We start from the raw sequence: 72,089 nt of genomic DNA, 5'->3' as shown, positions 1-72,089 counted from the left end.
CCATGACCCGGAAGCAGAAAGGACAGCAGAGTCTACAGTGGTAGAGAGAGTGACCGTTTAATGAAAATTGCCCTTCTGAATGATAAAACATAGATGCGGTAAAGAGGTCAATGGAATTCGACCAAAACAAGTTTCAAGTTGTAATGTCACATGCACAGGTACAGTGAAATGCCTTTCTTGCAAACTCAAAACCCAACAAAAACAATGTATCACTAGAAGAAAAACACGAGAAATAAGAATAGGAAATATGGAAACATGTGGGGGAAAGATGCCGTGGGGGAAAGATCACGAATCTCCTCATTGCCCTCCAGCAAAATTAGCCTACATTTAGGCTATTGTTTATACTGTATGTGAATTTCGCACTTGAGGTAAAAATCTGATGCTTGTATGGCCTTCAACCCCAAAACATATTCATGTCATTGTCACCAATGCAGTTACAGTTAAAAAACGACTTTGAATACCACCCTATGACCTCTCCACGCTAGCTATGCTACCAGCTCATACGAACTGGAGTTAGCATTTAGCAGTCACTTTTTCTAAACCTGAAAAGGGACTACTAAATGTTATGCAGCGAAGATATATCCAAATCGGACTTTAGCAACCACCCTTTGGGCCTGATACCGTACATTAATCATGACGGACTTGACAAATATTTACTTTGTTCGATCAGTATTGTTGAATGTATGCCAATCAGGCGTCATTCTTCTATCCCCCACGGTCTGCGGTCCGTAGACCTCTTTACTGCATCTATGGCCTAGCAACAGCTGTCTTACCTCTTTGATCTCAGCAAGAAGTTTGATGGCGTGATTATATGATGGCGGGTTCTCACTCAGTTGTGCCTCTAGAACGTCCCAGAATGCTTTATGCATAATATCCTTCACCCTTTTTTCCAAACTAGGAGCATAGCAAGAATAATCATTTAAATGGCAATTCAAAATGCGAAAACAGCATATTTACAAAATTGTGGATGATAGTATCAGTACATCAGGTCTTATAATTGTGCATGGCACAGAAATCAGAATACATAGTGACAGCCACTTCTATAAGACTACCCATTGAGCTCACCTTCCTTCTGCTGGCTCTGAGGGCTTCACCTGGAAGTCAGTATTCACTACGATCTCATGGGCCAGGGCCATGTTGGTCACACCTTTTTCCGTCTCCATGAGCTCCTCCGCTGACACAAATCTTGGTGGGCTGGCTGTGAAACAGGGGAGCAATGTCAACAGGTTATGTAGCTCTAAAAAGGGATGTGGACCAACTTATACTTAAATTACATCTTTTAGTTTTAGACTTCAAGCCTTCAAATAGTACACCTGATTTTGAAACATTAAGGAAGCTGGGTTGTAGCTAGACACATAAATTGTCAAAACCATATTTTTTGTCGTTTCAGGGAGATTTTTTTTATTTTAACCCTAAATCTAACCATTGTCCTAACCTTAACCCACATTTCCAAACCTGCTACAAAAAGTAAATGATGTTTGAAACTGTATACCATCTAGTTCCCACCCTGTAGGTGCTACTCACATTGTGGGGTGTTCCCTCTGTGAGGACTAGGTGTGCCACTCCAGACTCTCTTACTATGGGACTGTTCAGAGGAGTCAGTTCTGTCCTCTCCATCCCCAGGTTTGTCGGAGTCCTTGGGCATGTTGCTCCTCTCACTTGAGTCCCGGGACTGAAACATTTTAATTGGGATAAATTAGGATAAGAAACATATTCAAATACTTTCAGTTGTGTGATGGCTGACCACCCGCCTCTACGAATCAGAGAGTGGAAGACTCCTCTCTCCTCTCTAACATGTAGGCTCACTTTTTGTGTACAGTCCCATCACAAGTCAGACTGTAGAATAAACTTCCCTTGAACATACTTCACATGTTGTCCGCAGATTTTGTCCTTATGTAGGAGGTAATCTGAGCCAAAATAGCCACAGAGTAGTGTTGTTAACACTACTTTCAGTATGATGGCCTGTAAATCGGTTTGTATTTTCAATGCTGCCGCAATTCACACGCGATTTGCACAATATGTCAACAATAGCCGAGTTTAACCAAAGCACAGACCAAAAGGTGTCCCACACAATCATCTGGCAAATTCCCACACAATCAGCTGATTGCAAGGGAAGAGCTTTGGTCGAGAACATTTGGTTACATTTGGCTATTGTTTACATACTGTGCACCACGTGAAATGCATCAGGAGATGGAAAACACAAGCAAGCAACATAACCTAACCACGCCGCAAAAACTCGGGTAAACAACACTTTCCTGTGGTTACCCTATCTCCTACCTCCAAAAGGACCAACAGCATGGACAACCGATAAAGTACGTTTAAATATCACCGTATTCAACATTTTGGCTTGTAGAGACGTTTTTTTTTTTTTTTACAGCGACGTCTTTCAGATTGATAGCATGGAGTAACCATGGTAACAGGCTGATAAGACAACTTGACGCCAACACAAGCATTAAGACAACTTAAGGCAGCCAGGACATCGCACCATCCTAATGATGTGATTGCAAACAAAAACAATCAGAGCTCTGTGGCGTCTGGTCATAAGATCACTGGCGCATTACAAACGATGCACAGTTCTGTCAAGGCTAAACCAATAGTGTGATTTCAATGACATCACCGAGTCCTTACACCTCGACAGCAGAGACAGCCTAATTTACGTCATGAGCTAGCAAGCAAAAACACTATATTATTGTGAGCAACATACCGTATACTGTGGTTAGCTAGCTTGGAGGGTAGATTTCTTCGGTCCGACTTTTGCCAGTCCTGAAGTGAATGGACAGTCGAGTGATGGAGTAGTCGTCTCTCTGCTGGCTGACAACAAAACAATAGCGTGTGACAAAGCGATGCGTTACCTACTGCCTGACTTTCATCAGCTGGCTGCTAGGCTAACTATAGCTTCGATTCAACCAAGATAGTTTTTTTACAGCACAATGTAAAAACTATCTTGGTTGAATCGAAGCCAGGCTAGCTAATGTTACATGTAAAATAATTAGAATCAATTTGGTTACCTAATCAAAGTGTACTTCTGGCATGGTGAATGAAGTTACATAGCTAGCTAAATGCGTTGTTGATCTCTGGTGAAAATGAAGAGAAGTCTTCCGGCAGTGGGTTGGGCCAAAGTGACGTCGAACTCGTCGTGAGGTGGAAGATGGCTACAATGTTTATGACTGCAATGTGTCCCTCAACACAAAAACACGGAAACTTAAAGTAAAATAAGACTGATGCAATCAGAGTTCTCCCACTCGAGTTAAATTCAAATACCATCCATCTCCATCAGCTTAAAAAACATGGATTATTTAAATGCAATTCATAATGCATGTTTACAAAGTTTATCCTAGGCCTATACAAACATGTACAAAGTGTGATCTTTTGACAACATTGAAACTGGCTTTCCGACCTGAATATCACTGACGTCATGATTTGACCTTGTATTTTTTTGAGTTCCCAGTTATAATAATAATAATAATATATGCCATTTAGCAGACGCTTTGTTTTGAACGTGGAATTTCACCCCTACTCTTACAATAAGTACCATGGGATCTTTAGTGACCACAGAGAGTCAAGACAACCATTTAACGTCCCATCTGAAAGACAGCACCCTACACGGGGCAATGTCCCCAATCACTACCGTGTGGAATTTATATATATATATTTTTTTTTAACTTCCAGCAGCATCTGGTGTCCCATCCAGGGAGTGACTGACCAGGACCAACCTTGCTTAGCTTCAGAGGCAAGCCATCAGTGGGCCGCAGGGTGGTATGCTGCTGAAACTCAGTATGCCATGGGCTCTCCAACCCTGTTCCTGCAGCTACCCAGTGCTTAATTTGGGAAACATTGACGGTAACATGTTTTCGCAACGAAACATATTTCACTAAACAGTTGACAGCCCTTCTGCATGCTCTATAAAGGAATAAAGGGGAGAGAGGAGGAGATGGAAATGCATGGTGGTGAGAAATTCTGTGTAGCTAAAAGTAATGTGCCACCCAATTAATTATGAAAATATATGTTTTGAAATCCCCTGTCCATTTCGTTGTGTTAGGCTATGAAACATCATCCACAATGTTGAACTTCTTTCTTCAAATTGATCATCATAGCAAAATGAGTTTTAAAAGCAGGATACTGTTTTGATAAGTGTTGGATGTGATTTTTGATCCCATTTGCATTGATGTCAGAGTGGTCAGAGGGACAATAGAGCTCTGAGTACCAGGCCATTAGCTCAGGTCATGAGTTGGGTACAACCAAAGCATGTCCAGAGTGCATAAGAGGAGATTACATGACTCAAGGTCATGTGGAATTTTACTGCGGTCATGACAAATGACTGCCGATGTGACGGTAAAACGGTCACCCCAACTGCCCTATGCACAACCGAAGAATTTCGTCACAAACTGTCAGAAACCGTCTCAGGGAAGCTCATCTGCGTGCTCATAGTCCTCACCAGGGTCTTGACCAGACTGCAGTTAGGCGTCATAACAGACTTCAGTGGGCAAATGCTCACCTTCGATAGCTACTGGCACCCTGGAAATGTGTGCTCTTCAAAGATGAATGCCGGTTTCAACTGTAACGGGCAGATGACAGACAGGATGTATGGCGTTGTGTGGCCGAGCAGTTTGCTGATGTCAACATTGCACCCCGGTGGTGGTGCTGTTATGGTATGGGCAGGGATAAGCTACTGACAAAGAACACAATTGTGTTTTATATATGGCAATTTGAATGCACAGAGATACCATGATGAGATCCTGAGGCCCATTGTCGTGCCATTCATCCGCCGCCATCACCTCATGTTTCAGAATGATAATGCAAGGCCCCATGTCACAAGGATCTGTATGCAATTCCTGGACGCTGAAAATGTCCCAGTTATTCCATGGCCTGCATACTCACAAGATATGTCACCCATTGAGCATGTTTGGGATGCTCTGGATCAATGTGTATGACACCATGTTCCAGTTCCCGCCAATATCCATCAACTTTACACAGCCATTGAAGACTAGTGGGACAACATTCCACAGGTCACAATCAACAACCTGATCAACTCTATGCAAAGGACATACAGTGCATTCGGAAAGTATTCAGACCCCTTTCCAGATTTTGTTACGTAACAGCCTTATTCTAAAATGGATTAAATAGTTTTTTTCCTTCATCAATCTACACACTATACCCCATAATATCCCAGAAATGTTTGCAAATGTATAAAAACAAATAGAAAAAGACTGAAGTATCAAATTTGCATAAGTATTCAGAACCTTTACTCAGTACTTTGTTGAAGCACCTTTGACAGTGACTGCGGCCTTGAGTCTTCTTGGGTATGATGCTACAAGCTTGCCACACCTGTATTTGGGGTGTTTCTCCAATTCTATTCTGCAAATTCTCTCAAGCTCTTCAGGTTGGATGGGAAGCGTTGCTGCCCAGCTATTGTCAGGTCTCTCCAGAGATGTTCGATTGGGTTTGTCCGGGCTCTGGCTGGCCCAGTCAAGGACAGTCAGAGACTTGTCCCGAAGCCACTCCTGCGTTAACCACTCCTGGTCCTGAGCGCTCTGGAGCAGGTTTTCATCAAGGATCTCTCTGTACTTTACTCTGTTCATCTTTTCCTCGATCTAGACGAGTCTTTGATACCGCCACCATGCTTCCCTATAGGTATGGTGCCAGGTTTCCTCCAGACGTGATGCTTGGCATTCAGGCCAAAGAGTTCAATCTTGGTTTCATAAGACCAGAGACGTGCTTCTCATGGTCTGAGTCCTTTAGGTTCCTTTGACAAACTCCAAGCGGGCTGTCATATGCCTTTTACTGAGGAGTGTCTTCCGTCTGGCCACTACCATAAAGGCCTGATTGGTGGAGTGCTTCAGGGATGGTCGTCCTTCTAGAAGGTTCTCCCATCTCCACAGAGGAACTCTGGAGCTCTGTCAGGGTGACCATCGGGTTCTTGGTCACCTCCCTGACCATGGCCCTTCTCCCCTGATTGTTCAGTTTGGCCGGGTTGCCAGCTCTAGGAAGAGTCTTGGTGGTTCCAAACTTCTTCCATTTGATAATAATGGAGGCCACTGTGTTCTTGGATACCCTTCCCGAGATCTGTGCCTCGACCCAATCCTGTCTCGGAGCTCTACGGACAATTCTTTCGACCTCATGGCTTGGTTTTTGCTCTGACATGCACTGTCAACTGTGGGACCTTATGTAGACAGGTGTGTGCCTTTTTCAAATAATGTCCAATCAATTGAATTTACCACAAGTGGACTCCAATCAAGTTGTAGAAACATCTCAAGGATGATCAATGGAAACAGCATGCACCTGAGCTGAATTTTGAGTCTATAAGGTATTTCTTTTTTTTCTTTTTTTATACATTTGCTAAAGTTTCTAAAAACCTGTTCTGACTTTGTCATTATAGGGTATTGTGTGTAAATTGATGAGGGACCTTTTTTATGTCATCTGTTTTAGAAACGTAACAAAATGTGGAAAATGTTAAGGGGTCTGAATACTTTCAGAATGCACTATACATGATAATATTATTATGGACAAAAGAGCAAGATATTTTTATTTGTCAAACGGTAGCCAAGCATCGGTCGTCATCACGTCACCAGCATAAGACCCTCGATAATTATTGGAAAGGAGCATCAAGCTCATCACCTGGCACTTTCACCACCCTGTGTAGCTCATCATAACTCATTTCATTTGTTGCCGAATAAAGTGCATGATTTCCTAACGAATCATAGTTGGAGGGTCACAGAACATGTCATCGCGTGACTCCAAGTTTACTTCGATATGAGGGTTATTATATAAATATTTTCGCATAAAAGCATTTCCACCGACATTTCTCTCATAATTAATTTTTCAGGCGAAAAGAGGCCACCTTCACTAGCGTATTTAGTTTTGTCTACATTTGGAAAGTTTACCGTCAAATGTTCTGTTTCCATCAGGCATGCCACGACATTTTTTATCTAATGGAATTTAATCATAGTCGAATACCAATCGAGCATGCATGGCACCCGCCCATTTTCTCTGCGCCACATGGCAAAATGTATAGAATTTCAGGAAATCAACTTTAAAACATAAATGTTTCTCTCCACCGTCAAATCTCGCATAGGCCCCCCGAAAGGCTGGGAGGAGTTCTAGTTGGACGGGTTCATTGCAAGGACTGGAATGGTATCAATGGAACGGTATCAAACACATCAAACATATGCAAACTGTTCAGTTTATTCCATTCCAGCCATTACAAGAAGCCCTTACTCCTAAAGCCCCCCCCTTCCCACCAGCCCTTTCTCACATACACGTTTTTAGCAGATGTTATTGCAGGTGTAGTGAAAAGCTTGTTCTTCCGTAATGCAAACAGCTCTTCATTTGTTGTTCTTTGAATATAGTCCTTCTTTGAATATAGTCCTTCTTTGAATATAGTCCTTCTTTGAATATAGTCCTTCTTTGAATATAGTCCTTCTTTGAATATAGTCCTTCTTTGAGTATAATAAGCCTTTGTTGAGGCTTGCTGACAGAAGGTGGAGCCTAAGGATAACAAAGCGAGCAAAATGTGAGACATCTGAGTCAGAGCACTCTCCACAAAGACTACGGCCAGATATATATTTCACCTCTGGTTGTTTCCCGTGCACAACTCTGGCGAGTTTGCCTCTGACCAGCTTGTGCAAAGATTCTGGTATCTGAAACAGACGTTTTTTCAATTAAGCCATGTGTCAAATGTAATGATGTAATGAATGCATGTTCATGAGAAATTCTCACAACATACAATGTTAATAAAACATTCATATAGCTTTTCAAGGGCCCATATAAATCAGTCACTGCTCTGTCTACAAAACAAGAATACCTTAAAAATATCATGATGATTGTCCGGCATGAACAAGACCAGAAGGTTCACTTTCTCGTTGGCTAGCAATTTGCTGAGGATAATGGCTCTGGAAAAAGCTATCTTCATAACCATTTTGTTCTCAATCTGAAAATGAGACCATATAATGACGATAGTAATTCCAACATAATTTGAAACATAATATATTCTGGTTAATCAAGGTCTGAATTAGAATGCTCTGATTCCCTACAGAAACAGTAACTGACCCATGTGCATTATCAATCAGTCAGTCAATCAATCAATCAATCAATCAATCAATCAATCAATCAATCAATCAAGGCTAGGAAAAACTCCCTAGGAAGGCAGGAACCTAGGAAGTGACCTAGAGAGGAACCAGGCTCTGAGAGGTGGCCAGTCCTCTTCTGGCTGTGCCGGGTGGAGATTATAACAGTACATGGCCAAGATGTTCAAACGTTCATAGATTACCAGCAGGGCATTACTCTTACGGTCTCACCTCTTTGTCTAGCTTGATTTCCAGTGGGTCTGTAGCCACAGCCATGAAGCCCAACAATGTGCACAGCTCCTCCCGCTTCACTTACAAGGGTGCAGTTTCTTCAAAGACAACTGCAATGGCTCCAGAGCTTTATCGAACTTTGCATTAACTGAATCTGCAGTTCAAACAACAACAAAGCAGTCACACCACCACAGTTTTGGGTAAACAGCTTAGGGGAGGGACTGGAGAAATGTAATCAAATTCATAGACGGGTATATGGATGCAGGGACTGACCATCCGTGAGATCAAAATGATAGCTTAGAAGCTACGATGTGTTTAGTTTACAATGACATTGTTTACAAATAATGGAGTAAAACAAGCTTATATGTTGGGTTCTGATGGGGTTAGACAGTTGAACTAAGCTCATGACACATTGGTAAGTAATATTTTTTAAGAATAAATGTCTGCATATAATTGTTTATTTTTTTAATTAAAAAAATGTATGTAGCAACCACATATTGCCCCTTTAATGCAGCATTACAAATAGCTGGTGATAGAAAAGGTGCCATCTTGACCGAAGTCATATGAAGTGGTCACCTAGAAGTTCGGTAACCCCAATGTACATCGGACATGTGATTGGTGAGCAGGGGCGAGCGGTCGGGCCGGCCGTAGTATTCACCAGTGCTTCATACAGCGTCAGTTTGGACTATTGTTTGCCTGAGCAATGGTGCTGGCCCTGGCCAACAACACAGCACCTGGACACCTGGGCAGCTCATGACTCACCTCCACCACCTGCTGGTCAGGCAGGTACTCCAGACAGACCAATGCTGCTGAAAGCCAATTATCCTCCGTTCCACAGAAGAAAACATACAATTTTGTGCCACTGAAAAAACTGTTGTCCTCACCAACAGGAATATTGTACTCTGTAGGCCTGTGTGAGATCTTCAATTATGGTGGAAATATTCATATAAGATATTAAATTAAGACCGATAAAAAAATCACACAACATACTGTGATTCCTTGAAGGCCCTCAGGGTCTCATTGTCCAGGTAGTTGCTGGTGTACATCAAGTGAAGAGAGAGAGGCCTCTCTACCTTCCAACAGATTGTCCAGCATAGGAAACGCTACTAGCTGCAGCAGTCTCAGAATTGTCTCCTCCTGCCTCACTTCATCAACCAGAGTAAAGGAATGGACTGTTCTTCAAACCTACTCCTGGGTACCGTACATGGCTCGACATTTAAGTTTTTGCCCGACACCAGCATCCCTGATGTACTTAGTTTTAGTTTAATCTGGTATGCATGTCCTGGGCTATAACAAAATGTGCATCCCTGTGGATTCCCAAATGCTAAATTGAAGAGTATTAGACAATATAAACACAGTAAACAGGTTTCCATCCAGACTGTTTATGAGGGGACAAAAATGTAACCTGATGAAAACAGCTAATTTGTCAGTAAACTTTCCTGATGTCGACAAAACAAAATACACTAGAAAAGGTTTAATCATTTTTTTTGTTGGTGAAATAGATGTGACAACTGCACTGGAAACACTTTTGTGCAAATATTGACAAAATAACCATCATGTCGAAGTAAACTTGCAGTCAAGCGATGTTATGTTGTGTGGTCCTCCCACTGAGATTTGGAAAAGCATGCGCAGTTGATTAGGTTATGGTTATGATGAACTTCACAGGTGTCACGCCCTGACCTTAGTTATCTTTGTTTTCTTTATTATTTGGTCTGGTCAGGGTGTGACAAGGGTGGTGTGTTTAGTTTTTGAATTGTCTAGGGGTTTTTGTATGTCTATGGGTTTTGTATGTCGTGGGGTTTCACTAGTCTGGGGGTTTATATGTCTATGGTTGCCTAGATTGGTTCTCAATCAGAGGCAGCTGTTTACTGTTGTCTCTGATTGGGAACCATATTTAGGTAGCCATATTCCTTGGTTTATCTGTGGGTTATTGTCTATGTGTAGTTGCATGTCAGCACTAGTGTGCATAGCTTCACGGTTGTTTTTTGTTAGTTTGTTTAAGTGGTCATCCTTTAATAAAGAGGAATGTATTCTCATCACGGTGCGCCTTGGTCTCCTCGTTACAACGACCGTGACAGCAGGGTGGTGATAGTGCAGGGTGGTGAGCTCAATGCTCATTTCCAATAACTGTCGAGGATCTTTATTTGTATTGTGGCGACATGATGATCGGTGCTTGGCTGCCAATAGGCAAATAAAAATGATCCTGCTCTTATCTATAACCTCATCATGTTCCCTCCGCACTGTAGAATGGGCATATTTGCTGTTATATCGCAGACTTTGTCCAAAAACCATCAACAGAGATTTTAAAAAATAGGGTGGAAACACAGAAGTTTTAGTTTATTTAAACTTTGGTAAATGAAAAGTTATACAACTAGTGCTTTTTAAATGCATTACGTCATGACCAATAGTTACACATCCGCAACAAGTCAAGCCAGTCAAGCCAGGGTTGTACAACCTAGGAACCAAACGTATATATATATAAAATGTAGTCTGGTTTCAATTTGACTTTACTATGATAAGTAGAATGGCCTTACTGGGAAAACCACCATTCCAACAAGACCTGAATTTGTCATGTAGAAAAACACGTTTTCCATGTAAAATACCAGATGGCTAGCGGCCTACTATAATAAATGTAGCTAATATATGCCATTTAGCAGACGCTTTTATTGTGTTTTCCAAAAGCTTGACTTACAGTCATGTGTGCATACATTCCTAACCAGCTAACGGCTCGTGGTCCCGGGAATCTGATACCCACTACCCTGGCGTGATTTACAAGCGCCATGCTCTACCAACTGAAAACGCTACAGAAGGACCACGACTAATACACCCCTGTGACCCCAGGCTCTGAGGTCGACGCCATGTAGTTAGTCAAAGGCACATTTCTCTAAACAGGGGTCTGCTAACTATATAGGCCTGGAGCTACACCAGTGGGTCTCAGCCAGAGGTCCTATGGGTGCCCGAGTGAGCTTTTAGGGGGTTCCTGAAAAGGTAGGGAGAAATCTAGCCCAGTGTAGCTACGATAACCTACCGTTACTCCTTAAGGTCCAAGGACCTGGCTATTTTCAGAGGTAGGCTGGCTCTGACAGGCAAAAACTATATCTAAACGTGAATTAATTCTCAATTGTGATACGGTTCTAGAAAACATAAAGCCCTTTACTTTCATATCACACCAAAATCATTTCACAAATACAAAAATATACACTTACTGTTGTAACCAGCTTTATTACAGTTGAAGCTGACAGTATTTTTCAGTTCAATTACGTTTCTGGCAGCGTTCCTTTACACACGGGTGTTCAGAGCATGCTAGATGTCTAATTAGCGCAGGTGGTCGCCTTGACCGTCCATCTGTAAACACGTGCTGTAACATGGAGATATGGACATGTGCGACACTAACCCTCTAAATGTGTTTAGTCATTTAAAAAAACGTATTTATCGGGGTATTTTTCTCACTGTTATGAAAGATACATTCCTTATGTTTCCAAAACCATTCCACAAGCTATGGGTGTTCACGTTCAGACCGAGTGTGAGGGGATCTTAACAAAAGTCCCCCAGGAAAAATATGCCTTCATCAATAAGCACTAAAGATACCTCATCAATAGCCGGTAACGGTAGTTAGCGTCTATGAACGGGGAAGGAGCAATCTAACAAGTAGAAAACTAGAAGATTGATCACACCGAGACAAGGTGATGCTGAAGGTTTTTATTCAAAGAGATAGACATGGAGGCAATCAGTGAGATGTACAGGACACAATTCAATCAATGAATTAGTTATTCCAGTTTAGTGTTGAGTGATTAACCGAAATGTTGGTTCTTTTTCTGTTTTCAAACAACTAATTGATCAACATCGTTTCAACTATTTGAATTCCATTTCGTTCTGTTTTTTTTTTCCGGTGAGCTCAATGCCCACATTGCACAGTTTCTCTAGAGATAAATCAGATCCAGCCTGAACTTTGCAAAGTTTTTCTTCCCTTATTTAACTAGGCAAGTCAGTTAAGAACAAATTCTTATTCACAATGACGGCCTGCCCCAGCCAAACCCTAACCCTGACGATGCCGCCCTATGGGACTCCCATTCACAGCCGGTTGTGATCCAGCCTGGAAATGTAGTAGGGAGTTGTAGTTTCCAACAGGCCAATGTCCAACATAGTTTAGCACATAAAGGTAATTAACTACAGTGATCATAATCCATTGTGCATCTACTTGTCAAATTTCTTTCTTTTACACCTGCAATGGAAGAGATGGAAGAATGTGCGATCGTGAGTAGATATAGAGAACAGCTGTTGCTTCACGAGGTATCACTACCTGAAAATACATTGGTAGTTTCTATTCAGGAGTCCTGACCTATTTCGCAACAATACCTCCTTCACTCATGCTGCCAAACATACCCTCTTAAAACGGACTATCCTACCGATCCTTGACTTCAGTGATGTTATTTACAAAATAGCCCCCAACACTCTACTCAGAAAACTGGATGTAGTCTATCACAGTGCCATCTGTTTTGTCATCAAAGCCCCATATACTACCCACCACTGTGACCTGTATGCTCTTGTTGGCTGGCCCTCACTACATATCCGTCGTCAAACCCACTGGCTCCAGGTCATCTATAAGTCTTTGCTAGGTAAAGCCCCGCTTTATCTCAGCTCAGTTGTCACAGCAGCTGATCACCATAGCAACACCCACCCCATTTTTTTATTCTATTTACACATCATTATCTGCACATCTATTGATTAATGCTGTAATTATTTCGTTTGTTTTATGTGATAATTCTATTGTGTTATTGACTGTGTTTGTTTAGTTGTTTTTGTGGCACTGCTGTGCTTTATCTTGGCCAGGTCGCAGATGTAAATGAGAACTTGTCCTCAACTGGCCTACCTGGTTAAATAAAGGTGAAAATAAATAAAAATAAAAGTATACCTTATTTACTTTGAAGATCTACAAGGTGCCAATTTAGTCAGACAGCACAGGCAGCAGCTCAATAGAGATGACTTGGGAATGAAATAATAAAGCTATCGAATCAAAAAATGTAATCTACACAACAACTTAAATATTTTAGTAAAACGTTTTGAAGAAATTATGGTTAGTAACTGATAAGCAGTAATGGGAAGTCACTACCATCATGGGACTTAAAAAATAATCATTCTTAAAGCATTAATCCCAAACCGAACCTCAAAAAGCCCTAATCGCTCATCACTATTCCAGGTATGCACTGTTCCCTTATTTTTTGCTCTATTTTTCAGATGATTTAGGTCAGGATTGATTTAAAGTCCTGAATCACATTTGGACACAGAGAACAGATGTCATACCTGCTAAGTGCTCGGGTTCAAATAAGCTCATGTTGAAGTGAAGCAACCCGGTGATGTTGACATACAATGATGCAGAATAGTTTCTATTTCAATGTTATACAGTTACAGTGACCAAGGTTTTCAAAATATGGCAATTTGTGTGTTTTAGAATATTTCTAAAACTATTCAGCTGTACCGTCCATCTGCTGTAAGTGTGTACTCTGGTCATCTCACGCCTCCTAGTGCTAGTAACAATTATTGGTGAATGCATAGGATTAAATGCAATTATTAGGCTACACATGTGTTAAACACATTATGGATTATAGCTGGCAGGGATGATAAAGCTGCCGACCATGCGGAAGCACTTGCACATAAAATGTTGATTTCGCTTGCTAGATATCAAAATACTGATAAGGTAAAAGACCATAGTAAAAACTATGTTACTGCTTGGTTGAAACAAAAGCCTCCACCCACCTTGGCCCACCCTGGCTAAGGATTTACTGAATTGTCTAACTTGGATGTTATATTTATTGTAGTTAACTTTTTATTTATGTGAGGTTCTTTAGTGAGCTGCCAAATATTGTTTGGCAAGTGATCATGTAATTCTGAACCTTCCAGTCATCTAAATAATTTAAAATCATCCCATAAAGGAATCATCATATAATGGAAGCATACTAAACAAAAATATAAACGCAATGTGTAAATTGTTGATCCCATATTTCCTGAGCTGAAATAAAAGATCCCCAAAAATGTTACATATGCACAAAAAGCTTATATCTACAAAATGTTGTGTACAAATTTGTTTACATCCCTGTTGGTGAGCATTTCTCCTTTGCCAAGATACGCCATCCACCTGACAGGTGTGGTATATCAATAAGGTGATTAAACAGCATGATCATTACAGAGGTGCACCTTGTGCTGGGGACAAAAAAAATGGCCATTCTAAAATGTGTCACACAACATTATGGCTCAAGTTTTGATGGGGCATGCAGTTGGCATACTGGCTGAAGGAATGTCCACCAGAAGCTAGAGAATTGAATGTTCACGTCTCTACCATAAGCCGCCTTCAACGTCTTTTTAAAGAGTTTGGAAGTACGTCCAACTGGCCTCACAACCGCAGACCACATGTATGGCATCGTGTGGGCGAGCAGTTTCCTTATGTCAACGTTGTGAACAGTGCCCCATGGTGGCGGTTCGGTTATGGTATGGGCAGGCATAAGCTATGGACAATGAACACAATTGCATTTTATCGATGGCAATTTGAATGCACAGAGATACCGTGACGAGATCCTGAGGCCCATTGTTGTGCCATTCATCCACCTCAATCACTTCATGTTTCAGCATGATAATGCACAGATCCACGTCGCAAGGATCTGTACACAATACCTGGAAGCTGAAAATGTCCCAGTTCTTCCTTAGCCTGCATACTCACCAGACATGACACCCATTGAGCATGTTTGGGATGCTCTGGACCGACGTGTACGACAGTGTGTTCCAATTCCCGCCAATATCCAGCAACTTCGCACTGCCATTGAAGAGGAATGGGACAATATTCCACATGCCACAATCAACAGTCTGATTAACTATGCAAAGGAGATGTGTCGCGCTGGATGAGGCAAATGGTGGTCACACCAGATACTGACTGGTTTTCTGATCCACGCCCCTACCCATTTCTTAAGGTATTTGTGACCAACAGATGCATGTCTGTATTCCCAGACATGTGAAATTCATAGATTAGGGTCTAATGAATTTATTTCAGTTGAGTGATTTCCTTATATGAACTGTAACTCAGTAAAATCTTTGAAATGTTTGCATGTTGTGTTTCTATTATTTTATTTGCACAGTCAGTATTTTCATGCTATTGTGTGGTCATTTATTTTCTATGGCATGAATTTATGATGCTTGTTTACTTGATCTCTTACAATATTATTGAGCTCAGTTATTACCTGGTGGTAATTATGTAATTGTGGTATAAGAGCCCTAAATAGTTTTCTGTAGCTGTGCTTTAAGCATTTAAGTCAGCCCAGCCGTCGTGATCGATGACATTGTGATTAAATACGTATCAACTTCACCTCAGGGCTTTGGTTATGGCAGTGGTCTCCCTCAGTGCATTACAAGACAATAGTAATAAAACCCCAAGGAAATAAACCCTTCATGTTGCTGATGGGAATTATTCCGTTGTATGGATGGTGTCCTTTTAATTTGGCTTTTCATGGCTTATGGAATTGTTTAATATCTGCTCAAATGAATCAGAGGAGAGGCAAATAAAGAAATTGCCCCCCCTCCCCTCCCCTCCCCAGGTCACAATGTCATTTATGATAGTAGCAAATTCTAACTGGTTCATTTAATCCCTGCACTTGATTGATAATGGGGCAGGTTGAATGGAGAAAATACTATTTTCTATTAAAGGATCGTCGGCAGTGGAGACCTCCCACTTAAAAAGTGGTCATGATGAGGAGACAGGGACCATCTACAGGTCAAATTAAATAACTTATTTAATTTAAGATGAATGACAAGGCAATTTGTCCATTCAGTGTAATGGCTCTGACCCCTATTAGACTCTCAGGACAGCTTCATTTCCACCTTGATGGGTTGAAGATGTTATTCTCAATGCAGTAGAATTGCTACTACTACCAAATCATTGCACTGTATACCCTGCAGTTCTGTAACGTTAGGCATATACCAAATATGACTTATTATTATATTATATATATTTTTTTTTACTTGTACAGGAGTTATCAGAGTGTTAATTAGTCCCAACAAAACCTCCTGACCTGAACGTCTTGATGGATCTCAGTGCACACTCAGGAAAACTCCCCGCCACGCTAAGCTAGGGTTACTGTAGAAAGACATAAATTATAGAATGCATTTGGATTCTTATTTCCCTAACTTACAATACAATTATTGTATTATTATTATTTTTTTGACTGGAGGACACGACTTTGAAAAGGAGCTGTCGTTATCGTACACCCCTCACGAGACAGACAGTGGGATAATTTCCTTACAAGTGTTGGAATTTAAACAAGTCTTCCTGCTGCAGTGGAAGGACTACATATTCACATGGAATGGGGATTTATAAACACCCTTTAAATATCTCTTGATGTTAGTGTAACATAAAGCCGGATAATCGATTTTTACGGTCTTGGAAAAACTAACATTTTCAGGAATGTCTCCACAACAACAACTTCCTCTTCATCCCATTATTCACCAGGAAGAGCTCGGACACGTACGGCTCTATTTGGCCAAGTCATGAGGAATTGGGGAGTGTAATTTCGTAGGAGGTGTATTATGATTTTTCAGAGGAAGCTCACCGCCATTTTTGGCCATCTGGACACAAGCCAGCCGTAGTTGCACATCAGAACAGGGTCATGCAAGAAAAATCCTGATGAATTCTCGTATTTGCTTGTAAAAAGGGGTACCCTGGAGCAAGCACTTTAAACCTGACACTGGACATGTTTAAGATTATGAGAGGAAAATAAACGATTGTCTCTTGCCTTTTATTGTTATTACCATGTTTCTGGAACAGAAACAAAAGTATTCAATCTATGTGATCCTCAGGCATGCCATTAAAGTAACACTTTGTAGTTCTTGGGTTTATAGGTGTGAGGTTAAAAGAAGATGTCACGTCAGAATATCTTGCCCAAGATAAATTCCATCACGTTTGTTTTCCTATACAGTGTGACGATGGAGTAGTGGCAAATATTTTAACTACACCAATTTTTTTTTATAATCATATGGACGTTTTAGGGGCATTACGTCAAAGTCTGGGTATCTCATTGGTTTACCTGCATTCAAACTCCAGATTCTTTAATGCCCAGACTAGCAATTAAATGAAAGCCGATGATAGGCATTTATCTGATCTTAGAATACTGTGTTGTGAATTTTCACATAAGGATATTTACATGTATTCAGATTACATATGGGATAGGCCTGACAATGTGTTTTGGCTCAGGCATTATTTAATCTGCTGTTGCCTCTTGATTTACTTGGATAACCAAGTTTAATAACCTATTTACTGGGCTCACCACCCATTATTCCTCTGCAAACTAACAGCTTAATCTTGTGTGCACTTTACGAGTATGCAATGCATAGTTTAATGGGAACTTAAATAAACTCCATGAGCCAAATGCCACAGGCATATACAAATGAACTATATGTAGAAAGCGTTTTCCTTTTACCTGCTTTCCAGGGCACTAATATCACCACTCTAATGTACCGCTACTTCCCCGAAGATATTGGGATGAACTACTGAAACTCAATTCACAGTTGAGCCTCCCTCTTTGAATTTATTCTGTAGACCGGTATCCAACTCTGTCTTTAGGAAAAATGTGTTGGTATTGATCATGATTTGTTGAGTCATTTTAAATGTTTGCAGCCGTTTTTATCTCAATATCAACCCATTTCTGGTGAACAATTAAGTACCTTACTGTGATTGTAAAAAGAAACAAAACTCGTTAACACTATCTGGGAGTTGTCTGTGTGGGGAGGGGAATACTGAAATTGAGCTGTTATTGGCAGAGAGGTTTGGAACTCTTTCTTATTGGTCTTTGGCCATGCAAGGCCACAACTCCATCCCACCTGAACAGGCTGAAATCTCAGGTGGCGTTTTCAAACCGCTCTTACACTAAAAGGGCAATGTCATCATTTTCACAGTATTTTTCCAATCTCACAGTGTGGAAATATTTATAAAACACAGGAGAATCAAGATTTTGCCTGCACTGGGCCTTTTTGACGACACTGCGAATAATACTCTAGTAATAATTTTACATTTGAGATTGACTATGTATTTTATATATTATTTGTATGCGCTTTGCTTCCGGAGGCTGAAACTCAGTAATGAAGAAAAGATTAGTAAACGTGTATCGAAGAAGCAGAAATTAGAATAGCAGAATATCTCACCAATGACAGCACCCCTTCTTTCTTTTCCTTTTCTCCAGATTTTTCACCCTCAACACCCCTACTTCCCGCGACTATGTGGTGGAGTGGAAGCATGTCTATGGTTACGTGCACACAATAATACGGTTATTGTGGATTGTCAGATTAATGTACTACTTTGTTTAAAATGTTTACATGCTTTGAAGGAAGAAGGATTTGCCTACTATTCCTGTTTACATGGACACATCTGAAATCAGGCTAACTGATGGGACTTAAATAAAATGCAGAAAATCGGCAATCAAAATTAGCGTTCTAACACATCTGAAATAAGGCTACCTGGTGGGATTTAAATTAAATAAATGCAGAAAATCGCCAATGAAAATAAACGTTCTAGCACATGGTTATATCATGTTATTTTTGCAAAGACCATTTGATTCCGAGTTCGGATATATAAAGTTTGTATGTGAAAACTATTTGTAAAATGCATACTTTCCGTTTCTCTGAATTCACTGCACTCGTGCAAAAGCAGGGGGTTTGCGTTGCTGGTGCTGACACATGCGCAGATCAAATACACCGCTGGATAAAACTGTAAACATTTCCTTCCAAAGATTGCTTGTTTTAGTCGGCGTGTGCTTACTTCGATTTTGACCTTAGGATAAGCAGAGTAAAGTGTTTACATGACTATTGCCATACTCGGCCTACTGCCATAATCAGTTTTATATCAAATTATTGGTGTGCATGTAAACAAAATTGGACATTGAGACAGCTTTTTAATTTTTTTTGTCCAATTTTGCTTTATAGTTTGGAAACATTTGATTCTGATATCATGACATAATCATTTTGCAATCTGTTTAATTTTCTCCCCTGAATTTAGATCCAGTCCCAAATCAGAGGTGTGGAAGATGAAACAATATGATAAAGCTATTCTTAACTTGTTTTCCCCTTTATTCATAGTATTTTTTATTATTATTTCAAATTGTGTTGTACAAATGCAGTAATTCAGTAATGCCAAAATTAAGTTACTGAGTTTAGCTTATTGTTCCCAAATAATATTCTATTGATTCTAATAAACTAAATACATATATTGTGACAACGTTTAATTGAAGGGAAAGCACCAGCTAGACAAGGAGATTAACAGTCTGAAGGAGGAAGTGAAATTGTTACAGGCAACATTTCTAGAAAACACACAAGGCAGATTCCCTCCGCTTTTCCCCCGTTTTGGAGGATATGGGTGAACGATGTGAAAAGCTATCCCACCGCTGGCCTTATGAGTTGGTGTGTATGTGGAATAGATACTGGCTTGAGACAGCTGATATATGGAAGTCCCCATGGTTCACTGCATTTACAACCTAACCCTGCTATTGAGGAATGCAGGCTCTTTTTTGACATTTTATTTTGGAGTAAAATAATTGACTTCTTGCTTATATCATGGCACAATTGTGTTGACTTTATTTGATGTCGTACTGTATATGAACTCATTTGTATTGTTAGTTTAAATTAATGGTATTTGCACATATGCAAGGCTTTGCTTAAAACTACAAAACTTCCCTGAAAGTCTGCACTGTAGACTGTAAACATAACCGTCTTTTTACTACGGTTCTACAGTTGTTCGAGTACAGTTTGGAGAAGAAATTAAGCGAGCTGGTACGGATTCCAATTATATAAAATGTCGACGGGGGAGAGTGGGAGTGGGCGGAATTAAAGAGGAGGATGAGGGGAGGGATTGGCTCATCAGGAGTAACGGATAGGGAGTGTGTGACACTTGAACTGCCAGTGCAGCCGGGAAAATATCACTATAATATTTTACAACTGAGCCTCACTCTGTTTAACCTTCCAGTGGCAAAGACAAAAAGCAGCTTGATACAGACAATCAAACAAAAATGACAGCGACGAACAATAAAAGGCTCTCAGGCATGTGTCAAGTTGACTCCTTATCTCTAGGAGGGGAGCCGGCGGCCAAGATGTTAAACAAAGGTCCTCTCAGCCCAAAGTGACAGCAAACTCTTTCCCAGTATCCTCCTTTGTGGCAAACTGACTTCGAAAAATCATACCAATCCTGACCATTCTGCTGAGAGAGAACCCACTTTACTTATTTTTAGAGGAGCAGAAGCTACAGCTGCAGACCCAGACGAAAGACAGCCACCTGAACCAACTGGCGGAAGTGGAGAAGTGGTTTGGGGCTCTCTCCAAGCAGGCCCACAAGAAGCTGGAGCAGAATGATACTCCCACCACAGCCATGCCCACTAGAACATTGAGACATTTTATGTCAAACTTAAGTTGCTCAATCAATGTAGGTAAAGGGGAGAAGACAGGTTGAATAAGGATTGAGATGATTGAGACATGGATTGTGTATGTGTGTCATTCAGAGAGGGTGAATGGACAAGGCAAAATATTTAAGTGCCTTTGAAATCAGTGGCAGGCCACACAGTACCAGGTAGCTTGTCTGGCATTCAACCAGTAACTCTGTTGTGCTTGGTTTTTGAAACATGTTAATCTTTTGCCCCTAAACCATAGTATCACGATTTATGTAAAGTAGTGATACAGTTACGGTGGAGTCAGCAGCTGCTATTAATTTAAAGAAGATAGGAATCATTTTTTCCACCTTGTGGAGTTAATCTGGAGGATGTTACTTTTCCATTTGCAGTAAAGATAAAGCTACATATGCAGTGCATTCGGGAAAGGATTCAGACCTCTTCCCCCTTTTCTACATTTTGTTACATTACAGCCTTATTCTAAATGCTCTGGACACTACGCTGACAGACACAACCTTCATGACACAGCTCGCATTGATGTTCCATCCTGGATGAGCTGCACTACCTGAGCCACTTGTGTGGGTTGGTGGCTCCGTCTCATGCTACCAGTAGAGTGAAAGCACCGCCAGCATTCAAAAGTGACCAAAACATCAGCCAGGAAGCATAGGAACTGAGAAGTGGTCTGGGGTCACCACCTGCAGAACCACTCCTTTATTGGGGGTGTCTTGCTAATTGCCTATAATTTCCACCTGTTGTCTATTCCATTTGCACAACAGCATGTGGAATTTATTGTCAATCAGTGTTGCTTCCTAAGTGGACAGTTTGATTTCACAGAAGTGTGATTGACTTGGAGTTACATTGTGTTGTTTAAGTGTTCCCTTTATTTTTTTGAGCAGTGTATATCATCATGAACAGATACCACGCTGCATTTTGGTCCGTTTCTTACGACGCACGTGACACCTAGAGAGGAACCAGGCTCTGAGGGGTGGCCAGTCCTCTTCTGGCTGTGCCGGGTATAGATGAACAGAAGGGTTAGATAATAATAATCACAGTGGTTGTATAGGGCTTAACAGGTCAGCACCTCAGGAGTAAATGTCAGTTGGCTTTTTGGCTTTTCATAGCCGATCATTCAGAGCCGATCATTCAGAGACAGAAGGTGCGGTAGAGAGAAAGTTCAAAACAGCAGGTCTGGGACAAGGTAGCACGTCCATGAACAGGTCAGGGTTCCATAGCCGCAGGCAGAACAGTTGAAACTGGAGCAGCAGCATGACCAGGTGGACTGGGGACATATGACCAGGTGGACTGGCGTCATACCCAAGAAGACTTGAGGCTGTAATCGCTGCCAAAGGTGCTTCAACAAAGTACTGAGTAAAGTGTCTGAAAATGTATGTAAATGTGATATTTCCATTTTTATATATATATAAATGTGAAACAATGTTGATAAACGTGTTTTTGATTTGTCATTATGGGGTATAATGACAAATCAATTATTTTAGAATATGGCTGTAACGTAACAAAATGTGGAAAAAGTCAAGGGATTTGAATACTTTCTGAATGCACTGTATATAAATCCCAGAAATATTTAACTTGGTCAACAATTGCATGATGTAATTTCATTAATTAATTTAGTTCAGCAAGCTTACATTTGTTCAATGACTTTCTCTTTGTAGTCTCTGATGCCTCTCTTGCAGTTGAAAATGTCATGAGACTCAACAATAAAACCAACGTCTGTAAACAGAAAACAAGAATCCACAATCATCTCCTTAAAACACTTGAGACATGATCTAAATATGAATTTTAAAATGCATGTTACATCAGCAGAGCATACCGACTGCTGTTTATAGGGAACAATTGGGTAGAGAAGGCAGTGTCTGGAGGTGTAACTCAAATAATTATCTGCCAAGGAGATCAATGTCACGCCCTGACCTTAGAGATCCTTTTTATGTCTCTAGTTGGTTTGGTCAGGGTGTGACTTGGGTGGGCATTCTATGTGTTGTATTCATTTGTGTTTGGCCGAGTTTGGTTCCCAATCAGAGGCAGCTGTCTATCGTTGTCTCTGATTGGGAATCATACTTAGGCAGCCTTTTTTCCCACCTATGTTGTGGGATCTTGACCTTGTATTGTTGCTGTTGAGCCCTACAAGGCTGTTGGTTCTCTCTTTCTTGTTTTTCTGGTGATCATTAAAGAATATGATTAACCTACCCCACGCTGCATCTTGGCCCACTTATTCAGACGAAGAAGTGATCATATATCATTGTTGTGCAGTATCTCTGTTATATACATGTACAGCATTCACTGTACTATAAAGTGCCGGAGACTGAAGGTTACACACATTTGACCATGACATAATTTTGTTACTTTTCCCTCTTACGGATGTGGATCGGAGTTTTGGGGTCTCCAAGTTTGTAAATGAAAGCACTCTTATGTTCCTGTCTTCGTCAAGGATGTGGAGGAACTTAATAACGAGCTTCTTAAGGCCAAAGTGTCATCAGTGGGTGGATCTGGAGAACTGCAACCTCATAGTCAAAGAGCAACCCAGACTGCATGTGGTAAGAATGATTTAGTTTTTGGGAGAAAACTGGATATGTAGCAGGGTATTTATTACCTTGCATATCAAGACAACGTGAATGAAATGTTAATAATTAAACAGGTTTTTATTTAGCAGGAAACAGAAATGAATGAAAGGAACTCAGCGATGAGTGTACGACTGAAAGGCCTGGAGAAAAGGTCAGCATCCAAATGGTCTTTCCCTGCATAGCATAGTGAATTACATTGGCTGCTCGACGGGGTGAAAATGTTAAAAGGTGACATTTGATGGATTTGGGGAAAGTGTGTCAGTGTAAAATGAAGGGGGTTGGTTTGTGGGGATTGGGAAAGGGGATTCCCACACGGGGCAGGCAAGCGGTTGTGCTTTATGTCATTAACACAGCCCCCACCCCTTTGTGTGTGTTCAAGAGGCGATGATCTCACTACAGCATGTCCAGCAGGTTCTGCTGTCATCAACTCAGGCTGTGAGCTGAGTGGAGCTGGAGGTTGAAGCACAGCGGAAGGAGTACCAGATCAGGCCTTGTAGCAGTTATTAGTGTCTCCTCGCTTCAAATAAGCAAACTAAGCTCAAGAAAATGTTTTTTCTTTTAAGATTACAAAATGGTCTGCAAAATTCACTTTCCCGTTCCATGTTTATTCTGCTCTATTACAACATATTGCATTTTTTTATTGCCCCGTGATTTTCTGAAAATAGAACACAATTTGATAGGTATGATTTAAACGACCAGAGAGTACTGTTGATGGTTTAATACAAAATGATGGAACAAACACTTCCTCTGTCACTCTCTTTTCGATCAAAGACTTCTTAAAACCAGTTAAATGATTATGAAGTGAATTTCTACAAGGACAGAAATAAATGACGATAGTCTTCGCCGCACATAAAGATGGCGGACTGCATTATATATCACACTTTGCACATAAAGATGGCGGACTGCATTATATATCACACTTTGCACATTAGTACACACGAAGTGCAACTGAATGATAGTGTGTTTATCCCCTGTTTACAGCCGCGTATCTTATTGCCTCTTACTCGCCCCCTCTACCCCAGTTTAATTCACATATTCATTCATTTATTAAAATCATTATTAACATGACACAGCCCTGCTGATTTGTATTGGCTTCTCTTCCTGTTTAGATCCCTCAGTCCAGGTTAAATAAACACATAAAAATGTATTATTGCACAAAAAAACCTCTCGGGTGATTAATTTTATTGCAGGCCCTTAAAAGAGAACATGAAGTGATCCGAGAGAAAACCCAGGAAAAACGAAGACTGATCTGATGGAGGAGTGCAGAATTCAAAGATGACACGGGACAGTGAGGTGTCCCTGAATATTGTCAAATACGGTTGAAAAGATGCTGTGATGCACTGGACAAATATATTCAATGGACCAAGTCTCTCTTGTGATGTAAAAGCGTGGTCAAACTTAACTAGACATATGTATGTTTGTGTCACTGCTTCACATAGCTGAACACAGCTGAGCACACTAAAGGTGTGTTAAAATTGTGTGTACTGCGTGTGCTTAAACAGAAGCTTATGTGACATGTGGGGATCCAGTCAGTCCAGCTTCTGATCACCTTCACGAGAAACACACAGAACTATCACCCCCATTCTATACTGCAAGCAGAACGCATACAGGGCCTAGAGGTGGGGGACAGCAACATTTGCCAAATAAAAATCTGAGTTACACATGCTGACATATGCTGGCCCACCTCAATGTTTACCACCATTGGCGTGTTGGCTGGATGGCTGGATGGTGGTGGACAATTCTTCATACGCACAGGAAACTGTTGAGTGTGAAAAACCCAGCAGCATTGCAGTTCCTGACACAAACCGGTGTGCTTGGCACCTATTACCATACCCCGTTCAAAGGCACTTAAATCGTTTGTCTTGCCCATTCACCTTCTGAATGGCACACACACACAATCCATGTCTCAACTGCCTCAAGGCTTAACAATCCTTCTTTTACCTGGATTTAAAAAGTGACATCAATTAGGGATCACAGCTTTCACCTGATCAGTCTGTCATGGGAAGAGCAGGTGTGCGTAATGTTTTGTACACTGCTGATTAATAACAGAGAGACAGATGTTTAATTGCCGTATTTCGACCTTACACCATGAATTCCTCAATAATACTCTTATCGGTTATCGTTCACCTATACAGAGTGGGCTGAAAGACAACCAGAACCCAGTGGGTGAAAGCAGAGCCCAATCTGCTAAGGGCATTCCTAGAGAGGAAGCAGATGTAGTGGATGGAGAGGCACAAACAGGGGAATTGTTACAAATGTGCCAGGTAAGATGCATTATATTGTACAAACATAACATTATATCGTTTGCCAGTCATTGCCATTGCATGATTCGTTACCATCGCATTCAAGTTAATTGCATATTTAATTGTGGCATCGATGTTGGTTCAATAACTTTGTAGAAATTGTACCAAATGTATCTTTGATGTTGTTTGGCTATGTGGTTTACCAACACAGATCAAAGCTGTGAAGTCGGTCCTGAGGGGTGTTTGGAGACTGTGATGGAGGTCTCTCCACAGACAGCCAACTATAAGGTTATCAACAGCGTACAGGCCACCCATGGTTCCGATCCAGCGTACACAGGCATAAAGGGAGGTGGAGAGAGACGTCAGGGTATTGACAAACCTAGCTCAGTGCTCCTGCAACTAGCAGGAAGTCTGGAGTGGTTGGCCTCGCTCCAGTCTGGATCTGCAGATGGTCCGACCACGGTCACAGACGTGGTCCATGTGCTGAGTATCTGCAGAGCAGGGGAAGGTCAGCCAGCTGACTCAAACAACAAACGTAACTCCAGGTATTCCAATGATCCAGTCTGCAGTTGGATTAATAATGTCTGGATGTCCATCTAACCGACAAAGGTCACTCTATGAGGGTGCAATCTGGCTCTGAGAACAGTTCTGTCTGTGGTGGGCAAGACATTAACCCAGTGGCTGGAGGAACAAGGGATGGATGGCAAGAACAGAGGGTGTATACACCAGAGATGACAACCAGCCAGCCATGTGATAAACACGGAGGCAGCCAGAAAAGCAGCATCATAATTTCAGGACATTGGCCCAGTCCGAAGCTGAGACCCCTTTGGCAGTCTCACAGTCCTCAGATCCATGCAACGCGCTTCCTCAGAAGGTCTTTGAAATCAATGTAATAAGATGTCACACGCCAGAGGTCAACGATGTGTCACCTAGCAGGTCATTACCAGCTTCAGCCCAACACAGCAATACACACATTGAGAATACAACAGAGCAAGAGATAACGGGAATATCTTGCCTTCCATCAATGCTCCTGAACCTTCCACAGCAAAACAGTCCTCAGAGTGTTGTTGCACAGGACTGTGCTCAGTTGGACTATAATATTGCCACCAAGAAGTCGGAGGATAAGCATGAACAACCAGCTAAAGACTGTGTGCCGGTGACAGAGGACACACTGGATCCTAACTGTCAGGAGACCTTACCAGAGAGTGGAGAGCTTGATGCGAGCCCTGATGGAACCCATGGAGATGATGTCCCTGAACATCATTCTTCAAATGTTTGTGTGGACATTGCCGGCCCTGTTGCATCACAGTCCCAACCTTCTCCACTTGCTATGGGCTCACCACAGTCTGAGAGGGTTCATGAAGGCCACTGCCGTAACTCTACAGTGGAGGAAAAGTTGAGACCACAACATGCCAATGAAAAGGATGCTGCAGTTACGCACAACAACCCACCGACGTCAAAGCCCCCAAGAATTGAGACCGTTCTCTCCTCCAAAAGCAATCATTCAAGACAATCTGACCCGCTAAAAGTTGAAGAGAAGACAATGCGATTTTTGCAAGCAACAAAAGATATGAATCATCATTTGTGTTAACTGGACATACATTCCAGGAACATGCAGGGCATCGCAATTAGTCAAAGTACCAATGACAGTAGGCCTACAACCTCTACATGCCAGATATCTCCAGTGTCTGAACTGAAAACCAAACAGTCCTCTGGGTTCCAACAGCTTCCTTCTCCATTCACAATACCCATCATCCTAAAGGGCAAGCAAAACAGTGAGTATGTCAGTACAGGTGAGTATGGCAATCAGTTAGTCTTCAAATAATCTTTCGAAGCACTTTTACTCTGAAAAAGGAACATTGTTGTTTTGCGACTTCATGATTGCCTCTTTGCGATTGGAATCTGATTGGCTTGAGTATATCTTCCATTCCCTGTTTGTCATTCAGATCCGTCAGTGATGACCACATCTGCAGACTCACAGAAAGATGACAGCATCCTGACTTCCCGCAAGACAGATCATCAAGGGAAGTGGAACAAAATCAGAGATACCTTTTATGAAATATCAATAGAAAAGGTGAGTTCATATACAGTATCTAACGAGCAGTTATGCAGAGCAATGAAAATAACTTGAAGCTCACTTTTTTTCTTATTTTACAAAAACGTTTCAGCCGAGTGAAATGACAGCATTTTTCTCAGTTAGAGGTTGATGGAGAACAGCAGTATCTCGACTCCGGAGGGATAGATTAGTAGATGCGATCACCATGCTTGGGGAATGTCTCGAATGTTGAATCAACTCTTCCGCATAAGTTTATAGGGAACCCTCAGACATTTCTGTCCAATCACAAGTGACAGAAAACAGTTAAAACTATTTCAGATAATTGTTTCCTGTAAATCTTTTTTATTTTGTATCCAGGCCTCTGGGTTGAGGGTCACAGAGTCTGAGTCTCAATGTTGAGGGTCACAGAGATGCTACTGTGGAGGGGTTGGGATTTTCAACGTGTGCTCAACACATACAACTCACATTGCTAGATAGAGAATGGAGTAGCTGTGGGAATAGGCTACCTAAGGATACTTTGCTACCTCTCCTCACTCACTCACTCACACACACTCACTTACTCTCTCGTCACAATCATCGCAGTGTGTCAGTCTGCTGTTTATTAGAGCCAGGTGCTGTGAAATGAGAAACAATGAGCATGAGTTACATGTTTGAGGGGAAAGCACCTCAACAAGTTGGATCTATTATTTAAGCCTAAAAGGCTCATAACTAATAACTAACTGTCAGCTCTGTGTTGCCAAACATCCCGACCCCTTCCACTATGGGCAGCGGCAGGGTGTGGCAGGAGTACCCCAGGATCGACTCCTCTCCCTGTCACCCCAGCTTCAGCAGAGGGACTGCTTCTGGTGCTTTTCCACCCAGCTCACAGGACAACGAGGTGTCGCAGCAGTCTAACATCAGAGCCCAAATTGCCAAGATCGAGCAGTTCCTGTGCTCCGAGAGGTTGGAGACTCCGCAAGAGACTCAAAAATGGAGGAGAGTGAAACTACACAGTTATAAAGAAGTACGAGAGTAGATTTCATTCATTTATTGATCATTACAGTCCACAAGTTCACTTGTTCAAACTATCAAATGTTCTGTTGTTGAGATTTGAAAACTACTCCCAAGACAGGAAGGCTTAGCTTGAGTATTTTCGGTGGTTCCCTGTATTTATTTTCGGATCCATGCAGTCTGTTATTTACCTAGAGTTCAGTCAATTAAAAGTATCCTAATTCTTTGTACCTGGCGTGTTTTAGTTGTACCGTTGTACAGTCTTACGTTGCAATATAGACCCACTGAAATAGATAAACAAAGTAGGAAGAAAATGGCTTGGTCTAATTGTTTCCAAGCTCATTAACTCTTAATTACTCTACAGCCAATCTGGCAGTGTCTCAGAGGGAATTTAATGGAGAAAACACCACTCATTTCCAGCAGGACCAGGACCAATGGGCAACTGTAACTTGAGTTAATTGGAATACACAAGTTACAAGAATCAATTAGTGCACATTAACCCAAATTAACAAATGCAAATGAGCTTCTCATTAAGTTTATGTCCCCCCTGTGAGGAAGCAGTAGAGACCAGACATGTTAGGGCGATACAGTATGTTGACTAGACATGTTAGGGCGATACAGTATGTTGACCAGACATGTTAGGGCGATACAGTATGTTGCTCACAGGCCTCACCGGTCAAGATGAACAAGTGCATATTTTATTCCGACTAACAGCGGGTGTAGAGAGCAGTGTTGAGAATAAAGAACTAGTCTTTAACCACAACACTTATACTATTTGTAACCATGGATAATTACTATGCTGTAAATTGGCTATTGGGGTGATCACTTTGAAATGGATGCCAGAAGATGCTGTCAAATTGACTCGATCTAATCGAAACGCAGCAGAAATGTGTTACAATTCTGCCCATTTCCAATTTTGACAACTACAGAACCCTGGAAGATACAAAGGGAAATTGAATAGTTTTAACTGTACGAATGCAAGTAAAATGGCAATTATCGTTTTGCTCCTACGGATGCTCAGTAGGCTTTACCACTCAAGATGTATTCCACAAGAGAATTCCTCACACAGCACAAATAAGAAGACTCCACACACCTTCGACAGTAGCACAAGGTCTCTCCGAGGTCCATCTTACTACACTTACTCATTATGAACATGTCAAAATGTTAATGCCTTCATAAAGAAGTCTTATGTGTTTGAGTGTCTCAGCCAGTGTTGGTGACCCCTGTCCTGAAACGGAGGGTGGGATATGGGGCAATATGGAGAGGGTAATATTAATACACCGCCAGGATTATGAAGCGGTGGTCCTTTTGAAACAGTCAATTACACTTGAGCGCGGGAGGGCGCCCCGGTGTTAATTACCAGTTGGTTTTTATACAGTGTGTAAATAAAGAGGCTGCTGACATTCACATTCCATCACTGTGTCCTCACTGAGTGCCGAGCGAATTAGCCAGGCCCTTTCTTCTGCTCTTCTCTGCATGCTCCACTGGGTCGTGTGCTTTCCGCTAACATTAGAATAACACTGTTGAGGAAGGTGCCTCTCTCTGGGAACACTGCGCCCTGTTCAAAATCACGTCAACATAGTCTTCTTTCGCCGTGGGGTTGTGTGAATCATAGACCTCAATGAATTAACTTTTTTTTAAGCACTTCCTGTCTTATTGTTTGAAATTCTCAGCTGTGCTATTGTTCATCTTTTCTCTCTCTCTCTCTCTTTTATTTTTTAGATCCGATAGACAATGCTGTTCATCATGGGTGAGTGTGTGAGCGATGATTACTGCCAGAGTATGAAAAACAAAGTTGCGTAAAATACTAGAAGACCTTGACGTTCCTAACGTATTCCCCACATACTGTAGGGGATGAGCCTTGAAGAACCGAACAAACACCTCACATCTTTACGGTTTGAGTCAAGTTTTGAGTTTGCTTCTGATTTACAACCCCGGATCAATTGAATTGAAAGTCGTTATAGGCGGGGAAAACATTTTATTTGCCAATTTTCTGCAACCGTCAACCAAACGGATCCCTCGGAATGCTCAGCACTTTGTGGAATATCCCGAGGTTATAGAGCTTGTTTTTTTTTGTCACGTTATGCCTCTTTACTTCAAAAGCCATCACAATAAATCTAACCAGGAAGTCTTATTAAATTGAGAAGAAAATGTCCTTTTAAGAAAGCTTGAGTGCAATCCTGGCACTCTGTGTGCACTGCCTCGTGAAGTGAAATACTGCAGCTGCTGGTCTATAAAATACTTCCGGTACATGAGCACATTATACTGGGCTGATTTTACTCTGGACCCCCCCATAGTGCCTCAGTAGAGAAACCAGAGTTTTTTTTAGAAAAGCATTGCCCACATAAGAGTGTTATAGCAATCCAATGAAAACATAAACCGAAGATGTGTATTTAAAGTAAGAAGGGATCTAGTGTTTGATTATATTTTCAATAGTTTTAAAGATCAAACAAGCTTGAACTTTTTGCATTCATTTTACACATCGACTTTGTAGCATTTATACACTTCAGTGTTGTTGGAAAATTATACACCCTCTGCAATTAATAGCTGTACTAAAACTCACAACTTAACAATGAATAACTGACTTTACCTTTGCTTGTAAGGTTTAAGATGAACGACTACGCTCTTGGTCTCCCTGTGTGCATGTGTACCGCTGTGAAGCACTTCTGTTCCGGCCCTCTCGTCTTACCCCGGGTCTGGAGCATAGAGAAGATCATCTTAGGCCGTCCCCTGCTGTCAAAGGTTACCAGGGTTTGAAGATCATCCTTTATATCATTTATGCTCTTAAGTAAGCTCAGCCTCTTGTCTCTTCGCGGTCTCACTTTTTGCTGTCAGTTATCAGTCTTCAAATGATGGAATATCCCCGTACAAATCCTTCTGGTGAGAGACATGGAAGTAAGGCTAAGACTCTTTGGATGGTTCCTCTGATTGAATTATACACATCAAAGGCCACCATGCCAGCGCCACACGCGCGTTTGATTTGAGCAAGGTTGAGAACATCACATGGGGACATCCTCCTCCCACGGCTAGGAGGTACAGTATGTCACCCTATATATCTGTAGGAATAACTCTGACTGTGTGGAGCTCCATAAAGGATGAACTGTTTCAGCTGTGATTGAGGGAGGAACTGGAGCCGGGCCTTAAACAGTATGACGTCTTGCATTAAGCCGCGTCGCCATTGAGGTGTCAGCCCATAAGTCTCCAACAGCAGGACGCAGCAGCCAAATGATGGAGAACACTTCTTCACTCCAGGGGATCTTGTAAAACTGTCATGCCCCCAGCCTAACCTCCTTGTCTGGGCCTCAACCTCAGCCTGCACTACTCTCTTCCTAAATCACGACTATATAATAGCACGCCAACATCCAGTAAAGGGCAAATGTGTTTAGTTAGCAACTTGTAGAATAGCTAAGAGAAGGCGTGTTTCTGTTGTTCACTAAGTAGTGGTGTTCTATTTATTTAACGTTGAAACATGGATGGAGATCAGAGCTAAATTTTGTCCTGTTTAATGTTTCAAAGGGCTAAAATATGTGTGTGGAATACTGTACATAAACCAATGTCCTCTGTAACCATGTCAATGCTAGTTTATGACAGGATCAATAAGGTGTTGTTTAAAGTTACAGTACTGCCTACTGTGTGTGGGCGTTCATGTGTTCAGAATTCACTGAGTTACTCAATACTGCTCTTCTCCACTATATTTTCCACTGCAACGATTTTCCACGTCAAACGGAAATACTGTTATAGAATGCACTCTGAACTCTGCTTATAACCTGAAGAGACTTAAGACTGAAACTTCTGCTTGATGTTTTTAGATCCACCTTATAGGGAATGTTCCGTGCTCTTGCTGTATTCAACACACCACAAAGTATTGTAACTCTGATTTAACCTGGTATTATTTGATATACTTACACTTGCGAACTGTCTTTCCTTTATTCCTTATAGGGTATCTGCTTACTTTAGCAGCCAACCAGAGAACCTCCTGATGAGGCTTCAATGACATGCTCCATTACTCTTACCAAGCGACCCTTGACTTCACCTCCCTGATGAATGTAGCCTCTGACTTGGGGAGTGTTGATGCCAGGTTAGCTGTCCCTTTTTCTCTCTCTCTCTCTCTCACCCTGTTTTTTTTTTGTGTGAATCTTGGTGCAGGGTCTTCAGTGATACGACAATATTATATGAGACGGAAAAGGACGTTATGAGATGACAGATGTTATGGAGCGTGTTATTTGAGGTTTGGTCTCTTTCTCGCTCATAAATCTGTTTAGAAGGGAGCTGTCGCTCAGGCACTCATACATCCTCCAACTGGGTCACATTATTACCACTCAATTAGTAGATCCAGTCTCAGTTTTCAGCACTGTGGCCCTTCACCCTGGTTCCCACTGGCCAGAGAAGAGCTCATCAGAGAAGGCTACGTCTGGGTGAGCTGCTGGTATGCTGGAGGGAGAAGCCCCAGACATAGGCAGCTCAGTGAAAGTATAGAGGATAGGCCATCCAAGAGGGGCTCAGTAGAGGGGAACCAGTGCCTGGAGCAGGTGCCTTCCATCGCGGTCTTCCTCTATGTTCATAGGCATCTGTAGGCACATAAAAACACCAGGCTGACAGTCCCTGTCCATCCCTTAGCCCTCATCCAATCATGGGGATGCCCCTTAATGGCTTTGTCGTTGTTTTTTTCTTCTTCTTCTCACTAATAATGCTAACTGACTTTGTGTCTGGAAGGATGTTCTTTAGAAGGACTGTCTCTCTGATCTACCCACTTCCTTGTTTTGTCATGCCGCTCAGTGTAGATGATTTGTTTCTTTCTCGATTATTGAGTTCCTTGGGATAACACGTAGATGTGTTGATGAAGTCTGTAAGGCAACTTTCCGGGAAACAATGATCAGATCTGATCAATGAGCTTCAGATTGATGATGTAGCGTTCAGTGTCTAATGACCTGTCAGATTGGAGGAAAAATGGGGTCAAAGGTCTTCAGATTGATGTCGGTGGAGTTCCTGGTGCCACTGTGTGTTCTATTCCTCAGCAGGGATAAGCAACGTTTATTTATTTAGTGTGTTCTGTACAGTATAACCATCGGAACTCAAGTTTTGGCATGTCTTCCAAGAAGACGTGCATATCACCAAGAGTCGATAGTGTGATCATTTTGGTGGGAACATTTTTTTTAAAAACACAAAAAAAAGCTCCACTACATTAGAATGTTATTACAATACCTGCAATAATGTAACGTTGTATAGAACAAAAATGTAATACAAATATTACATATGTCGCACATTTAATAGACATTACACACCACAACACAACATCATCACATGTCACTTGATTAATTATTAAATTGAGGAATGTGCGTGACTCTTTATCTTCATCTCGAGAGCAAGGGCCAAGACACAGCAGGAATTCAGATGATTTAGCAGAGTTTGACCCAATCGCTCTCTCACATGCACTACAATGGCAGAGTCCAGTGATGGATGGCCTTCATGTCACTGAGGAGTGTTTAGTTAGTGGGTACTCACTGCCTCACAGCCACGGTCCAGGAGTGAGCTAAATTTACACTGATAGTGGCTGAAGCGGCACTGTTAAAACGTCATGCCCCAGAGCAATGACTGATGATCAGGATGTCAAATCTGCCAATAACACAAAGAGAATATCAAAAAATGATGTTAGAATATGACCTTAGTTGTCTTTGTTTTCTTTATTATTTTGGTTAGGTCAGGGTGTGACGAGGGTGGTATGTGTGTTTTTGGCTTGTCTAGGGTTTTGGTATTGTCTAGGTAAATTGTAGGTCTATGGTGGCCTGAATTGGTTCCCAATCAGAGACAGCTGTTTATCGTTTTCTCTGATTGGGGATCCTATTTAGGTTGCCATTTTCCTTTTTTTGTTTTGTGGGTTATTGTCTGTGTGTAGTTGCATGTCAGCACTCGTTATTATTAGCGTCACGGTCGTTTTTGTTATTTTATTAGTTTGTTTAGTGTTTCTTCGTGTTCATTGTAAATAAAGGAGAATGTATTCAAATCACGCTGTGCCTTGGTCTCATGGTTACGACGAACGTGTCAGAATATTACATTATTCTGGAAAATGTCAAACTTTTCTTTAGGAATCTGTGATGCATAATGGTAGGCCTACTTGGAACTTGAGTGATGTTCTTTCTACTTCCATGTTTTAGTCGTGGTAAGGCCCTGCATTTAGGCTACTGTAGGCCATGTGAAACTGTAGTGACCAGCCAGTGAACCCAGTGGCAGACACAGACTAGACCTCATGTTTACTGTGCTCTTCTTAGTTTTCCTGCCAAACGTTCTAGGCAGAAAGGTAATCTTGTTTCGCCCGACTCCCCATTAGTAACTACTGGAGTATGTGCCTCATGGACAGGTGACAAGGACGTGGTGTTTAGGGAACAGAACACAACCTTGAATGTGGCTTCCACATCCCTACTTATATTACCACGACTCATGACTCACTCACCACCCAGCAATGAGGATAGATCAAAATTGAGACCATCATCAAGTGACACTTCATTATCTCCCAGCTCTGGTGAGTCAGAGGAATCAAAACAGCCAGGCAGTGGCGTGACCAAAACAAGCTGGTACACCAATGAACGCTTGTCCTTGGGTGATGCTTTTCTCAATTTGAAACACTGTAACATTGTGACCTTTTTATCAAAGCAATTCGTTCTCCATTCACTATCAGCAGAGTTGGATCCCGTCGCTGACACCAACCGTCTGACGTGCTCTTCACTTTACGAGTTCAGTACCGTGGATTTGGCAGCAGATCAGAACTGCTCTGTTATTTGTAGGACTTTGATTCCTACTATACTGATGCTGTGGCTTTCTTATACACAGAGATAAGTAAGTTTGAGAAAAATGGGCAGACCAAACATAATTTCTTCTGTCTGTTGAACCCCAGCCAGCCCTTCTCCACTTTCTCCTCCTCATAAACCATAGAGAGTAGAGACTGAACAGTTTCAACTCATAGCACTGCTAGTGTGTTGTTAGGATGTAGAACTCACCGTTTTATACAACATGGGACTTTCCTTTGTACATTACTTGTCGAGCAATACCTATGAGGCATTTACGAAGAGGCAATGTAGTCTGGAAATTGTTTATAAAGGCTGTTATAGGGAGCCATAAGCAGTTGTAACGGCTTATAATAATTCATATAGTTCACAATGGATGTTATTGAAGTTTTGTATGTCCTACAGTACACAGGTAGACACTGTGTGAACGTGTTATATACAGCTGGTTCATAGAAACTATTACCAAAATGACTCCTTATGAATCCTTATCACTGCATTTCTAAATATTCATATTGGTATGTTTCTGTAGTTTCCAGGCATAGTTTAGTGTAGTGTTTTTGACATGAATTCAAGTTAGTCTGACTTGCAGCATACCAAGGCGCATGAATTAATGGTGCTGCAGCTGGCGGTACCTCTCTGGCTGATACGGCGCTCAGTGCCTCAGTCTCCCTGTGTTTAGGTAATGTTGGACGGCTTCCAACATCCGCTCAAATAGCTGAACATTTCCCCGTTCAGCCTTTTGAAGAGTTGCCAGTGTTTTTAAGATACTCAAGTCTCACACAAGTTTTGGGCCTTTGCCTTATCAACTGCACTGCCCAAATCCATCACCACCTGCACGTCCAGTACCACCTGTTATTCTTAGATCCTCCTCTTTCTGGTTGTAAATCAAACTCCCACACGCTACATTATTATTTCTGACCAGACTGCGAGCTCCGTCTGTAACTTTTCCGTGGAGGTGGGCCCAGTTTAGTCTTGTTGTCATTTGCATTAAGTTGATAAAAAATAGGATTAAATGTAACTTTTTCTCCCCCTCTCTGAGAGTCCCATGTTGCTCCTCCAATATAATCAGCGAAGGATTGTTACAGTGACTACAGTAGCTAGTATGTTTTGTGTTTTTGTTATAAACTTTTTATATAGCATTGAGTTAACTGAATGGCGGTACAGATATAGCTTAGTCCGTCCTCTGTAGCAGTTAGTAAACAATGGGCATTGTGGAGCACCAGCCCCAAGGCCACCGCTCTCTCTCTACTGGACCTTAGTAATAATGACTGTATCAGTCTACTATCCCCAGAGAGAGAGACGCCCCAAAGAGGCTCTTTCTCGTCCAACACCTGTGTAGTTTTTATGTCGTTCTGCATGTGGCCATGCTGTGCTGATGTGAACTGACCTCGGTGGTATCCGCAGATAGTGTAGAAGGGAGTGAGCAAGGGCCTTAACGGCACCAGTACGAGTACGAGAGAGTGTCCCATTATTTATGCTGAGCATGTGAACAGAGGGACATTGTTTTGAAGCAGACTTTGGGGGGTTTCAAAAGCGAGTAGCCTAGCGTTGAGCCAGTAAACGAAAGGTCGCTGGATTCAAATCCCAGAGCCGGCAAGGTGGAAAAATCTGCCGTTCTGCCCTTGGGCAAGGAAGATAACCCCCAAAAACAACTGCTCCCTGGGTGCCGATGACGTGGACATCAATTAAGGCAGCCCCCCACGTACCTCTCTGAGAGGGGTTGGGTTAAATGCGAAAGACACATTTCGGTTGAATGTATTCAGTGGTACAACTGACTAGGTATCCCCTTCCCAGTTAATGTAGTTCACTGAAGACGAAAGCTGATTATAGAAGACAGTCATTTATTTGAAAAAGGGTTTTGTGTTATCTGTCAGTTGTAACATCTGTACAGGTTGTTGCAGACTGCTCTCAACAGCTGTCCTCTGCACTCCATTGAAGTGAGGCCATATTCTCTCCATGTTTACAATAATTTGTCTCTTCAAGTGCTGTCTGTTTGCTCAAGGCGCCAGAAGCATATTCAAACTTGAGTGTTCTCTGCCATGGATTAAAAGCAGAATTTCTCATTTTCTCTAAGGCCTCTCAGTGGACTTAGGCCACAGATGAATCAAATGACTGAAAGTCGACTGGGGCTATCAATTAGTGCAGAGCAAATGAAGTGGCCCAATGTTCTACCTTGAAGTCCATCATTCTCGAAGGAACTGAAGGGTGTGGAAAAACAAAATATTTTCCGGGTCAGCTGGATCAGTGTGTTTCTTGAGACAGGAAAGCACTTGGGTAAAAGTCTGTCAAGTTTTATTTGAAGATCATTTGTTGTTTGTAGAGTAAAAATGCATTGTATGGCCCTGGGAGCTATTACTCCTCTTTGCTATTTTTAAGAAATGCCAGATCGGACATCTACAGAATGCCTAGGAGATCCTCTGGGATAGGAAAACCTTTGATACATTTTTTTTTAAATAGAGTGAAAGGGTGTATGAGAGAGAGAGAGAGAGAGAGAGAGAGAGAGAGAGAGAGAGAGAGAGAGAGAGAGAGAGAGAGAGAGAGAGACAAAGAGACAAAGAGACAAAGAGACAAAGAGACAAAGAGACAAAGAGGGACAGATATCTTCGTTGTCAAGGTGGGGTATTATGTCTCAGTCCTTATCGGACATCTAAAGAATGATCATGATTAGTCTGCCCATTGATCAGAACACAAAGAACAAAATGATGTTCATCAGAGTCCAGTTGTTGCATTCATGTTTTAAACAATAAGTATGTAGTTATTGCTAGAAATCAATCAAATATGAAACATTATAGCATTAAGCTGTGAAACCATAAGGGACCGGGGACCAAGCCCTGCTGCACACTGCTAGAAGGAACAGCAGTTTGAATTGTCTCATAGCTCTGTCTTTATTTCCCCAGCCTCAGACGACTCAGCCCTCCAATCTTATTTCCAACTCCCCTGTTGATGGTAAGATAAAGGACTTTGACACAGTGACTCTTCCCGACATGACAGGCTTTTTTTTCTTTCTTGCCTTCTTCCCCGAGTTTAAGAGTTGAAACGTGGGTCAGCAGCTTTTAGCAGAACCCCAGACTAGAATTCCAGATGGTGGAGTCACAAACTATCTCAGCTCATCAATTTAACGGAGTGCTGCTGCATATATCTACGCTTGCTTGGGCCAAAGCTTCCGGCCACACCATGGCCCCAATGGAACAAATTGAGACATATCTTGTCTAATTGGTTACATGATGACCACTATGTACCCTACAAGGAAGCTGTCGAGGGTGAAATGATGCTGAGTGCATATTTCCGTGAGGAATCCCAAACTCTGACTCGTCATCCTACGGTATTGACTGACCAAATGTCCATCTCGGCCTATGGCAGTTTTCCAGTGTATTACTGAACATTCTTCTATACCAAGAGGAAAGTTGACACCATGTTGAAAAAAAAAATGATCAGGGAAATATTCCCTGCAAGAACATTTCTGGAATGTAACAAATTGAGGCAGTTACTGAGAATCTACTTTTATTTCCATGTAAACAGAGATGGTGGCCATTTTGAGTTCACTTTCATCCATGTCTACTGTTTGTGTCAGTGTTGCCATGAGCACTGAGGGGTTGGCAAGATCGGAAGCAGTGGAGATGGATCAAAAACAAGGACTACAGAAAATACTTGTGATTAAATGCAACAACACGTTGGGGTCTATTCAGGGCCGGCGCCAGCCTTTTGGGGACCCTAAGCAAAATTTGGTTGGGGGGCTCCCCCACCTCGCGTGAAAACATTTAATGGCCCCCTCTTGACTGTGGAGAGAAAAATGTAAAGTTAATTTCCTGCCTAGAACCAGCCCTGGGTCTATTGGTAACATTACCAAAATATGTTTCTTTATAAATATGTTTCTTCATTAACATACTTTGTTTCTCCCAAAGTTGTTGTTCTATCACGACTGCACGCCTAATCTCAGTTTTTGCAATTTTCTTTGCAAAACAGACATCCTGCATTGTTCAAAGCCATTTCACGCGCTCGCCTACCATCACTCTCAGACAGGCCCTGTTTCCAATGTTTTCTATGCTATAAGCACTTTTCACAAAAATCTCTGTTTTTCTAGGAAAAGCAGTGAGTCACTAACTCTAACCACACAAACACTATGCTGTGTTTAGTTTTCTCTCTATGTGTTGCTGTGTGTTTTGATGGAACTCTGATCCAGCATTCTGCTGTGTCCCCCAGCCTCCAGCCGGCTAAAGCTGGGTCACCCCAGCTATTTATTACTGAGCTCAGTAAACTCACTGAGGAATACCAACCATACAGACACTGGGCCTGACAGATTCCTGGGTCTCTGCCTTGTTTTACAGTTGGACACTGCTTATTTGGGAGTTATGATGAGTGAGGAACACAGTGTGTGTGGGTGTGATGTGTGTTTGTTTATATGGGCAAGCGTCCTTGTTTGTGGGCGTACAGAATAGGCTTCACTCCCAGGTGAAGATGGCCACTAGTGGATTCCTATTCTCTCCCTTACTAAACATCTTGGATTGGATTACAGCAGAGACAGGGCTGAAAGGGGGAGTTGGTGCACTGTCACAGAAGGGAAAGTAGCCTACTATTTTTGCTGAAGCTGAATGTGCGTGATTTGGCAAAAGTTAATGTGATGTCCTTACAAGTCATTACTTTCTGTATCCACTTTTTCACATTCTTCACTTTGCTGGTTTACAAAGTGAATTATAGACAAGGATCTGATCATTCCTCTGGGACTTAAAATGCATCCATTTAACTTTCCTGAAATGTACAATTCCTGAAATTCTTAACTAGCCGAGATAGGGTCGGGGTCATGATCACTCATCGTTGCGGAAAGTGTCTTTTCGTTGCTCTCAGGGGTCGGGATGGTTTGCCCCATAATATGGCCGCTGTCTTCTTAACTATAAAAGCGCCAACATATTTTATCATAAAAGTGTCAGCGGAGGTCATAATTGGTAATGGCTGCTTAAGCAGTAACACTTTTTATTTTATGAACTTTTTATAACACAAATAAATGGTTTAATGCCCCCAAAATAAGCATATATTGGAAAAAAAAGGACATTTATAGCAAATTGGATGTTTGAAAATACATGTTTTTGTATGGTTTTCATGTTTTGAAAAGTTATTTTGATGAATTTGATCCATAGCCACTTGTCATGGACATTTTTCTGGTGTTCATTCAAAGTGTTGGATTTCTGTGATACTCAGAGGCTGAGAAATTGTCGATTGAGCTAATCTGACATACATGTACCAGTACAACCTAAAATGGCCACCGATATAGGCAAAATGAGCTCATCTGCCATGAGACTTTTAGCTCTAACTTTGTAATGCTTTGGGCTATCAACTCAGTTCTAATTACATCTGAAATATGCCGTGGCGATTGTAGCACGTACATCTTGGTGGGGTAAAAGTGGGATGCATGCCAGCAAAGCCACTACACAACACAATACATCAATTGCACTATAGCGATGACAGGCGGTACCACAAACTGTTAGAGCATACATAAAGCATCCCAACAGCAGTCCTAACATCAAACCCCTGCTACACCTGGCTATCAGCGGAGCCTTGTCTGGCCGCAACAGTTCATTGAGCCTCATTTATTGCCTTTCAAAAAAACATAGCTGATATGTCTGACTTGGTTAAACAAATGTGGTTTCTAATGACAATTGAGATGTACAAACTATGGCATTAGGGGACGAGAAGCGGATTAGAGGCAATCTGTAATTCCGATTAAGACATTAACGAGCGAGCTAGGACGGACGTTGTCAATATAACTATTTGTTTAGCACTTATGAAATGTACGGCGACAGAATTCAGAACATGGGACGTTCTTACAGTGTTCTCCCTGTACACCAAGTCAGAACCGTAGGATAAATGGGGGCATGTAAGCAGACAATGAAAGCTCTTACAATATTCGATGATTACATTTCTCTAAAACAGGCTATAGGCTACATGTGCACCACCAAGTCAGAATAGTAGGCGAAATGAAGAGAGGTAAATATACCAAATTATTGGGGTGAGGCATGTGGGCTCCTAACATCTTACTACACAACATACACATAGTATTACTTTCTTAGCTACAGGATACATATCTCCCTGGCATATTACAACATTTATGCAGCAGCATACAATACATTTTGGACTCACCTTGTTGTGCTCACTTGAACAGTAAGGTTAGTGCGGCAGTCCTTCGTGGGCAACTTTTGTCATCAAAGCCTGGTATTCTCTGGATTTATGGTGCTATCAAGACAACTGGGAACTCCGGAAAAAAACAAGATTGAATCATGATGACGTCATTGATCTTCAGGTTCTAGCTCTAGAAAAAAGCCTGGATTTACAATTCCGAATTGGATGACCTTTCAAAACCTATTTTCCCAGTCAGAGCTTGTTATTTCCCGACTTCCCAGTTGTCTTGAACTCGCTGAAGTCAAGTCTTCGCAGTTCCTAGTTAACAGTTGTTTTGAGCACAGCACAAATCATGCTTCATTGACAGCATGGCCAATGTTGAATGTTTATCATTTATTAAAACTTGGAAACAAGCCCCTTCATCCCAGATTTGTGACCACACAGCCACTGTCACTGATTCCTTCCAAACCACTCATTGTTGAATTTACGATTTCCAACTTGTTATGTAATGTTTATGGCCAATGGCCGATGAGCACCAATAGGTTTTATCTATAATTTCTCTTCATTATTTCTCTTCATATGAGAAGGATTAAAAAGGATTTGCCAGTAAATTGTAGACTTGATTCATTGCTAGCTAAGATTTTGAAAGTATGATGTTGACATGATCAGTCCTTTGCCTTAATGACAGCTTAGCAAACTCTTGGCATTTTCTCAACCAGCTTAATGAGGTAGTCACCTGGAATCCATTCTGACTTGCCTAGTTATATAAAGGTTAAATAAAATAATAAAAATGCTTTTCCAACAGTCTTGAAGGAGTTCCCACATGTGCTGAGCACTTGTTGGCTGCTTTTCATTCACTCCGTGGTCCAACTCATCCCAAATCATCTCAATTGGGTTGAGGTCAGCCGATTGTGGAGGCCAGGTCATCTGATGCAGCACTCCATCACTCTCCTTCTTGGTCAAATAGCCCTTACACAACCTGGAGGTGTGTTTGGGGTCATTGTCCTGTTGAAAAACAAATGATAGTCCCAATAAGTGCAAACCAGATGGGATAGTGTATCGGGGCAGAATGATGGGCTCCTGTATAGCTGCCCTGTGCCAAATGTTGTGCTTGTATCACAAAGTGCACTACGGAGTCAAAGTTTTCAGTTCAGTCACACAACACTTTTTTGTTGTAATTTTTACCCACTTTTTCTCCCCAATTTCGCAATATCCAATACAGATCCAATTGTCATCTTGTCTCGTCGGGCTCTGGAGAGGGGATGGTAGAGTCATGCGTCCCCCGGAAACATGACCCGCCAAGCCGCGCTTATTAACACCCGCTCGCTTAAACCCAGAAGCCAGCTGCGCCAATTAGTTGGAAAGAAACACCATTCAACTGAAAACCGCAGTCAGCCTGCAGGCCCTAAAACAGACAACGCTGGGTCAATTGTGCGCCACCCTATGGGACTCCCGGTCACCGCCGGTTGTAATGGCATCGCAGTGACGGCTGCACCACTCGGGAGGTCCTACACACACCACTTTTATACAAAAGAGAGACATTTTTCCAAACGGACCCATTGCCGCTTTTAGAGTTAATTTTGCAACATGTGGATGGGTTTTGCGTGGCCCCTTTTTAGTAGGCTATAAGAAGATAAGACCTGGCCATATAGACTACTCTCTATTCGAAATGGAATTATCCGTGCTGAAGTATGCGAGAGACACATTAATCATCTTGTGAAGTTTTGTCTAGTTCCCTACCACAGCGGGTGCCATCATCAGATGCATGGTAACATTAGTAGGACAGCCTAATTAAATAGCCTTCCAAATCCTATCGCTGTTACAGTGGGAGCATAGAGAAGATGTTGGAGTCTTTCCGAATGCGCAAAATGTATTTATGGATTGAAAGTAGAGAGGTAGGCTAGGCCTACTTGTTTTGTCTTTCAGAATATTTATATGTTTAAAAAAATATTTATGTAACTAATAAATAATGCATTTCAATGTGTTGCCTTGTCATAGCGCCATAACACATCATTTACACTGGAAGGTCATTTGAAATCTATTCATAATCAAGGATGTATTAACAGTTTATTTTGGTCTTAGGGTAACAATCCTTTTTTGAAAGAATTTATGCAAATAACCCATGTCTAGAAAATGTACTTCATCATCGATAAAACATTACTAATATAAGTGTAGGCCTGTAATATAATATATAATATAATATAAGCATAGTTTGTAATTATTAATACACATATAATAGAATATAACAATATCATGTAATAGTGCTTTATTAGTAGTAGTTTTAGTATTAGTAGACTATTAGTATTATTTTTCTACTTGGATGAACTGTTAGCCATTGAGCTAAATTCAACTGGTTCGATAGACAGAGGTTCCTATAATGTTTAGAGATACAGTGAACGAATTAAGAAAAAATACAGCGATTATCGGAATACATTTAGTCAAAACAATTCAGTTTCAAATTGAAATGTAACGTGCGCAAGTACAGTGAAATGCCTTTCTTTGAGTTTGCAAGAATGGCATTTGACTGCACTTGTGCATATGACATTAAAACTTGAAACTTAAATATGCCAATCAGAAAATAATTGACAAAGGCACCTATATCGAAAAACGAATTGTGTTACTTTGTATGAGCCGCTTATTTAATCAATGTCAACACATATTCAGGCTATGGTATCATTTCAAGAGACGAGAATGTCACTCCATCGTTTATATTTCGTGTTCAGGTACATTTTATGTTCGTAAATAGAGGGCTTTTAATTGCATTCATGATATACAACCTAGGCTACGTGCAGTGACATGGCATGAGCAACACATAATGTATATCCAACTCACCGAACCAAGAAAACATCCTCATCACGTCGCACTACATGAGAAAGAGACGCTGATTTCATTGCGTCAACAAGAATGTAACTCATTTAAGTGTATGTTCCAGTTTTAAATGACCGACAATGTGAGATGTGAGATGATGTTGTTATTTCGAAAGCACTGCCTACATTTTGTTGTTCTTTATGCAGTACTATTAAATAGGCTATGTTCTATTGGTTGGTAAAGCTGATTAATAGATAGAGGCCGCCCCATGAATAAGTTAAACAAACAGTAGGTATAATAATTCCAAATCTAACTTTTTTTTGGCAACATCCAAAGATTCAGTGAATAATCCTGTTCAAGACAAATCAAGCGGTGATATTGGTACTCACAACTTATTTGCACGTGCTGCGGAAGGAATATAGTGAAGGGATGTACACTCATCTTATTTCTAAATCCACCAAACTATTTCAATTTAAGTGGAACTCTCTCTCAGTCACTCACTCTCTCACTCTCTCGCTCACTTTCTCACACACACACACACACACACACACACACACACACACACACACACGCACGCACGCGCACACACACGCACATACGCACACGAAAACACACACACACACACACACATGCGCATACATCCATACACACACGCTGATCAAGTAGACAGCAAACCCGGTTCCAAAAAACCAGATAAAGCAACACCTCATGTCAAGATGCCTCTCCCCTGTTTGACCTAGATATTCTTTGTGTATGTAGGCTATGTTTCATGTTTTACATGTATGTAGTTCTGTCCTTGAGCTGTTCTTGTCTATTAATGTTCTGCATTATGTCACGTTTCATGTTTTTTTTGTGGACCCCAGGAAGAGTAGCTGCTGCTTTCACAACAGCTACTAGGGATCATAATAAAATACCCAAAATCACACAAACAGGCCCATTTAGACTTACTGCATGGTGTGAGCGTACATAGAGAGGTGTTTAGAGTGAGGGGCTGAGGAGCCATACTGTCAATGAAATGAAGCCAGCTTCTCATCCCTCTTGCTCATTGGCCTTGGCTCCTCCTCCAGCCTCCTCACTAGGTCTCTATTTGAGCTCTGTGGGCTCTAAAGAAAACAGACGCATGAGTAAAGGAATAGAGGGCTACTCCTCTCCACCTCTCCTCCCTTCCCACTTTTTCTCCTCCATTCACCGAGCTGAGAGAACACTCCCCAGGCTGGACCTCCAGACAGCACCTCTCTCTGTCCACCGCAGCACACAACAAAAGAAACACCATTGTTTCACCTTCGTTTGGGGGCAACTGTCTGTGTTTCCCTAGATACAAAGATTGCCGTCTTCCTATGTTACAATGAGGCTTTGTTGGGCGTGAACTTCCACAGAACCAGGAGCCGCGTACATCAGAACGCCGAAGAAGACTTAGGTCCATTTTCCGAGCGACCCTGTCGGGGTTTTGGACAGACTGGTTTCAGGGTGCGGTTGCTCCGCCAGAGATGGGCTCAGATGTGCGTGATCTCAATGCCCTGCTGCCCCCGGTGCCATCCTTGCCAGGGGGGAACGGGAATTGTACCCTGCCCGTCAGCAGTGCTCCTCAGTGGGGCCCCGTACTGGACTTCCACACTGGCACCCCCTACAGCTCGCTGGCACCCCACCCCTTCATCAAGCAGGAGCCCAGCTGGAGCTCTGGAGACCCCCATGAGGACCCCCACTGCGGCCTGAGCGCCTTCACTGTGCACTTCTCCGGCCAGTTCACTGGCACAGGGGCCTGCAGGTACGGGGCCTTCGGGGCTCCCCCTCCGCCCAGCCAGCCCCCACCAAGCCAGCCAAGGATGTTCAGCAACGCACCCTACCTGACCAACTGTATGGACACCCAGCCCCCCTCCAGGAACCAGGGTAAGATGAACCATAATCATCTCTTCTGGAGATTAGTGTAGTGAAGTGTTACTGTGGTTGCATGAAGACTTGACATTAGGTTAAATAGGATATTTTAATTCTCAGAAAGAATGGATTTGTTCCGTGTTGTTCAAAGTAGTTTTAAGGACTTACGTTTCTAGTCCTGTAATAATTTTGCGAATTTATGCTTTTCTTATGATTTGACTATATTCCCTGCCGACAGTTTTCTTGCTGACTCTAGTGATGTACATTTGTCTGTAGTTCACGATCAATACACAAACAAATGATTAATAGATACACCTGGAGAAAAAGGTCCTATGAACAGTAAATGCATTCGTCATGTCAAGGAAACTTGTGTTTTGTTATGCTATTGTATAGTGTGTCAGTGATACTCACTGATCTTATTGTCAGCACAATTCAATGATAGTGTGTTGACATGAGTTTCCAATTGAGAACATCTCTGCATTTGCTATGCTCTTTTCTTTATTACCTTATCACAATTTTCACAAACTTATGATTGATTTAGCGAGTTTATAATTAGTGCGTTGCATACATATATATATACAAATTATTGTTTAGTGCCGATCACTGAACTTAGTACTGTTTAAATGATGTACCAGTAGTATATTCCACTGCAGCGAGTCAATTTCATAACGAATTACATTATGCATCACTGACATTGCTTCTAAATGAATGTGCCCTATTAACAAAGCGTTATTTCAAACAGAATAGATTAATTTCATCACGAATGGATGTACAATTTGATCTCTGAAATTGTAATAGCAGTAGCTGTGTTGTAGTTCAGCCGATCATACAGTTGCCAATCCTCATACAACCGCAGGACTCTTAAACATTTGAGTATACTAAAAAAACGTTGCCTTTATTGTGGACTTGTGTTGTTGTTGTTGTTTTTTACAACTGAATCTCAAATACAAATGTTTAAGAGTCCTGCGAGAGGTTAATATACATAGCTACTGAACGTTCAGTATTGTGCTGAACCATTAATTAGCCATGGCATTAGGCCACTGAATAGGCTATAGAAGAGTATGCTAATGTGTTACAAATTATGGGGAAATGGCTCAGTGATGACAGAAAAGGTCATTATTTTTTAACTTGTATTATGACATGAACTAATCTCAGTAGTGTTCCTTAAATCAATAAAAGTTTATCTGAAGCTGACCAATTGTGAGTGTGACATATACTTGGCTTCTGATTTCCAAGAAGAAGAAAAAAAGATTATTATGCCTCGGTTTACACTTTGACCTGAGCTATTTGTAATCAAGCTCTGGGATTTCTTTTTAGAGCTGCTGGGGGTCACCAATGTTCACACACCAAAAGTAATCAGTCTGCACTTTTAACGGAGGATTAATTAGAAATAACATCAGTTTCAAAGGGCTCGTCCAACCTTCAACCCACTTATCACACCCCTTCTGTGCCTGGCTAGGCAGTGCAAACAAGCATGGCTCAGACTCATGCGGGTCACTTTCACTAGATACTACGACAATGATGGTCACTGAGGGAATATCCACTGTGGTCATGCTGTGTTTACATTTAAAATACGAAACTTGAAAGTCAAAACGAGTTAGTGTGAGGACAGGTATTTTGTGTGCAGTAGTGTCTGTGCCATTAAAATGTACTTATGTGTGTGTGTGTGTGTGTGTGTGTGTGTGTGTGTGTGTGTGTGTGTGTGTGTGTGTGTGTGTGTGTGTGTGTGTGTGTGTGTGTGTGTGTGTGTGTGTGTGTGTGTGTGTGTGTGTGTGTGTGTGTGTGTGTGTGTGTGTGTGTGTGTGTGTGTGTGTGTGAAGTTTACTTGAATGGAAGCTGAGGAAAAGAGAATAGTCTTAGTAGGGACTTTCCTTGTAAATAATTATTAAAAACTGCAAATATTTGTATTACCCTTCAATGGGTTATATTACCCTTCAGAACCCTTTTTGTTAAGTATAGTATTTTTAATTAACGTGTTGTTTCTAAGTATCATTCGGATATTCCAACGGTCACACAGTTTTATAGTTGACTTCCCTTGGTTTACCATATTGGTTGACATTTTTAATACACGGAAATTCTGTAATAACTTATACAAGATTTGTAGGCTACTTCTTGACCCGCTTTTTCAAAACGAACAATAAAAAAAGACACTTATTGAAGTACAATTACTGGGAAAATATAAATGGAATTCCGAAGTTGATTAATATCTATACAGTCACTGTGATATTAGTTTTTATTGATGAAGGTACTAATTTATAGAATTAGACACTTTGTATCTGACTATTGATCAATTGGGTTACCGGTTGACAATTCACAAATCTGTAATATTTTAACTCTTTGGTAGTCAGTAAAAACTCTTTATAATTTATTATTACATTGATACTACAAGGCCGTGGTTCAGTGATTTACATTTGAGTACTTGTCCTTATAATAAATGGCTTGTGAATGATTCATAATCTTTTCAGCAAAAGTAATAAGCAGAACATCAAATAAATTATTACAATTAATGTGCAACGCATTATATTTTAGAAGATATATACAGTGCCTTCGGAAAGTATTCAGACCCCTTGACTTTTTCCACGTTTTGTTACATTACAGCCTTATTCTAAAATGGATTAGATAGTTTTTCCCCCTCATCAATCTACACACAATACCCCATAATGACAAAGCAAAAACAGTATTTTAGAAATGTTTGCTAATTTATTAAAAATAAAAAACTTAAATATAACATTTACATAAGTATTCAGACCCTTTACTCAGTACTTTGTTGAATCACCTTTGGCAGCGATTACAGCATTGAGTCTTCTTGGGTATGATGCTACAAGCTTGGCACACCTGTATTCGGGGAGTTTCCCCCATTATTCTCTGCAGATCCTCTCAAGCTCTGTCAGGTTGGATGGGGAACGTTGCTGCACAGCTATTTTCAGGTCTCTCCAGAGATGTTTGATCGGGTTCAAGTCCGGGCTCTGGCTGAGTCACTCAAGGATATTCAGGGCTGGTCTCGAAGCCAGTCTCTCAGTCCCTGCTGCTGAAAAACATCCCCACAGCATGATGCTGCCACCACCATGCTTCACCATAGGGATAGTGCCAGGTTTCCTCCAGATGTGATGCTTAGCATTCAGGCCAAAGAGTTCAAGCTTAGTTTCATCAGACCAGAGAATCTTGTTTCACATGGTCTGAGAGTCTTTTAGATTCCTTTTGGTAAACTCCAAACTGGCTGTCAGGCCTGATTGGTGGAGTGCTGCAGAGATGGTTGTCCTTCTGGAAGGTTCTCCCATCTCCACAGACAAACTCTGAAGCTCTGTCAGAGTGAACATTGGGTTTTTGGTCACCTCCCTGACCAAGACCCTTGTCACCCGATTGCTCAGTTTGGTCGGGCAGCCAGCTCTGGGAAGAGTCTTGGTGGTTCCAAACTTCATCCATTTAAGAATGATGGCGACCACTGTGTTCTTAGGGACCTTCAATGCTGCAGAAATGTTTTGGTACCCTTCCCCAGATCTGTGTCTTGACACAATGTTGTCTCGGAGCTCTTCGGACAATTACTTCTACCTCATGGCTTGGTTTTTGCTCTGACCTGCACTGTCAACTGTGGGACCTTATATATATATGTATGTGCCTTTACAAATCATGTCCTAGCAATTGAATTTACCACAGGTGGACTCTAATCAAGTTGTAGAAACATCTCAAGGATGATCAATGGAAACAGGATGAACATGAGCTCAATTTCGAATCTCATAGCAAAGGGTATGAATATTTACGTAAACAAGGTATTTCTGTTTTTTACGTTACCGTTATTGGGTATTGTGTGTAGATTGCTTTAATGAGTTTTGAGTAAACCCTGCTGGGGCGCTGGTGAAAGTGGCTGTGGTGTGCACTTACTGGCGTCGGTGTTGGTTGGTGTGTGATTGATGAACTGGTGCTCCACCCTGGGTCAGACATAGACATGATTAAGCCTTGAACCTGGTGTCAGCCCTCCAGTGTCCTGCCACAGTTTGTTTTCACTCCGGACGCTTTCACTCTCACCCCAACGCAGGGGCAACTGGAGTTTGAGGAGGGAAGAGGAAGGTAATTTACTACCCATTCAGTACAAAAGGTTATGGTTCTGAATGTTAACGGATGAGTTAAATCAGAATTTATAAAGTAACTTTTCACATGTAAACACGTTTCTACGTACTTTCCATGGTCTGAAAAACCTTGATATTATGAATTTAGTTTTTCTAAACCGCTCTTCTTTGTCTTTACAGGTTACAGTGCTTTCGATGGTACCACTAATTACGGTCACACTCCCACACACCACTCCTCCCAGTTCCCCAGCCACTCCTTTAAACATGAAGACTCCCTCGCTCAGCAGACCAGTATGGGTAAACAGCACAATATTCTCACCTCGATTCCTGCTTGTGTGTGTGTGTGTGTGTGTGTTTGTGAGCGAGCGTGTATTAAAGTACATATGTGTGTAAACACGTGTATTGTGAACTCCATACTCCTCGCCTAGGGAGTGGCCTCCATCTTAAAGTCACTGCGAGGTTAAGTCTTACAGTGACCTTCACGTCAGTGTCCTAAATCACTACCATCTTGGGTTTTTCATTTTCCTTTTCTTCATCCATGGCCCTCCTGTTAGTAAACGGCTGGACGTGTGTTGTTCATTTTATGTCTGTGATGTTGTAAATTTCAGATTCTCTTCATGGAAATGATAACTGTAGGAAACAGCGATACAAGATTGTTGGAATGTTTAGAACTGCCCTGGGACCAATTCACAATATGTGGAGGCAGAGCCAAAGCAGAGATCCTTCATTTGCGCTTTGAAAAAGCAAAAAGATTCAGTGTGCTTTACGGCTTCAAAGAAGAGCCTCTTGTTTGTATAAGTGCTGTGTACATTCGGGCCACAGGTCACAGGTTTCTTTCACAATTTCCATTTCAGGATCGTTTTTCTTAGAGAAGGATCCATTCGTTCAGAGATGAGTTCCCTGAAAGCTTTACAGCTAATGTGGCTCTTCTTTCTTTGACCCATACCCACGTCAATCGGAGAACGGCAAAGTGCTTCAATTGAAACATTTTGTTTTGTTCACGCACAGGAAATGAACCGTCAGACAAAAATGTTTACTATTGTTACTCTCTCATAGCCGTGCGTCTGGGTCGTCGAGAGAAATAAAGGATCGGGGAACTCACTTCCAGTGCAGCCGTGAAGCTGTCTTTTATCCTTAGGACTGTCCCATGATACTGTCAATCTGTCATGTGTTTAGTTGGTGGGTGATAATTGAGATGAACAGTAACGGTTTCATTTGTCTCATTGTGTAGGTGAGCAGCAGTATCCTGTCCCTCCACCCGTGTATGGATGTCACACCCCATCAGACAGCTGTGCAGGCAGCCAAGCACTACTGCTAAGGAACCCTTACAACAGGTAGGCGCTGGAGCCTCCCCACTACAGTAGCTTCACTTGTTCTTACCTGACATCACATCCCTGCCACTCACCTTAGCCCCATCCTTATCAGTCCCATAAGCCCCAGTCGAATAGGCCCTACCACTCACCTGTCATCTATTGCCACAAAGCAGCAGGCTGACAGGCAGAAATCTTACGAAGGAATCCTGTTTGTAGTGACTATCGTCTTGTTAAAGGCAGCTAGGATGCTCTAAGGACAATCTGTACAGGATGTTCACCTGTGTAGTAGTCCTAATCTGGCCAAGGTTGTGCTGCCCTCAGCCAGATTGTCTGCTAAGACAATAATCAGCAGCATTGTGGTTCTAAAATGTCACGCTGCCATTGAGCACGCCCAGTGGCTAGAGGAAGTAAAGTAACAGGGAAAGGAAGTTGGACAGAAGGAGAACATCCTGATTTTCAGTCAGAAAATGATCAAAATAAAGCCATTTGTCGACTTTGTACTCTGAAAACCTTCCATTGGACTAAATCCACCGCAGTCCTTCTTGACAAAGAATAGTATAATATAAAAGCACATTTACCGTGTTGTGTTTACGTTGAAAGTTAGTTGTCTTGCGGAAAGAAAAACTTCAATACACTGCGTAGATGGTATGGATGAGAACCATGTCCAGATAAACTCCTAACAGTTGTCAAGACAGAAGCAGTGCTCAGCAGGCCAAGATAAACAGTGTAATCCACTACTGCTTTTCCAGTCTTAGACCAATGTTGAATTCTTCCTAAAAAAAAAGTAGCTCACTGTCCTCTGAGTGGAGAGAACCCCATTGTAACCTCGCACAACTGTTAACCAGTGGTAGAAAAAGTACCCAATTGTCATACTTGAGTAAAAGTACAGATAACTTGAAAGAGAAAATGACTCAAGTAAAAGTGAAAGTCACCCAGTAAAATACGACTTGAGTAAAAGTCTAAATGTATTTGGTTTTAAATTGACTTACGTATCAAAAGTAAATGTACTTGCTCAAATATATTTAAGTTTCGAAAGTAAAAGTAAAAGTATAAATAATTTCAGATTCACTATATCAAGCAAACCAGAAGGCACAATATTCTTGTTGTATTATTTTACGGATAGGCACACTCTAATACGCAGACATCATTTACAAACGAAGCATTTGTGTTTAGTGAGTCTGCCAGATAAGAGGCAGTAGAGATGACCAGAATGTTCTCTTGATGTGTGTGAATTGGACCATTTTCCTGCCCTGATAAGCATTCGAAATGTAACGAGTACTTTTGGGTGTCAGGGAAAATGTATGTGGTAAAGAAGTACATTATTGTCTTTAGGAATGTAGTGGAGTAAAAGTCAAAGTTGTCCAAAAATATGAATAGTAAAGTAAAGTACAGATACCCCCCAAAAATACTTAAGTAGTACTTTAAAACATTTTTACTTAAGTAAAAAACACCACTGCTGTTAACTCACTGGTCTTGAGACGGCACAAAATTAGCTTGCATTCCTCGAATAGCTTTAACATTTTGTTTTCAGCTCAAGGGAACATAAAGATTCAAAATAAGAGGATAGTAGATAATGGGAGTGTGTTAGACATGGTCTGGAAGCCCATTCTTCAGGTTCTGCTCCTCCTGATATCCTCCTGATATCTGTTGGGGAAGGGAAGGGGCTGGGAATACTCAAATCAAAGCCGCTCTCTAATCAAATTCCTGGTACCAACAGCTCTGTATTTATACAGTGAGACTGCAGTTATGCACTTTCTAATGATTTGGAAGTACATTAAGTAAAAACAAGCTAGGAACAAGGTTTCTTTGGGAAGCGCTGGTGTAGAGGATGAAGACTGGTGTGTGTGTGTGTGTGTGTGTGTGTGTGTGTGTGTGTGTGTGTGTGTGTGTGTGTGTGTGTGTGTGTGTGTGTGTGTGTGTGTGTGTGTGTGTGTGTGTGTGTGTGTGTGTGTGTGTGTGTGTGTGTGTGTGTGTGTCCCAAAAAAAGCTCTAGAGCACCTTGAATCAAAATACCCAAACATTTGGTTATTTTATCAATATATTACGTCTCAGGTATGTATAGAGGACTTTACCTACCTTGTACAGTAATGGTTTGGTTTTTTTATAATGTATGCCAGCAAAGCCACCACACAACACTAAACAATACATTAATTGCATTAGAATGGTGACAAACGGTGCCCAAAAACTGTTGTGTAGTGGCCTACATAAAGCTGTCCCAACAGCAGTACCAACACCTTACCACTGCTACACCTGGCTATCAGCGGAGCCTTGTCTGGCAATGAAACAGTTAATTCAGCCTCATTTACTGTCTTTAAAAAAAACATAGGCGGACTTGTTTAAACAAATGTGGTTTCTACTGACAATTGAGATGTACAAACTATGGCATAAGGGAAAGACGAGCGGATTAGAGGCAATCCGTAATTTCGATTAAGACATCAATGAGCGAGCAAGTACGGATGTTGTCAATTTAACTATTTGTTCAGCACTTTTGAAATGTACAGCGACAGAATTCAGAGGTATTCTTACAGTATTCTCCCTGTACACCAAGTCAGAACCGCAGGATAAATAAAGGGGCCATATAAGCAGACAATGAAAGCTCTTACAATATTCAATGATTACATTTCTCTAAAACAGGCTATAGGCTACATGTACACGTGCAACAGAACAGTCAGAACAGTAGGCACAATTTAGATTATTAAATTATTAGGGTGAGGCACATGGGCTACTAACATCTTACTACATAGCATACACTTAGTATTACTTTCTTAGCTACAGTATATATATCTCCCTGGCATATTACATAATTTATGCATCAGCAAACAATACGTTTTTGGACTCACCTTTTGCTGTAGTCACTTCCTTCCATACCACTCATTGTTGAATTTACGATTTTCAACTTGTTGTGTAAGTTTTATTAACTCAATGATATATAAATATATTTTTTTACATTGTTTGCAAACTGATGTGACACATGTTAATGCCAAAATAACATGCAAAACAGGCAAGCCCCACCCCATTTTTTTGCCAAAAATGTGGGGCTCAAAACAGGCTCTGCCCCACCTACCCTGATGACGGGTTGCCACTGCAGTGTACTAACAATGGGCACACCCTTCTTCTTCCTTTAACCCTCAAGACTGAACTGTGACACTTTCTGTCATCCAAATTGCTGAATTGATTTGAACCTAAAAAACTACAGCCTAAAAAGTCAAACTCTTCTGAGCACTGTTGGGGTAAGTCGTGCCAAAGGGTTAGTTGAGCCACCACTTGTTTTTAGAAAACCATACCCAAAATTAATCATGTGACCAAATATTTAGGAAGAGGTCATAATTTTATGGAGTCTGTGAAGGAATAAACCACATGGAAAAAGTGGTAAGCAAGTGAGGTAAAAATAAAACGGAGTTCAATTAATTGACTGTGTTATAGGTTTCAAGATGCTTGTATCTAAACCAAACTAGCATTAAAGTGCATCCTTGTAGCTGTGCGGGCTAATAGTCAAAATGGTTGCTTAGGTGTAAATTGTGCCATTTGGCAAGTTGAGCAAATGGCGAATCAATCTACCCCAGACAAATGATGATTACATTTGGTCAGTTTTATGCATAGTATTTTGAAGAAACCTCGCATTTGTGTGATTAGTCGTGTTGAAATGATAAAAAAAATCCATCCTCAGTTGGGTGTGCCCCCCTCTGGGGCTTAGGCCACAATTGAAGTGTTTTTTCCCCCATGCGTAATGCAAGGCATTATCACTGGGATATGATGTTACACCTGGGCCTGACCTATTGTTAAAAGTGTATTATTTTGTTTTTACAAAGTGTTTCGAAATGAGTCCTATTGCTTATCCTTGCCCTACGCTCAATTTACCCCAGAAGTTGTGCCAAGAGACCACTTTTTTTTTTTGGACAAGCATTTTTCAAATCTGTAATGTTTACATGAATTCTGATTATTTCCAGGGATAGACAACATCCTAAAATATGTGTAGATACCTTTGATCGAAATAATACTATGTTTCCCTTGACGGAGTGTTGCTGAATGTAATAAATGACTCAAGATACTCCACTCTCCCTTATTGTATGTATGTACCAAACAGAGTGCAGGCTACTACGGTCAATGTGCAGGGTACCAGGCACCAGAGCATCCCAGTGAGCTGTTCCTGTGGTATGATAAAACTATGTGATGTCAGGGGCGGCAGTGATTTACATTGACATTTTAGTCATTTAGAGGACGTTCTTATCCAGAGCGACTTACAGGAGCAATTAGGGTTAAGTGCCTTGCTCAAGGGCACATCAACATGTTTTTCACCTCGTCAGCGCGGGGATTTGAATCAGCGACCTTTCGGTTACTGTCCCAATAAATCTAAACTATGCGTTTGGGAAAGCACCTGGCAGGTTAACTAATGGTCCTGGGCGTCTGATGCTTAGTAACGAATTGCTTATTTGGTTCTGAGTGATGGAGGGCTGTAATTATTCGTGTGGGAGGATCCTCATTGTGCAGTGTATTCAAGAGCCGTTACCCAGGATGCACTTGTATAGATGGGGCCAAATGTTATAATCCTCTCTCTTGTGGCGCTCGTCCAGACTGAAAACAGTGGTGTCACCGCTGGACGTCTCGCCCGAGGAATACATTCCTAGCGGTGACCATTTATATCAAATGGCATCTCAGCCGGAATGTACGGCACGGAACCCTGTTAACACGCTGGCTTCCACCATTAATAGGTATGTCGACATGACCAGTTCCTGTCATCTGAAGAACTCCTATTTGATCTGGATTAACAGTCGTCAATCTGCACTTGTCTCAGAATAGCAGAGGGGGTGGGTGGAGGGGGCTTAGGGGGGCTCCCTTCATTAAATCACACGTTTGACCACTCACGGGCATTGCTGAGGTATTTGATTTTGTGGCAGAGTGGGACTCCACAGGGACCCTGTCATTTCTCACTGAGGTGATTAGAAAGGAGAAAAGACCTCGTATCACAGAAGTCGCATACGGGTTGCTTGTTGTTTTACCTTAGCAAGTTGGGTTGTACGGGTTGTGCCTGAAATGGTGATTTCGGATGTTTTCCATGCCTGTGTGTGACCCTGATATGTTAAAGGTGACAAGCCATGATAGTAAGTTCTAGGATCGTTTCAGAGGGCTATTTCTAGTTGAGGGGGAAACATCACTTTTTCTCCTGCTTTAGTGCTGTAATGAAAATATCCTCTTGCCTTCTTGCTTTCTTGTCATTTTTAGTGGCCCTCTTTTTCCAACTCCCTTTCCATCTCCTCCCGAACCTCCTCTCTTTCTGTTTTCGCCAGGTATCGTGTGCAGGTTAAATTAGCTTCTCTGTTTTGTACCTTCCTGTGAAATGTATCCTGCTATAATTTTCCCGTGCAGGGCATTAGCCTTGACCACAGTGGGACATGAAATGGAGGGGAAGGGCCCTGCACTGGGGAGTAGTGGAAGTGGATCAGTACACAATGGGATGGCTTTCCCTTGGGATTCTCCAGCCAGGATTACAGAGCCAGGGCTCAGTTAGACTGGAGGGGAGGGTCTGACCCTTCCACCACCTCCCCGAAAAAGCCAGCAAAGGCCGGGGTGACTGAATGATTAATCTGCTGCTAAATGAGAGGGACTCTGGTGCTTAGGCTGTGGAAAATCAGACTTGGAGTCTCATCTCCAGGGACTCACGCCAAAGTATGCAATGTGCCTCTTCCAGATAAACGCCACCACTCCCCCGTCTCTCTCCCCAGGCCCTGTCTCTCTCCCCAGGCCCTGGATGCATACATTAACGTGAGCTTGAGGTGTTTAGCTCCACAGTGAATGAGTGAATGAATGAACTGTGAGGAGATTTACTGCAGCATGCAGCTTGCACTGTCCCGACTCCGGCTATCCTTGGAAAGAGTAGAGACAAATACAGCCTTATGCCTTCTCAACCATCTATTCATAATTTAACTGTACAGGATACAACCCCCTCCTTCCATGAAATACAAAAATGACAGACAGTTTTGTAAGACTAATAATATAACGGTATTGCCATCTGGTTATTATGAAACTAGATGTGACCCTTAGCCGCCTTGAAATAGCTGCAGTGTGTGTAACTGAACCAACTTGAATGAATACTTTCGGGGGGCTACCTTCGTCTTTTGAGGGGTTAATAAGTGTTCAGCTAAAATTGCCATTTCTAAATTGAATAGTTTTTTGTTTGTTTTTTACCTCATAAAATAAGTAGGTTAGTACACAATGGATGGATAGCACACAATACCTGACCTGTGTTTGTTATTTCTACATATACTACAATGGATCATTGTCCTTTTGTGCTACTGTATGTCCTTATCCTGTACGCCTATTTGATTGAGAGTAGTTTGTGGGTGACAACACGTTTTGGCAGAACGTCTTGCGGTGTTAACCAGTTGCTCTTTGATTTACTAAAACAGGCCCTTATTTATGGAAGAAAAATAAGTTAGTATGCAGCTTGAATTTGTGTTAATCCAGGGTTAGAGAGAGAGGCCAGTTTACCGCCTAGCCGTATGAATAAATCTGGGAATGACAGGAAGTTAACCATTAGTCTTTCCTTCGAGTTCCACTTTGGATGCTTTAGGTGAATATACTGCACTGTGACCCGTAGAGCAATTTGCCCCTATGTCAAGACAAGTTATAGCTGGTGATTTTGCTGCATTTATTTATTGGGAGCTTTTACCTGCTGTGCATGCTATTGAAATACAATGCCAATGCAACTTTGCTGAACTGGCTTGCACAGATAAGAGTGGGAAACGCTTAAACGACAACGTTTATTTACGAGTGGGAGACCCTTTCTTAACAACTTTCCCCTACATTTCAGGAGTGGGCCGTTTACGGCAACATTTTACAGTACATTTAACGGCGTGGAAGACAATAGCCATTCATCCTACGATTCATCCTACAATAGATCCTACAATTCATCCTACATTTTCTTGCCTTTCACTCAGTCCGCTCTTAAAACTGCTGAATGCTCTTGAACAGCTTTTATGTGAATTGTAATTTGGCAGACAAAATAGCAAACGGTCACATATTTCCTCACTAAAAATGCTCTTGTGTCTTTCTCTCTGTGGACAGCCATGCTACGGGCTATGAGAGTGACCCCAGCAATCCCATGGTGTATAGCTGCAGCACCCAGTACCGCATCCACACCCACGGAGTATTCAGAGGCATACAGGTCAGTTCTGTCCTCTCACGGCTTCTGAGTTCACATCCAGGTCACACACTCTGATTCCTCTCTCCATACACATCTTTGCTTATGTGATCAGGGCCAAGGCCGGGACGTGGAGCACAGACCAACACTTTCTTGCATGAACACACATGTACACACACATGTACATACACACATGTACACACACACACACACACACACACACACACACACACACACACACACACACACACACACACACACACACACACACACACACACACACACACACACACACACACACACACACACACACACACACACACACACACACACACACACTCCCTAAATGCCAGCACAAGGTCATCCTCTACTCCCAAGCTCCAAGCACTGCATGGGTGCTGGCAGAAGAGGAGGAGGTGGGAGAGACTAGAGAGATACAGTACAGGAGGGAGAGAGGGAGAGCGACGGGGAGAGCGGGAGAGAGAAAGAGAGAGAGAGAGTTAATAGCCTGACGCAATGAGAAGACTATGCGAGAGGAAGCAGTCCTCTGCCAGAACAGTTGAGACATTTAAAAGGCATCTCAGGATGAAAAGGGACGAGGAATCACTTTCAAGAAATCCATTAGCAATAAAGCCACAGGTTCCTTACACAGGCCCATGTTAATAAATCATTAGCTCTTCATTAATGTCCGTCAGCAGCTTTAAAGCACAGAGAGAGCAGAGATTCTCCAGACCTATTCCCGTTGAAAAATGGGAATTTTGGTACTACATCCGTCTCTTTCTCCCTTCTCATTGTTCTCAAGTGAAATGAATTCAGTAAAACCTCATTCACAAAATGAATCGCATAAGTATGCTTAATCACATAAGTATGCAAAAGTACACTGAGTGTACAAAAACGTTAAGAACACCTGCTCTTTCCATGACATGGAGCGACCAGGTGAAGCTACTATCCTTTATTGATGTCACTTGTTACCTCCACTTCAATCAATGTAGATGAAGGGGAGGAGACAGGATAAAGACGTTTTAAGCCTTGAGACAACTGAGACATGGATTGTGTATGTGGGCCATTCAGAGGGTGAATGGGCGAGACAAAAGATTTACGTGCCTTTGAACGGCGTGTGGTAGTAGGCGCCAGCCGCACCTGTGTCATGAACTGCAACGCTGCTGGGTTTTTCACGCTCAGCAGTTTCCCGTGTGTTTCAAGAATGGTCCACCACCCAAAGGCCATCAAACCAACTTGACACAAACTGTGGGAACCTTGTGAGCCAACATGGGCCAGCATCCATGTGGAACGCTTTCGACACCTCGTAGAGTCCATGCCCAGACAAATTGAGGCTGTTCAGAGGGCAAAAAGAGGTGCAGCTCAACATTAGGAAGGTGTTCCTAATGTTTGGTGCACTCAGTGAATATTTTTTGAAAGTCATGTTCAAGTTGTACGTGGACACTTGGTGCTCACAAAGCTTTCTATTTGACAATCCCATCATTGGCTTTGCCCCCTCCGTGAAGTGGGGCGTCTAGACAAGGGACAAGTCAGGCATACGGTAGTGTCATAAAACACTGAAGTAATTTGCTTATCAATAGGCTGCTAACGCTATTTATTAGAGCGCCAGTGTGCCCACAGAGCCCATTACACTAAGCGCCTGCTAATGGACAGCAGATGGGTATCAGGGTCTGGGAGGGAGGGGAGGGAGGGAGAGGGGAGAGAGGAGAGCACAGGGGGGCACGGACAACTGAGATGGGGTCTGCCTAACGTCTGTGACTAACTGCTTTAGAGAGTAAATCAGTGGCATGGAGTAAATTTGACCAATCATTTTACGGCTAATTCCAGTATAATAGCAAGGTAATTACACTTCTTCTGCCTTTAAAAAAAAATGTGTTTATTATTTTTGAGTTACATTTTGCTGCAATAGACTAGTGGGTAGCTTCGTTACTATTATCTCTTCGTAGGATATGTCGTGGTTCTAAACCTGTATCATGGCTCACTGTGTGTGTGTGTGTGTGTGTGTGTGTGTGTGTGTGTGTGTGTGTGTGTGTGTGTGTGTGTGTGTGTGTGTGTGTGTGTGTGTGTGTGTGTGTGTGTGTGTGTGTGTGTGTGTGTGTGTGTGTGTGTGTGTGTGTGTGTGCGCGTGCACCCTTTCACAGGATGTCCGACGGGTGCCAGGTATCGCCCCTGCCATTGTTCGCTCAGAGACCAGTGAGAAGAGGCCGTTCATGTGCACATATCCTGGCTGCAACAAACGATACTTCAAGCTGTCCCACCTGCAGATGCACAGCAGAAAACACACAGGTAAGTGCCAGGGCAGCCATAGATCAAGCGCTCATGAGACTAACATACCAGTGTATCAGTGATTCAAGTCTGGCTGTACCAAAGCCCTCTCTGTGTTCCCCTGGGCCCTCGCTCCAGGCGAGAAACCCTACCAGTGTGACTTCACCGACTGTGGACGAAGGTTCTCCAGGTCTGACCAGCTGAAGAGACACCAGCGAAGACACACAGGTTTGCCCTCTCTCTCTCTCTCTCTCTCTCTCTCTCTCTCTCTCTCTCTCTCTCTCTCTCTCTCTCTCTCTCTCTCCCACTGCTTCTTTTGTTCTGGTTCCTTTTTCCTCTTTTCAGCTTCTCTGCTCGAGCTCCCTCCATCTCTCTGCCCTCTGTGTTGTAAATAGAACGCTGTAGCTCGTGCTCCCTTTGGAATGGCTTCTCCCCTGGCCTCTGCTCTACTCTCTCTCTCTCTCTCTCTCTCTCTGTGTGTGTGTGTGTGTATGTGTGCGTGTGCCTAGGGGTTAAACCGTTCCAGTGCGAGACGTGTCAGAGAAAGTTCTCACGGTCTGACCACCTTAAGACCCACACCCGGACTCATACAGGTAAAACAAGTGCGTAAACTTTGATTTTTCCACATTCTGCTTATTACTTAGCTAGTTACTTCACTTTTTCATGAACAGTCGGTAGGTAACGTCTCAAGGCTTTGGTGGTTTAGTATTCCAACTAATCTACGGTCTGTTATCATACTGGATGAAAATAGGTTAAGTCAGTTCATTGTAACAAATGACCTGTTACTGAAAGTGATCGAAAATGATCATAGGCAATTCATTCATCTCTTCCTCCCCTTCAGTTAGGTTTAAACCACAATACTCACTGACAGCGCTCCTCTCTCTCTCTCTCTCTCTCTCTCTCTCTCTCTCTCTCTCTCTCTCTCTCTCTCTCTCTCTCCCGATCACTCTCCTAGGTGAGAAGCCGTTCAACTGTAGATGGCCCAACTGTCAGAAGAAGTTTGCCAGGTCCGATGAGCTGGTTCGTCACCACAACATGCACCAGAGGAACCTGACCAAGCTCCAGCTGGCCATCTGAGCCAGAACTTATCCAGCCTCACTGCTCTCAAACATCCTCCCTACATGAGACTGAATCCTCCAGCTCGCACGGGGGAGCAGCAGCAGAGCAGGAGGCCGACAACATTGTTCATCTGCATGTTACTGTACAGCCTCACCAACGGACAGTTCTCCAAACAGTGCCACCTAGGGACAGTCCTCTGTTCATACACTCTGATTCAGAGGGTTATTTTAGTAAGATATATTTAATGAGGAAACCAAACAGTTTCTATCGCTTGTCAGTGTTCTATAGATGTGTATAACTTTTGTGCCCATTTCTCAGTTGAAGTATTACAGACTAATTTATTTGATCATACTTTTGTGAATTAAAATCTTTCACTGGAATGATTTCTGGAAAGGGGGATTTCTGGAAAGGGGGACTTTGGTCCGACAGTATCTTCATCATCGCTATTGTTTAGTCCACATCCCTGTGTTTTTGATTTGATCTGCACCGGGTAGTTGAAACATAAAACTACACTATGTCCGCTTTTGTCTGTGATGTTGTCTGTAAATATTGTTTCACTTTGACAGTGGATTTTGGGGCTGTGAGTTTAAACAAATATGTATCGGGCACACTGGCTATGTGGCCAAGAAGTTGTCATATTAAATGATGTAAATAATCAGACTGGACCATGGATTGCATTCATATTCTTGCCATGGAAAATGTGACGTAAGTATTATAGTTTAGACTAGACCTACTTCGATAGATCCAGGAAATGCTTTTTTAAGTGTGTATTTCATAAGTCATAAAACAGTTTTTTTCTCTGAAGTGTATTATAAATACATTACAGTCTGTTCCCATCTGTTGAAACTGTATTGTTCTTACTGTTTCTATACAGTATATATACTGATTCTTATTGTTGTTGTTGTTATTTTGTCCCATTGCGTTCTGTATTAAAGCCCCCTCGGAGTGTGCAAACTGCCTGGGCAGCTGTGTTGGCTCAGGGTCCAGTGTTGAGTTACTTTTGCCTTCACTAACAGGGCTGATCAACCGCGCTCCTGAGACCCACTGACCAGAGCGTAACCTGACCAGGTCATGACCCCTTGTAAGTCACCTGACACAAATTACCAGAGGAGGCTTATACTGGCCCGGTCTCCGAATAAAAATAGTTATGATAACAAAATACAACTGTTGACTGTAGCTAACATCCGCTGCTTTCTTTATCTCTGAGCAGATTCTTTTCAAATTCCTTGACTTCTGAGTGAAACAGGAGACGCAGATAAAAAATAAATGTGTTTTCTCTCAAACTCGCTGTTCCTTGGGACTCTTCATCTTAATTAAGCGGTGCAGTCTCCCTGCACTTAGAACAAAATACACTTTTAATCCACTATTGTTGTTTTTCAAACAAGAAAAAAATATCCACTTTAAGTTGTGAGTTTTCTTTATCGTTCGAAGTCCACGTAAATGCACTGTCTCTGTGCAAACAACAAACAAAAAGCTTGGTACAATTTCAAAATGAATCACAGTTAGTTGTAAAACTTTAAGGCAGTGGAATTCTAACTTTTTCAGCGGGGACCGCAGTTATTCTGCATGGACCCCATTTTTATCCAACAATAATGTCTTGCGACTTCACCCCGAAATGTAATGAGACAACCTTAAAATTGGTAGTTTTCGATTTTACATAAACAAATAACCTTTAATAATTTCATTTTCATTTTTCATCAAAATGAAAAGAAACCAATAAATTTACTGAATAAAGTTTTATTTTTCAAATTGCCTTTCTCAAAAGCATTTGTATATTGTCCAACATAATAATCTGTACTCTTCATTTTTTTTTAACCTAAATATATAAATGTATTGTGTCACTTACAATTTCCTTGTTTTAGAAAGAAAATACTTTTTTTTGTCCATTAAAATAACATCAAATGTTGTAAATAACTATTGTAGCTGGTAACGATTTTTTATGGAATATCTACATAAGAGTACAGAGGCCCATTATCAGCAACCATCACTCCTGTGTTCTAATGGCACGTTGTGTTAGCTAATCCAAGTTTATCATTTTAAAAGGCTAATTGATCATTAGAAAACCCTTTTGCAATTATGTTAGCACAGCTGAAAACTGTTGTCCTGATTAAAGAATCAATAAAAAGGGTCTTCTTTAGATTAGTTGAGTATCTGGAGCATCAGCATTTGTGGGTTCGATTACAGGCTCAAAATGGCCAGAAACAAAGCACTTTCTTCTGAAACTCATCAGTCTATTCTTGTTCTGAGAAATTAAGGTTATTCCATGCGAGAAATTGCCAAGAAACTGAAGATCTCATACAATGCTGTGTACTACTCCCTTCACAGAACAGGGCAAACTGTCTCTAACCAGAATAGAAAGAGGAGTGGGAGGCCCCGGTGCACAACTGAGCAAGAGGACAAGTACATTAGAGTGTCTAGTTTGAAAGAAAAGCTCTTTTTTTTGGTCCATTAAAATGAACATCAAATTGATCAGAAACACAGTGTAGACATTGTTAATGTTGAAAATGGTTAGAGCCAGTTTGCACTGTTTTGTGAAGGGAGTAGTACACAGCGTTGTACGAGATTTTGAGTTTCTTGGCAATTTCTCGTATGGAATAGCCTTAATTTCTCAGAACAAGAATAGACTGACGATTTTCAGAAGAAAGTGCTTGTCACGTCGTATGTAGGTGGCAGGGAAGTCAAGCGCAGGAGAATTAAACTTGGTATAAATGGATTATTTTAAAACATAAACTCCAAAACCAAAGTCCGTAGTAAAATAAATGTGGGTACAAAAACCCGTCGCACACCAATCCATAAAACATGAACATAACAATAAACAATCTCTGACAAGTACATGAGGGGAAACAGATGGTTAAATACACAACAATTAATGAATGAGATTGGAACCAGGTGTGTAAGAAGACCAGACAAAACCAATGGAAAATGAAACATAGATCAATGATGGCTAGAAGACCGGTGAAGTCGATTGCCGAGCACCGCCCGAACAAGGAGAGGCATCTTGTGCCATTTTGAGCCTGTAATCGAACCAACAAATGCTGATGCTCCAGATACTCAACTAGTCTAAAGAAGGCCAGTTGTATTGCTTCTTTAATCAGGACAACAGTTTTTAGCTGTGCTAACATAATTGCATAAGGGTTTTCTAATGATCAACTAGCCTTTTAAAATGATAAAATTGGATTAGCTAACACAACATGCCATTGGAACACAGGAGTGATGGTTGCTGATAATGTGCCTCTGTACGCCTATGTAGATATTCCATTAAAAATCATTACCAGCTACAATAGTCATTTTCAACATTAACAATGTCTACACTGTGTTTCTGATCAATTTGATGTTAATTTTAATGGACAAAAAAAATAGCTTTTCTTTCAAAAACAAGCACATTTCTAAGTGACCCCAAACTTTTGAAAGGTAGTGTATATCGTTTTCTGTGTGTTTTTTGGTAACCCAACTGCTGTTCCCCCACGACGCCACTAAGACTTGAAATGCCGCTGCATTGTGGCCTAGACTCAATCAGATCAAGCGTTAACCAGCAATAGCAGACTGCGGCACAACTGATGCTTTGGTGTTGGAGTTGGAGGCGGAACTGCGTTGGAGCCGTCAAATCGGTGAGCAGCTGCTCTTGGCGGCACAAAGCCTTTAATGGGAAATGAATGCCGTTTCTGGATAAATGCCGAAAATAAGGTCTGTGGTAAACACAGACTTAGGAGATCTTGTACTTTTAGTTCAGTCAGATTAACTTAATCAACTAACTTCACCTTTTGTGAACCTTGAAGCATTTATGCAGTCAAAAAAAACACATAAAGGCTTCATAATTCACATAGGTCATGTTAACAGACTGTTATTATCTCATAGAACAAAAACATAAAAGATCTCCAAAGCCGGTGTTAATAACCTCAGACCTTATTTTCGGAGTTTATCCCAAAACCCTACTCTTGCCCTGTACATTTTCCCCATAGGAATGGCTGAATGAACCAGAGATAACTCACTTCCGTTTTTAGGACTATAAGCGGGCGAGCTCTATTACACTCAAATTGAAAAATCATTCAACTAAATAATGAGGGTTTCTATCATCTTAATGGAGGTGCAGATTCCAATGGTAATGTCCGCTTTAGGTATAAGAGCGGCGAGACCCTTGTGGAGTTGACAGCTCTGATGCAGTTCCACTTCTGACACCGTCAAAACATCAGCGATGCGGATGTCGCCTAAATGTATCGGATGGTGTTTGACCACGTTGAGAGAATATTGTTGTGGCCATCCTCTTCTTTAGCTATTCGCTTGGCCCCAGCGTTCCGTAAATCAGCTTGACTCTCCACCCTATTAGTCACGTTAAAAAAAAATCCCCCGCTATATCTCAAGAGTGACAGTGGTTAATCTCTGTCCCAGATTTCTGCGCCACGGTCTTTGAAGAGAGGTGGCTGTTTTTTGTAACTTTAATGCGGTCCACTTGCAATCGTCACAATAGAGGCTGTATGAAAACCCTCCACTTGGTACGTTCCTTTTAGACAAATGTGGGACTTTCTAGGAGGACAGGGTTGAATGGGATTGGATGCGTTTGACGTCAGTGTAGTGTACTATCGCAGGCCAACTTTGCCGTACTTTATACACGGCATGAATGGCCTCTAGTGTTATTTCTGAAGACGTTGTTCATGAGGTTGACCTTCATCATAAAAGGTCATTAACATGTTTGCATGACTACCCTATGGTCTTCAGATGCGCTAGTCGTCCAGTTTAGCAGACACGAGATGTACGGTATATGAAACACATTAAAAGTAGTGAAGAAAACGCAAACACCTTCAAGCCTCTGGTCCATAACTCGGGCCGATTCTGAGTGACTGTTGATAAAGACAAGAGGTTGGCTTTAGGTTCAGGTCAGAGAGACGTCTCCGAAGGCGTGCTCCTCTGTGTCAGTTGACCCAAACAAACCGAACAATGAACTGATATCTGAAAGAAAAACATGCACAAACATTATAGTGTACATTTGATGTCGCCAAATAGATGCCCCATGTTCCTACAACTTTGAAATCCCTCTTTCGTAATGCACTCTTTTTCAGAATGCAAAAGCCGTGGCTCTGTGTCCAGCGATGTGGGAATAATACCAACAGTTAAATATTAACCATCCTCATCCCAACGGCTGTTATGCAAACTATTCCGCTGATCCGCTGCTTATACAATTTCAAACCTGATCTCCATCCTATTTTCATCACACTCAACCATTCGAATTATATCAACAACGATATATTATATTACATCCCTTTATATATAATAGTGACCTTATTAAACCCACCAAAAGCATTAATTCAAGTCCGATAGGTGGTGTTAGGGTGCGACCAGGGTGTGTGTGGTTGGTGTGTTGAGCTTGTAAAGTGCTGGTGGGTGATTCCATCCTGATAAGCCTTTAGCCGCTTCGCTGCTCTGCTGGCCAAAACAGCCTGCCGCGACGCTGACACGTTTAACCACCTAGACCAGTTGAGCCAGTCTCAGCCTCTTCGTCGAGCCTCTCATTTGACAAGATTAACAGGGAAACGGGCGATAAATAAATAAAGACACAGGAGGGAATGTGTAAGGTCTTAGGCACTCAGCGTCTGATCGGTTTGTTTATTTTGGGGGATAGGCAGTGAGACCAGAGGAGTCTGTTGGCCGTCGGGCGGCTTAAAGCCCGCTGCTGAGAATCTGACCCGAGGAGGGTGGAGAGGATATGAAGTATCAGTGAGTTGTAAATCTCATGGAGTTACACTTCTCACCCCACTTATCCCAAAGACATGTGCACTCCAACCTGCATGGCAATGGAGTGCATAAACAGAACCTGTAACATCACCTTGGGGTCAGAGTCGTTTCGTAGCTCTAGCCCCCTTAATTAACCTTACTTGATTACAAATCATCTGTGGATGCTTGAGGATGCTCCTGGGACGCTCCTGGGTTTATGGGCCACAATGCAATGGGAGTTCCTTAGCGCACTACGCAAATACCATTTTCACAAGCAATGGCAACTAAACACTCACTGCCTTACCTGCAATTTATAGAAGCTCTTCCCCTATAACAAACAGGAGAGGGCTGATCAAACACAAGCACATGCAGAAGTGTTTGAGTAAAAATGTTATTTATTCCATTGTTTATAACGCACTTAAATCCTATTATGATTATGAGAAATGCATCACTGAAGATAGAATGGAAAAGTGAAATCGTTAATAACACTCAAATCCCATATTTTTTCTCAGCAGGCAGTCAGTAAGCTGAGCCAAATCACAGCTATAAATCCTTCACAGGAACAAGTGAACCAATGAGGAGAGAGAGAAAGCTGGAGAGCGAGAGAGAGAGAGAGAGAGAGAGAGAGAGAGAGAGAGAGAGAGAGAGAGAGAGAGAGAGAGAGAGAGAGAGAGAGAGAGAGAGAGAGAGAGAGAGAGAGAGAGAGAGAGAGAGATTTAATTGTATTTATTTGACCATGGTTACTGATCAAAACCTTAGAAAAACCTTGATAAAGTACAGGCTCACTGAGCACAGCCTTGCCATTGAGAAGGGTAGACACAGGAAAACCTGGCTCCCTGTAGAGAAAAGGCTGTGCAACCACTGCACAACAGCAGAACATGAGACAGAGCTGCATTTCCTGACAAAATGTCAAAAATATAAAACAATTAGAGAGTGTCATTTCCACAAATTTGAAACCCTTATTCAATGTTTCAAATACCTCTCTGATAAGAGTAGGCTCCCTCTTGGGGGAGGACCCAGAGAGCTATGGGTTGGCAACGCACTACATTGCTGCTTGCCATAAGATGAGGGACAGTGTCTGACAGACAAATCAACCTGCACATGTCCTCTACTGTATGTGTCACGATCGTCATGGGAAGTAGACCAAGGTGCAGCGTGGTTAGCGTACATTTTCCTTTATTTGATAATATCGCCAACAAAAACAATAAACAGTGCAAAACGACCGTGAAGCTTACAGGGCAAAGTGCCACAAACAGAGTTACCTACCCACACTGAAAGGAGGGAAAAAGGGCTACCTAAGTATGATTCCCAATCAGAGACAATGATAGACAGCTGTCCCTGATTGAGAACCATACCCGGCCAAAATAGAGAAATAAAACGTCTCTCTTAGGGTCAGGGCGTGACAGTATGCTTATTGTTATTGTCCAATGTATGGTTATTTTGACCCTTGGTTATTGTTGTTACTGTTGTCCCGTTGACCATTTTGATTCTTATTATTTTCATATTGTAAATATCCAAAGAAAGCTTTGGCAATATGTACATTGTTACATCATGCCAATAAATCACATTTAATTGAATTGAATTTAATTTAATTGAATTTAATTGAATTGAGAGGAGAGACAGTGAGAGTAAAGAGAGAGAGAGAGCAAGAGAGAGAGCGAGATGGAGGGAAAGAGAGAGAGAGAGAGAGAGAGAGAGAGAGAGAGAGAGAGAGAGAGAGAGAGAGAGAGAGAGAGAGAGAGAGAGAGAGGGAGGGAAAGAAAGAAAGAAACAAGAGTAAATGAGCTAGCGATTCTTGGTGTTGCGCAGGCCTCTAGGGTAATGCTGTAATGGTAGGAGATGATACTGTAGATGTTTGGGCCCTGGTACGACTCAGCGCGAAGCAGAGTGCGGCCTGTTCCTCTGGAGGCTGCATTCTTTCAGCTCCTGCTGCCTGTCAGAGACATGGGCCAAGGCGGGGCCGGGGAAGGTGGCTCTGGAAAGGGGGGAATGTAGCTAGTTGAGTCTTAAACTGTAGTTGTGTAGTGCCTCTTTGATATCATAGCATTGTAATCAGTCACGGCTGTGAAATAGAGATATGTACAGTAACAGTCAAATGTTTGGACACACCTACTCATTCAAGGGCTTTTCTTTATTTTTTACTATTTTCTACATTGTAAAATAATAGTGAAGACATCAAAACTATGAAATAACACATATGGAATCACGTAGTAACCAAAAAAGTGTTAAACAAATCAAAGTATATTTTATATCTGAGATTCTTCAAAGTAGCCACCCATTGCCTTGATGACAGCTTTGCACAAGCTTGGCATTCTCTCCGAAAACCCGCCAACAGTGCTGCACCAATTCTGAATAAAGAATACAGAGGATTTTGGTTGCACTACATTACAGTGACCTTATTACTGTGTTTCATATTACACTGTAATTATTGTAAATATTAATTGATACATGTTAGTTACAGTTACCTAGGGTTAGTATGTAGGCTATAAGGTAAGGGGTGCGTGCATATGACGCCCTAGGTCAACTCAAAACACCTATAGTTAACAAGGAACACCAGACCAAACCAAAACACCTATAGTTAACAAGGAACACCAGACCAAACCAAAACACCTATAGTTAAAACTTCTCTGGGGTAGGGGGCAGTATTTTCACATCCGGATGAAAAGCGTGCCCAGAGTAAACTGCCTGCTACTCAGGCCCAGATGCTTGGATATGCACATTAGTAGTATATTTAGATAGAAAACACTCTGAAGTTTCTAAAACTGTTTAAATGATATCTATGAGTATAACATAACTCATATGGCAGGCAAAAACCTGAGAAACAATCCAACCAGGAAGTGGGAATCTGAGGTTTGTAGGTTTTCAAGTCTTAGCCTATCCAATATACAGTGTCTGTGGGGTCATTTTGCACTTCCTAATGCTTCCACTAGATGTCAACAGTCTTTAGAACCTTGTTTCAGGCTTCTACTGTAAAGGGAGAGAGAATGAGAGCTGATTGAGTCATGGGTCTGCCAGAAGGCCATGTGCTCAGTCAGGCGTGGACCCATGAGAGTTAGCTCCGTTCCCTTTCATTTCTAAAGACAAAGGAATTCTCTGGTTGTAACATTAACCTGTTGATCCTACCCCCTACTTTTTCTAACATTCTGTTAAAAATCACGCAACATTTCAGCGACCTGCTACTCATGCCAGGAATATAGTATATGCATATGATTAGTATGTGTGGATAGAAAACACTCAGACGTTTCTAAAACTGGTTGAATCACGGCTGTGACTATAACAGAACGTGCGTTTCTTTGAAAAGCGCAGGAAAATCTGATCACTGAAAATTGGAAAATATGTCCATGTGCCACTTGAATGTATTGTTGAATGGGAACCACATTACCTGGAGCCGAGATTGCAATTCCTACAGCTTCCACACGATGTCACCAGTCTTGTCAATTGCCTAGGCTTTGTTTCTTGGTCAAACGAAGAAGAGACAGCCCATTTCTTCCGGTCTCCGACCGGATATTTTGGTTGAGATTTATCCGGACATTATTTCAAGACGTAGAGCTATAGAATATACATCGCCTCGTGATCAATTTGATCGATTATTAACGTTTATTAATACCTAAAGTTGCATTACAAAAATATTTCGAAGTGTTTTGTGAAAGTTTATCGTCAACTTTTTTAATTTAAAAAAATGACGTTGCGTTATAAAACGCTGTTTTTTTCCTTGATCACACAGTCTTCATAGATCGATATCTAGGCTATATATGGACCGATTTAATTGAAAAAAAGACCCAATAGTGATGTTTATGGGACATCTAGGAGTGCCAACAAAGAAGATCGTCAAAGGTAATGAATGTTTTATATTTTATTTCTGCATTTTGTGTAGCGCCGACTATGCTAATTATTTTGTTTACGTCCCCTGCGGGTCTTTAGGGGTGTTGCATGCTATCAGATAATAGCTTCTCATGCTTTCGCCAAAAAGCATTTTAAAAATCTGACTTGTTGGCTGGATTCACAACGAGTGTAGCTTTAATTCAGTACCCTGCATGTGTGTTTTAATGAACGTTTGAGTTTTAACGAGTGCTATTAGCATTTAGCGTAGCGCGTTTGCATTTCCAGATGTCTAGATGGGACGCTTGCATGTCGGGTCGACCTAAGAGGTTAATGAAGATTTATGATAAAAGCATCCTAAATACATCGCTTGACATGTTTCTACGAACTGTAATATAACTTTTTTGACTTTGTCTGGACCTAGTGCCTGTGCATTTGGATTACTGTACTAAATGCGCAAACAAAAAGGAGGTATTTGGACATAAATGATTGACTTTATAGTACAAAACTAACACATATTGTGGAACTGGGATTCCTGGGAGTGCATTCTGATGAAGATCATCAAAGGTAAGTAAATATTTATAATGTT

General features: G+C 41.7%; 2 protein-coding genes across 6 annotated transcripts in view; one reads left to right on the top strand and one right to left on the bottom strand.

The window, feature by feature from the left end:
• tcp11l1 (t-complex 11, testis-specific-like 1) overlaps nt 1–3,176 on the bottom strand; it is an 11,338-nt gene extending 8,162 nt beyond the window's left edge. The window contains exons 1-6 of one of the 2 annotated variants that reach the window (XM_035798118.2): nt 3,009–3,176; nt 2,705–2,811; nt 1,525–1,672; nt 1,066–1,198; nt 774–894; nt 1–32 (exon numbers count right to left, since the gene is read on the bottom strand). The exon at nt 1–32 is cut by the window's left edge and continues 189 nt beyond it. In XM_035798118.2, coding sequence (XP_035654011.1) covers nt 1–32; nt 774–894; nt 1,066–1,198; nt 1,525–1,645 — 407 coding nt within the window. In that variant the 5' untranslated portion in view covers nt 1,646–1,672; nt 2,705–2,811; nt 3,009–3,176. The remainder of the gene's footprint in view (nt 33–773; nt 895–1,065; nt 1,199–1,524; nt 1,673–2,704; nt 2,812–3,008) is intronic. The other variant, XM_035798119.2, reaches the window with a different exon arrangement.
• A 42,188-nt stretch (nt 3,177–45,364) lies between these two features.
• wt1a (WT1 transcription factor a) lies at nt 45,365–63,258 on the top strand. 4 transcript variants are annotated; one of them, XM_052474755.1, is made up of 9 exons: nt 45,365–46,151; nt 50,381–50,497; nt 51,432–51,534; nt 56,139–56,222; nt 58,576–58,675; nt 60,793–60,937; nt 61,055–61,144; nt 61,426–61,509; nt 61,872–63,258. In XM_052474755.1, the coding sequence occupies exons 1-9, from the start codon at nt 45,752–45,754 to the stop codon at nt 61,991–61,993; spliced, it is 1,245 nt and encodes a 414-aa protein (XP_052330715.1). In that variant the 5' UTR covers nt 45,365–45,751; the 3' UTR covers nt 61,994–63,258. The 4 variants fall into 4 exon arrangements, with proteins under 4 accessions (XP_052330715.1, XP_052330714.1, XP_052330713.1 ...); XM_052474754.1 differs by having other exon boundaries at nt 45,366–46,151; nt 61,426–61,518; XM_052474753.1 differs by lacking the exon at nt 56,139–56,222 and having other exon boundaries at nt 45,367–46,151.
• The last annotated feature ends 8,831 nt before the right edge of the window (nt 63,259–72,089 follow it).

This window comes from Oncorhynchus keta, chromosome 22 (genome assembly GCF_023373465.1).
Source record: "Oncorhynchus keta strain PuntledgeMale-10-30-2019 chromosome 22, Oket_V2, whole genome shotgun sequence".
In the NCBI taxonomy this organism is placed as follows: Eukaryota; Metazoa; Chordata; class Actinopteri; order Salmoniformes; family Salmonidae; genus Oncorhynchus; species Oncorhynchus keta.
This window is presented reverse-complemented; position numbering and strand designations above follow the sequence as displayed.

Coding starts and splice junctions, on each gene's coding strand:
- wt1a (XM_052474754.1), top strand. CDS start 45,752: ATGGGCTCAGATGTGCGTGATCTCAATGCCCTGCTGCCCCCGGTGCCA. Junction 60,938..61,054: donor GCACAGCAGAAAACACACAG/GTAAGTGCCAGG, acceptor CCCTCGCTCCAG/GCGAGAAACCCTACCAGTGT. Junction 61,145..61,425: donor ACACCAGCGAAGACACACAG/GTTTGCCCTCTC, acceptor GCGTGTGCCTAG/GGGTTAAACCGTTCCAGTGC.